Source organism: Dendronephthya gigantea, unplaced genomic scaffold (genome assembly GCF_004324835.1).
Source record: "Dendronephthya gigantea isolate DGI-Jeju-01 unplaced genomic scaffold, DenGig_1.0 000053F, whole genome shotgun sequence".
NCBI classification, from domain to species: Eukaryota; Metazoa; Cnidaria; class Anthozoa; order Malacalcyonacea; family Nephtheidae; genus Dendronephthya; species Dendronephthya gigantea.
The window spans coordinates 83,143-153,957 of NW_021163063.1; the positions used below are offsets into that span (position 1 = coordinate 83,143).

Sequence of the window (70,815 nt, forward strand, 5' to 3'; positions counted from 1 at the left end):
CTTAAGAAATCACGAAATGCGTTCTTTTATGCACGAGTTCCTTTCAGTGTTTGCATATAATTGAAAATCTTTGAAAATATTTTGATTTAAGGATTCCAATTTCCTGTTTAAAATTTGCGATTATATATGTATTCGTAACTCTAGGAGAGTTCTAAAACTTGTGATTTTATATGTATTCATAACTCTAGGAGTGTTCTAAAACTAGTGATTTTATATGTATTCGTAACTCTAGGAGAGTTCTAAAACTAGTGATTTTATATGTATTCATAACTCTAGGAGAGTTTTAAAACTAGTGATTTTACATGTATTCATAACTCTAGGAGAGTTTTAAAACTAGTGATTTTATATGTATTCATAACTCTAGGAGAGTTCTAAAACTAGTGATTTTATATGTATTCATAACTCTAGGAGAGTTAATTCGTAACTCTAGGAGAGTTACGAATACATATAAAATCACAAATTTTAGACTTTAATCGTTTTAATCCAGGACGAGGTTTTTCAAGAATATTTGCTACTTGTTTACTTATTTTTCTTATGCACCTTGATATTCACCGACATTAACCTTTGAGGTTTAAATAGTTTTCGTAAAAGTTCAATGTAACCAACCCCAAACTTTGTGGTGAACGAACTGATTATTTCTCAGAACGTACCCACACGAACATTGAAGTGAAAACATCATCAAGTAAGGTGTTGAAGTTTTAACCCTTCACTAACGAATTTGAACGCTTCACTTGCTAAATATATTGAAATCTGTCCGTACTTATACATATGCATCGCGAACAGAAACATTTCATCCAATATTTCAATTTTTTTAACGCTCTTGTCAACTGTGTAAGACTCTGCTTTCAAGAATAACAATTTAAGATATTGTATCATTTGTGCACCACAAATTCCTGTGCCTGAATATTTACAAAAATTGGTTTTGATTTCTTACCCCAGTAAAGTTCAATTAAGAAGGAATTAATTTTTTCAACATTGTGTTCATTTTTCATTTCTAGACGCTCTTGTCAACTGGGTGTAAAACTCTAACTTCAATACTAACAATTTAAGATATTGTACCATTTGTCTTCCCGTGCCTGATCTAATATTTACGAATATTGGTTCCAGTTTCTTATCCTAGTAAAGTCCAATTAAGAAGGAATTAATTTTTTCAACATTGTGTTCATTTTTCATTACAGGTTTTGCTTTTTGGTCACAAGTAAAATTACAGGTAGCCACGTATAAAGCAAAGTGAAAAGTTCTTTAGAACTTCAGTTCATCAAGGAACCTTGAAGGAACAAATCGCTTCTACAAAATGTCGAAGCGAGCTATGACCCTTGTGGTCATCTTCGCCGTTTTGGCGTTGGGAATTCAATGGTAAGAACTAAATTAATTTGTTTTGGTACGAATACGTTTATTGATTTAGCCATTCTTCATTTTTCAAGGATGGAAGCGAAAGAACAGCGAAGAAATTACCTAAAAAAGATGGCTTCGTTCACCCTGAACAAACCTACGGGTAAGTCCGCGGTTATTTGAGGTTAAACTGCCTATTTTTACTTGACTTTTAATCTCTAAAAATCTCGAGGAAAATTGCTCTAGGAAAATTGCCAAATTTTTCAAACTCTATGCAATAAAACAAATCCCTTTGAAAGTGGACTGGCAGCCTATTCAACCTAACTTATCTAACTTATCTTAAATTTTTTAAGGAAATTTTAAAAAGGATTTTAAACGTTCGTTAGACTCAGATGCAGAGGAGAACGAAAATAATGGTATCAACATAAAATTTTGCGAATCTGTCTTTTTTTACATTAAACGTAACAAGGTATATTAGATTAACACAAGTTCTTTCACGTTAAATTAGAAGATGTTTCGAAAGAGGACTCTTCAGACGGGGAAAGCGAACATAAAGAGAACGATCCTACTGGTAAGTGGACGACGGTCATGTTTAAGGTATTCTTATTCTTATAAAACAAACCCAGAGACAAACGAACTTGTTACTTGTGTTGCTTTAAATATTAGAAGACGACTCAAAGAAAGACGATTCCTCAAACTCGTTGGCACAGGATGATAAAGACGCTGGTGGTAAGTGTCCGGCTAGGTTAAACCAACTTGAACACTTACAGAGATCTAATGAATACCTCGTGAAAATTGTATCCACTTTAAATATTAGAGGGCGATTCAAAAAATGAATCTGAAAAGGAAGAGGATGAAGCTGCTGGTAAGTGACCAGCCCGTTGCATCAACTTAAACTCAAACTTAAGTCTCAATGCAACTGTAAATGTAACGAAGTATTAGGCTAACGCAAGTGATGTCACTTTAAATGATAGAAGGAGATTCTGAAGAGGAATCAGAAGATTCCCCGAACCCGGAAACAGAAGAGGAAACTACTCGTAAGTGGCCAGCCTGTTAAATCAACTTCAACTCAAACTTAAGTCTCAATGCAACTCTAAATATAGCGAAGAATTTAGGCTAACGTAAGTATATCTAAGATTATTAGACTAACGCAAGTGGTATAACCTCAAATTATAGAAGACGATTCAGAAGAGGAATCAGAAGATTCTCCGAACTCAGAAACCGAAGAAGACGAAGAAGACGAAGAACCTACTGGTAAGTGACCAGCCTTGTTGAATTAACTAGAACAAATTCTAAAAGTTACAAAGTAAGTATAAATATATCTAAGAATGTTAGACAAGCGATATAAATTTAAATTATAGAAGACGACTCAGAAGAGGATTCAGAAGATTCTCCGAGCTCAGAAACCGAAGAAGACGAAGAACCTACTGGTAGGTGACCAGCCTGGTTGAATTAACTAGAACTCAAACTTAAGTCACAAAGTAACTATAAATATATCTAAGAATGTTCGTCTAACGCAAGTGGTATAAATTCAAATTATAGAAGACGACTCAGAAGAGGAATCAGAAGATTCTTCGAACTCAGAAACCGAAGAAGACGAAGAACCTACTGGTAAGTGACCAGTCTGGTTGAATTAACTTGAACTAATAATACATAAGTTTTAAAGTAAATATAAATATATCTAAGAATATTAGACTAACGCAAGTGGTATAACTTCAAATCATAGAAGACGATTCAGAACAGGAATCAGAAGATTCTCCGGGCTCAGAAACCGAAGAAGCGGAAGAACCTACTGGTAAGTGACCAGCCTGGATAATAAACTAGAAAAAATTCTAAAAGTTACAAAGTAACTATAAATATATCTAAGAATTTTAGACAAGCGGTATAAATTCAAATTATAGAAGACGACACAGAAGAGGATTCAGAAGATTCTCCGAGCTCAGAAACCGAAGAAGACGAAGAACCTACTGGTAAGTGACCAGCCTGGTTGAATTAACTTGAACAAATTCTAAATGTAACAAGGTAACTATAAATATATCTAAGAATATTGGCCTAACGCAAGTGGTGTAAATTCAAATTATAGAAGACGATTCAGAAGAAGAATCAGAAGATTCTCCTAGCTCAGAAACCGAAGAAGACGAAGAACCTACTGGTAAGTGGCCAGCCTGGATAATTAACTAGAACAAATTCTAAAAGCTACAAAGTAACTGTAAATATATCTAAGAATTTTAGACAAGCGTTATAAATTTAATTTTAGAAGACGATTCAGAAGAGGATTCGGAAGATTCTCCGAGCTCCGAAATCGAAGAAGACGAAGAACCTACTGGTAAGTGACCACCCTGGTTTAATTAACTTGAACAAATTCTAAATGTTACAAAGTAACTATAAATATATCTAAGAATGTTAGACAAGCGGTATAAATTTAAATTATAGAAGACGACTCAGAAGAGGAATCAGAAGATTCTCCGGAGTCAGAAACCGAAGAAGACGAACAACCTACTGGTAAGCGACCAGCCTGGTTGAATTAATTTGAACAAATTCTAAAAGCTACAAAATAACTATAAATATATATAAGAATGTTAGACAAGCGGTGTAAATTTAATTGTAGAAGACGATTCAGAAGAGGAATCAGAAGATTCTCCGAGCTCAGAAACCGAAGAAGACGAAGAACCTACTGGTAAGTGCATGACCAGCCTGGTTGAAGTAAATAGAACTAAAACTAAAAGTTACAAACTAACTATAAATAATTCTAAGAATGTTAGGCTAACGCAAGTGGTATAACTTCGAATTATAGAAGATAATGCTAGGCAACAAGAAACCACGTGATTAAGTTTGACCAATCGCGTGAGTAGATTTAGAAAAATGCGCGAAGATTGTATGTTAAGTAACTATAAATATATAGTCCGGAATGTGACACTAATTCTTGTTGTATCACTTTAAATTTTAGATGGGAATTCTAAAGAGGAATCAGAAGATTCTCCGAGCTCAGAAAGCGACAAAGACGAATCTACCGGTAAGTGTCCTAGCTTATTAAATCAATTTCCATCCGAGGTGATCTAAAAAAAATTACAAATGTGATTGGAAAGCATTTTTCATTTGACTCCGGAATCTGAAGAAGAAGACGAAACTATTGGTACGTAGCGGTCCAACTTGAAACGACTCACAATTTTAGACAAACTGGAAGCAATCACTGCTTCCCAAACAGCCGAAGCCAAGTCGAAGGCAGGGTCGTTAAAAAAGGTGTGATCGAAGAGAACCAACCTCCCATAGGGAAGACCCTGTAGATTAATAATTATTCACTTTGTTTAACTCATGTAACGCAATTAATCTGCAGTCTCCAGCCATTGTTTATGATCATTAATAGAAATAGATCATTTCTTCCGATAGACTAGCGATGATCACCGTCAATAGCTTTCACCGATATCGCCTTTTTGAAAATCAGGAATATTTAGACATGAAAGACTACAGTTCCTAATACGCTTTTGCATCAATCAAGTTTATATTCATGCCCTCTCTCTCTCTCTCTCTCTTTCGCTTTACAGTGAAACCCGAGAAGGTCCGGACAAAAAAGCTGTTTGGCTTGGTAAGAAAAGTGTTACACCATTTTAAGAGAAAGTTGTTTCGGCGCCGAAGAAAAAGACATCATCACCGAAGAAAAAGGCATCATCACCGAAGAAAGCATCTCCACAGACTCAGGAAACTCCAAAGACTCAGGAAACTCCAACGACTCAGGAAACTCCAAAGACTCAGGAAACTCCAACGACTCAGGAAACTCCAAAGACTCAGGAAACTCCAAAGACTCAGGAAACTCCAAAGACTCAGGAAACTCCAAAGACTCAGGAAACTCCAACGACTCAGGAAACTCCAAAGACTCAGGGAACTCCACAGGCTCAGGAAACTCCAAAGACTCAGGAAACTCCACAGACTCAGGAAACTCCAACGAGTCAGAAAACTCCAAAGACTCAGGAAACTCCAAATACTCAGGAAACTTCCAAGACTCGGCAAACTCCGAATCAGGCGACTGAGGAAACTCATAGCGATCTCATGGCACAGGAGGCGCAAGTTTCTCAAGCAGTTGTGGAGACTCAAACGACTCAGCGCACCCAGTCGGCACAAGGCGTTCAAGGGACTCTGGATCACGTTAAACAGGCGCCGTAGGATTTCCAATCTGATCTTGGCACGCAGGTTGGCACATCGACGCAGGCTGCGTAAGAAATTAAGGCGGCTCAAGAAACGTGGACAGCTGACTACACTCAAGCGGATCAACATACATAGGCAGGTCAGGAGAATCTTCTGGTTAGTGAGACGCACGCGGCGCCATATACGCATGCTGTTCTGGAAACTCAGGCTGGTCAAAAGACTCAGAAATGGCAGGAAAGTCAACATCCAGAGACTCATCCACCTTTGGAGACTCCGACGACTCAGGCGACTCGGGCGGCTCAGGAGACCCAGGCGACTCGGAATGGGCAAGAAAGTCAACCTCAAGAGACTCAGGCCCCTTAGGAGACTCCAACGACTCAGGCAACTCAGGCGACTCAGGCGACTCAGGAGACTCAGAAAGGGCAAGAAAGTCAACATCAGGAGACTCAGGCCCCTTAGGAGACTCGGACGACTCGGACGACTCCGACGACTGAGGCGGCTCCGGCTTCTCCGGCGGCTTAGAATAAGCAGCCGGCTCAGACGACTCAGGCGGCTCAGGAGACTCAGATTGATAAATAGAAGACTCTGGCGAAGAAGACCATTCCGTCGAGGATTCCACACAATTATTCTCACAGAGAACGTTAGACCTCGACGGATTATTGGACGGATACGAGTTCATCGACGATGTCGTACCACGTTCCATGTGGAAAGATGTGGTCAGCGTGTCAGAATTGGTCATCGTAGCGGTGCATTGTGGTTTAGAGGATCACTTCGAAACATACCAAAGAGCAAGAATGGAATCAGAATACTGTTCTTCCGTGTGTTTATCAACCGAAAATGTGTGTTTCGCCGAAGACGCCGTCTTGGAACCAGAGTTATAAAACTGATTATTCTTCCAAGGGGCTTTGGTGATTCGGATTTGTCGAAGTTTAAACCTTCACGTGTTCATCCAAGTAAAATGCCAAAAAATCTCAAGCATACTCCGTCAAATTTGCACAGAGCGTTTAGACACGAGTCCCGAAAAATGGAACCTATGATGTTCAGTGAAATGATGGCAGCCATACGGGTTGACAGAGGAATAGAGTCCGGGATAAACGGAGTATTGAAGAGGGTCGTTCGCAGTAAGTTTATTTTTAACACAATATGTTTTATACGTCTGCATGGTATAGTTCCAGCCCTTCTTCGCGCGGTCTTAGTAGGTAAGTTAGCTGAAATTTACTGAAATAATCATTTCCATTAATTTAAATTCGAAATTTGCTATGTTTTGACTTCGAAGTCGTTGAAAATATCACGGTAGAACAGAACTACTAAGCCTGGCATATAGAGAAGGGAGCCCGGGGTGTTTTGGGGGGGTAACCCTCCTAGACACTCAACTCGAGGCAGGGCTGTATATTCATTTACATTCCTCTTATCTACACTGATTTCTTTCGATAGCGATTTTTGCTTCCAGCGACCGCCGTGTAAGTGAGGGAATAGAGAACTCGTAAAAACTAAAAAACTCGACAAAGCTTACCAACGGCAAAAAACAGCGTATAACCTAATTTAAGTAAATCGTCGTCTTCTTGCAGATCTAAATGGTGTTGCTCTCCGCTGGTCTCTAAATACCCTGTTTTCAAGCAAAGCGTTACAGCACTTGGCAAGAAAATCTAAATGCAAACCGCGCAATGATGTAACTTGTTCATCGGAGAGGGATTATCGGACAATTGATGGCACCTGTAACAACATTATAAATCCTCTCTTTGGTTCCGCCCCCCGTGCCCTAAACCGTTTGGTTCCTGCAAGATATTTTGACTTTGACAATCTCAACGATCCCATCGGGTTCCCAGGTCAAATTTTCGTCCCAAATATCCCTGCGACGTTTAGGGCGACTGAAGGTTTTATCCGTCGACAACGCCGGCCGTCGAGAAGAAGATTAACTAATTCTCACTTACTTATGCAATTTGGGCAGTTCCTGGATCATGACGTTGGCATTTCACTGGAGAGCGAGGATTCTAACAGATGTGAGCACATAAACAGGTACGTTGGTCCCCGAACGTTATCTGTAAAGCCGTTTTGTGATGTGTCCCACAACAAGGTCTATAAAATAGAACCGAAAACGAGGATATTGGTTTGATATTCTTGTTCTTCTTGGCTTTCTATTGTTGTCACGCACACCTTTGTTGCGGTAGTTTCTGTCTTAGTTGCCGTGCTTTCTTGAACAAATCTCACATTTGTTGCTATAATTGTTGTTTTCATTGCGTCTCTTTTGTAACAAATGTCAGAGTAACAGTTCGTTATTGTTTCTGCTTTCTACGTTTTGTTGCGGTTCAATTGCTTTGGTATTTGCCATTTTTTGCACCTCTTGTTGATTTTATTTATTTGTATTGTTCTATTCTATTTTTTTTCAATGTTATTGTCGTTTTTATGTATTGCTGTTGCAGTTATAACTCCTTTTGTTTTTTTATCACTTTTGCTACTTGTTGTTCTTGTTGCCGTTCCCTTTTATAGCTGGCTTATGTTTAGGGACTGGTCTATGAAGCCCGTTTAGCTTAAACGGTGGAAAAGTTCAATCTAGAAAGCAATTCCGTCGTTTTATTCAACAAGCAAACTAAACGTTTTTTACCTTAATACAAACGTTCTGCTTCAGTGCGTAATATTCAAATTGACTCATTCCAGAGAGATGTGAGAGTGTTATTTAATTTTAACGTATCCACCGTTTAAACTAAGCGGGCTTAATACAACCGGCCCCAGTATTGCTATCATACAATTTTGCTTATTGGAGACTCTACACAACAATTTCTCTGTGGCCAGTTATTGGGATAGATAAAAAATGAGGCTAACAATGAAACAAAACCTGAATCCAAGACTTTACCTAAAATTTTACAGGGACAAAACAACACCCGCTGACTTTGCAGTGCCATGTTACACCATTCAAAGATTCGGTCGATTGAGAGCGCTTCCTTTTAGAAGATCAGCAAGTGAATGTCAGATACGAAATGGTCGTTATACCAGACGAGAACAGCTGAATAGTATTACGTCATTTGTTGACGCCTCACAAGTCTATGGTTCTACAGATGAAATCGCAAAACTGTTAAGGGATAAAAAAAGTTAGTACTATCTTCTAATACTCTGGCGAAGCAGGACTTTTTGGCGAACAGCAGCCAGCTGTGACATTATGTTATAAATTTGACTGAACAAATGTGGATTTTTCACATTCATTTTATCGAAATCACAAATATTTCTTTTTTCGCTTTTATTATATTTTAATTTCCAGATATTTCACTGTGAAAGTGTATGTGTGCATGAGTGGTGCTCAAAGTTTGAGAATACGTTTAAAAACCTTTCTTCGATAATTGGCACAACAGTATGCAAATCATCTTAAAATTTAGAATCGCAGGAAATTAAAACTTCAATAAAAATTTTTCTTCTTCAGGTGGCAAAGGATTGTTGGCTATAACGCCTACAAAAAATGGCCCATTGTTACCAATTGATAAATCTGGAGAACTGGAATTTCCTCTCGAGTTATGTAGAAATGAGGCTTTAGGAAATAAATGTTTCCTTTCTGGTGATGTTCGGACGAATGAACAGCCAGGACTAGCCTCCATGCACACTTTGTTCGTTCGTGAACACAACAGAATTGCCCGAGAGTTAAGCAAAATCAATCCCAGCTGGAACGACGAAGTGCTTTACCAAGAGGCGAGAAAAATCGTTGGCGCTGTGTGGCAAAAAATCGCATACGTGGACTTCCTTCCAATAATCATTGGAAACACGCTTCCAGTCTACCCAGGCTATGATCCCAACGTCAATGCTGACCTTACAAACGCATTCTCCACCGCAGCTTTTAGATTCGGACACACTTTAATCAGACCAGCATTTGATGTCCTCGATGCAAATTTCAATCCCATCAGGAGCCCTTTGCCATTACGTGAAATGTTCTTCAACACAAGTTTCATAGGAGCTCGAGGTATAGAACCAATACTTCTTGGTTTACTGGGTAATTCATCAGAAAGATTTGATCGAAAACTTGCTAATGATCTCCTGGATCACCTGTTCCAAAGGCCAGGTAGCTCTGAAGCCGGTCTAAATCTTGCTGCATTGAACGTTCAACGCGGTAGAGATCATGGCTTACCTGGGTACAACGCATATCGACGTTTCTGCGGATTGCGAAATGCAAGAAGTTTCTTCGCTACAAGAAGAGAAATCAGAAATGGATTTAACAGAATTCTCTTGCGAAGGCTTTACAAAAGGCCTTCAAACGCAGATTTGTGGATTGCTGGATTAGCGGAAGCCCCGGCTAACGGTGGAATCGTTGGAGCGACCTTTGGCTGTATCATCCGAGAGCAGTTCAGACGATTAAGAGATGGGGACAGTTTCTTCTACAGAAGACCCGGTGTATTCACTGCCAAGCAGTTGTTCGAGATTGAAAAAGCAACGATGTCGAGAATCTATTGCGATAATTTGAATAAAATCGTTTCTGTTCAAAGAAATGCATTCTTGGCTGGTGGAGGAAACGTTCGTCGTGTTGTATGTAACAGCATTCCTGGAATGGATTTCGAAGCTTGGAAAGGTATGCAAGCACTATTATGAAGCCGGGTTTCCATAGACACCTCCCCCCCCCCCACATGCGAAATTAGAATTGAGTGATACTGATGTGTTTATTAGTTTTGTTGTACACACTACGTAAAGATCTCTTTAAAATCTGGTAGCAAGTCCGAAAACAAGCAAGTATAGAACAACTTGTAAACAAGTCGTACGTAACAGGCATTTTGAATCGTTAGAATTAATTTTTACATGGCTCTTGCGACAAGTCTAGCTCATAAATGTGGCAATGTTATTACAATCTTCTCTTGTTAAGATTTTAGCAATATTAACATGCCATAGCTTTATGATGTGTGTCAGAACAATATTGTAACTTGTAACAAGTCTGAGGATTGATGTCATCCAACTAACCTGTCATCAAAGCATTGCTCCTCGAAGTATAGTAGCTTATTGTAGAAATGATATTTCTATCTACATTTTTTTATATTTTCGCATTATTACAGTAAACATCATTCCTAAACCTCCACCTGGCTTTGGCAATCGTCTGGGCATTTATATCAGAAGTGAAGGTGCCAGAGACCAAGGAAGACACGGGCATGGTCGTGCAATTATATCTGTGAACAACAAAGATCATTCAAAACACAAACGTGGTTATAATATTGTTGTTGTCCACGCAAGAAAAGGTATATTATTAACATTGTTAACTCGAATTGCGCAATGCGCAAGCGAGTTCTTAAAATGGGAAGCGTTCTTAATATTTTTATGGACGAGAATTTCGCGACCCGCAAGGTGCGATAAGGTGGGCTGACCTGCAAGCCACGAGCTACGCAGGCGTGGTTGCTAGGCAAGGTTGCACTGCTGAGTGCATTCGTTCATGACGTTCATCGTTTTCTTGTGGACAAAAGACGATAAAAATTCAAGATATTTCGAAATGTGGCTTCCAAGTGCCATATTTATCTTAACGCTCACCTTACATACAACTGCACACGCCGAGCACAGTAGCCTACACTAAAAGATGCCGAGCGTTTTCGAAACGGGGTGTTCTGTTGCTCTCATGCTCTTCACCTTCATGTTGAACCAAAGTTGCTTCATATCGCTATGAATTCCCTGATCAAACTGAATACAATCTCAAATCAATCTCACGAGTTCTCACTAGTTCTCACGAGTTTTCACGCCCGTTCCGTTGCATAGCTGAACAACTATGGCAAGCCCAAACACACGCCTGAGTAAGCGTCTTTTTTGTCATAGCCCTAGCTCGACTCAAGCAATGCGAGTTTAATGCCTAGCGGGCATCTTGTTATTTTTATTTTTATTGCTGTTGTCATGAACATCACTATCGATTTACTAATAATCGTTGCTTGCGAAGACAATCTAAGTTCAAATACTGTATTCTGATTGGCTATATGTCTCACTGATCTATATATCGCATAACATTTTAATTTTTTCAAATCAATACGACTCCAAAATATACACGATTCTGATTTGCTAAATCTTCTGCCAACGATAGTTGAAGTTGACTGCCTTACACAAGCAGCTCTGGGGGCGGTTGTATGATAGTGGTTATTTCAATCGCTTCAAAATTGCCCGTTATTTGCTACAACTTTGATAAAATCTTAGTATTCCTAAATCGAAGGTCCTTTTTAATTTAATTGTTGCTTCCAAGCTGAAATGTTGTAGCTTTTCGAGCATTTTTAGAACGGTTGAAAAAATCGCTATCCGGCGGATAGCGCTATCCGGCTTTGATACAATCGGCCCCTGGAGGTATTAAAGATACCATGATTCTTTAGGCAACCATATTTAAAGTAAAATGTGCACAATTGATGTTTCCTTTACTTAGGAACGGTTGAATCGTCCGTGGCGTTTGATACCTTCGCTTCCAAGGAGGCGTGTCGTCGCATGGTGCACTTCCTTAGAAAGATACAGTCAGAGTAAGAATTTAAAAATATTTTTATCTCACCAATTGATAGATGTTTATTAGTTAAGGAGAAATAAAAGGCGCGTGTCACGTTAAACCGTTATCAAACTTTGTGCTTTACCTGCACTTTGTAACGTAAGTGTTGGAGTACACTCAGCAATGCGACTCTCATCAGAGAAGTAAGGAAGTAATGCTTAAACAGCCGCATACACTAACGGTTATATATCTTCAAAGTATTTTCGAACTTTCAACGCATTTCAAACAATAGACCATTGGATATTTATCAAGAAGAAGTCCCATTTTTCGTAGGAAAGAAACAACGTATGCCCCAGGCCCCCAAATGTCCAGGGTGAACTCTTCCAACTGATAAACGCATCTATTTCACTTTTTAGGAGGTTCGTGCTTGTTGCAGTTCAAAGCGAAGGGTCCAGGCGAATGTCGTGTAACGCCTACCGTGCTTTAGAGAGGCTTGGGGCGAGGATACCATTCATCCGCCGCCTTCATCACTCATTTGCACTTCTTGGCTGGTCTGGGCACGGAACTCACGATGCTGTTACTCAGGTAAACAATTAAATTTATACGAGTATATGTGTGGTGGCGTAGGAACCGGGGGGGGACGTGAGCCAAAATGTCCCCCCCCCGAAAGGGACAAAAGGTGCCATTTTCGTGATGAAAAATTTATTTTATGAAACGCAATATAGCTGTGAATAGTATTTTCAAGTCCACCTACACTTGCCCAAATCGTTTTGTAGAGAATTAATATAAACCACACTAGTGGTGTCCTTGCAACTTTGGCAATCAAACCGTCCCTATACATATTTTCAGGAGACTGGTGACCTCCCCCCACTCTCTGGATTCTTCCTACGCCCCTGTGTAGGTCTGGGTGTACCCAACGTAAAAGAATGTGGTAAAAAAGCGCTCTACAACGTAGTTTTTCACTTCGAAAATTATTTTAGTTCAAATTTTTTCCCATTTTTGTGCCTTTGAGTACAGTATTTTCGTTAAAATTACTTTATCGTCTGTCAGTTTGACAAAAACAACTGGCAGTTATTTTGAAAGGCCCGTTGAGGCGATTATCACGCCATAATCCGACGTCGCTCGACCAATCAGGAGCCAAATTTTCAATAATCACCCTGGTGATTATACCAGCTGAACATAATCTTTGAAAGTTGATTCCAGGCGGTTCAAACAACAACACATGGTTTATTTCGGATTTCTTTTGAATGTTTAGGCTCAACGCCGAGCCGGTGAGGGACCAAGTATTATTGCAAAGGTTGTGCCTTTTACCCAGCTAGCTTGATTGCAAAAGGTGAGTAATCTCTGAAAACAAACAAGAAATAATTGGTAAATATTTCTCTCGAATAAAAGAACATCTTTGATCAGTAAAATATGTTATTATATGATTTGGTGTTTGGCATATATTGATGCATATGATTAGGAGATGTGAAATATATTATTCACAAGCCCTTGAACTATTCAGGGACGGAGGTTCACGACAGAGTGTTTTCCTTTGCTGTTTTGTTCTTTTGTATTTATTTCTATGCATAATTGCACCAAACATTCGGTTTGTAAGTAAATTGGCCCGAAATCTTTAAACTGAAATCGCTTAGAAAGCAACAACAAAGATTACTTGCCTCAGACCTAATTTTAATGACCATATACAAAATCGAAGCGTAAAATGACTTTGAGGTATTGATATGAGTAAATAACATGATTCTGGTAGTCGTGTTATCATCCTAACAATAGCATGTGATTGTTTTGTTTCAAAAAGACTTTTTTCAATACCTCAAAGTCCATTTTACGCTTCGTTAAATCTCGGCAACCGGGTTCATGTGAATAACCCCTTAAGCCCTAATTCCACTAGCGACATTCTTCACGACATTTTTTTCGCTCGATTTTCTTTTCAATTGTGAGATGATGTTGCGGATTACGTAGGTCTATCCAAAAAGGGTATATCCAAAAAGGATTTTCTTTTCAATTGTGAGAATTCGACCGTGGCGGATTCCCTTCACCGGTCACAATTGAAAAGAAAATTGAGCGAAAAATTTCGTTCCGTCGAAAAATTCCGCCTAGTGGAAAACCGGCTTTAAGCCGGCTTTAAGCCGGTTTTCCACTAGCGATATTTTTCGCGCGAAGCGACTTTATTCTTTTGTATTTGAGCAATTTGTTCCAGATGGTTGCAGTTGAGAGCTCTGAAACAAAAGTAAAATGCCGCTTCGCGCGAAAATAACCCCTAGTGGAAAACCGTCTTTAGACAGTTTACCTGCCATCGTGCAGGAGAAATTAACGTTGTCTCATCCGTTTCTCTTCTATTTTTTGCTCTTAGGAAAGCGAAGAAATTCTGGGATGTCAAAATTATTAATGCTTAATTGTAGTGAGTAGATCCAGATTTATTTCTGAACTTTATGTTGTGTCATGATCGTTGAATGAAACATTTGTTATCAGGTTTAGTTGCTTCATCACTAACAAGATATCGAAATAATTATTTCCAAATGTTCACCTGAGTACTATTTTGATGAGGTTATTTGTCCTAAAACCCTTTTTCCCTAAAGCAATTGTTCCTGCAAACTAAAAATTTCAACACGCCATTAGCTTGTGGAAATGCCTTTTGGAACGTTACTAGTTTTCAAGGACCAATTTGAAAACCTGCATGATTTGAAAAAATAGGTTTCCATGATTTTACCGGCCTTTGATCATTTCTGCGTTTTTGATGCTCATTACCAACCACAGCTGTAACAATTACACCAACAGTGGCGTAGCCAGCCTCACGATTTTGTCCCGCTATGTAAATTTCGAGTTATTATCATGATTCATTTCTTAAGAAATTCATTGTTTTCACAGCCAATGAACACCAAAATATTAGCATAGCGGGACAAATCGACAGGCTGGCTACGCTACCGTACACCAAGTGTAACAATTTCATTTAACTGGTGCACTGACAGCCATACCATCTGCACAATTTGCTCAATAGCTGTTTTTCGACAACCAATCAGAGATACGTTTGCTAAAAACTGGTGTTACTTTTTCATCACGTACTTCACGTACTGCTAATGCTAGAATGAACTACACTGTATCTAAGGGGCTGTTTACATGAGCCCGGTTACCCGAGATTCAACGAAGCGTAAGATGATTTTGAGGTATTGAAATGAGCAGATAACATGATCCTGGCAGTCGTATAATCACCACAACAATAGCGTGTGCTTGTTTGGTGTCATAAAGACTTATTTCAATACCTCAAAGTCCTCTCACGCTTCGTTGAATCTCGGGTAACCGGGCTCATGTAAACAGCCCCTAATAGGCCAATCAGAGTCAAGATACAATTCATTCTATATTAACATACATCTCCTATCTTGCTCTCCAAACAATATTCTGGAAACATTTATTTTGTGGCTGAGATTTTTCTTCAGTTGGCCCCAGTGAACTCTAATAAGACTGGAACGATAACTGAACAATAAAGACTAGTCATTGGATAAAGCCGATTTGAATATAATTTGCTGATTAAGGCGGCAGCCGCGCGAGCAAATCAAGCCTTCAAAAGAACTGGGGAGAGTGAGAATTCCGTAAAAATCGTATTTTTTGGCAAAAAATTGCCAGAAAAGTGCAATTTTTATTTGACCACTTCAACTTTAAACAACGAATTTACCCTTTTTGGATAGACCTAAGTAATCCGCATCATCTTAGTGTAAAAATCGGCGAGGTACCAGCTTTGTACTTGAAATATTTAAAGAATTTGAGCGGGCCGAAAAAAAACTTCGCCTTCAACTCGCAAAAAAATAGGTTTGCACCTTTTCACGTTCATAAAACTTGTTTTTTAGTAAAATCTAAGTGTCAATGCTTGTTTTAAGCTTTTATTCATGATCAAATGAGATGGATTTGTGTGTAAAAACCAGCGTTGTTTTGGTGGTGTAATTTCAACTTTTGGCCTTCATGGCGGCCATCAGTGCTGGCTTCAAAGATGGCGGCCAAGTTATCGTTCCAGTCTTTTTAGAGTTCACTGGTTGGCACAAATTGCAGAATTTGTGTAAACGGGTTTTCTCCACCATTGTAACTGCAAGAAAATTCCTGCCACAAGTAAATCTGACAAACTAATCTAATGATCAAAATCATGATATTACTCCGGCGTCAGCGACGGAGTCGCCTTGGTTTGGTTTTGTTTTTATTTTTTTTCCTCGTCGCAGGTGTGTTTTGGCGCGAAATATACTAGTATTTGAAATGTGTATGTGACCGTATTTATCTACGTCACAGTTTTGTCTCCCAAGAGTTGTGGTGCACAGCTTTGGCTAATTTTCCGATGCGTGATTCGATTTCGCTCGCATGATACGGCAATTCCTCCAAGAGGAACAAATAAACCGCGCTTTTGATGCTGTTCGATTAAGTTTAGATTGAATTGGGGTAAGAATATATTTAATACATGTAGATTATTATCTTATTTTAATAATATCGCTGCTATTTCACCGTTTAACAAGATGTGGTCGTGTATGGGCGCGTTGACACATCAAAGTTTGCACAGGATTCAAAATTTAATATAACTATATAAGCGCGAATTCCAAAGGCAAAGTGTAAGGCAAAGTGAACGTATCATGCGGTTTATTTACATTTTTGAACATTCAATTGAACTTCTATACTTTTTAAAGTACGATGTGCTTCTGAATTTCGCGATCGAACAACATTTAGGTTCGCATACTCATTTAGTATGGCCGGACTGTATGTTGTCGTTGAGAAGCTTTATATTGAAGACTGGCACGTGCGCGGCTCGCCGGAGTTAACGCCAGAACAGGCGTCTTGTTTTTTTATAAATCAACAGCGGGCGGAATTCTAGCCTTTCCTGCAATCTGATTGGCTGCAGCAGCGGGCGAAATTTCACGGTATCTGACCACGGTCCGGAATCCTGTGTTTTATGCTCGAGCGAAAGCGTACTTGTTTTGCTTTTCAAAAGATTTATTCGCAAACTTGAAATATTTGCACCAAATGATTATAACGATAAATTGAAGTGAATTTTACTAAATTAAACGAACGAGGTTTTGATTATTTATTATGTTTTTGTCGCCATTGCTGAGTTTGACTACACAATTATATATGATATGACCGAACGCCGCTTTTTGTAAAAGAAATAAATACGTTATTTACCGTTTTGGTCGGTCAGGACAGAAAAATATTTCCCTTCGGTCTCAAAAACATTCCTCGCCCTGCGGCTTTGGGTCATTTTTGATACGTCGGGAAAATGTTTTTCTATCCGGACATCACAGCCGGTAAATAACATATATTGGATTTTGGAAGAAAAGGATTGTACTCGCGGTCTATTCATTCTGGATTCTATAAATGGTTTAGCAGTTTATAGTACAATGTTTTTGATGTTAAAAATCGTTAAAAATAATGTCTGTTGCTTATAATTTTTACAAAAAGAATGAAGTTCCTATATCCTAAATCAAAAAGTCGGGAAGCTAGACCACAGGTATTTAGTTCCTACTTAGTTATTTATGAAAATAAAACAGCAAAAATGATATGTTTGTGTCATAAAGCCTCTCGACGAAACTGAGTTATCATGTGCCTGGTGTTATTTGTCCCTATTCTTCTAACTAATAGTATAAAGGGTGAAAAATTTAAATTCTAATTTGCAGTTGAGAAGAAATAAACGTATTTTCACATAAATATGATAAAATTACTTGATATTTTCGAATGTCGAAGTCATATGCAATGAAAGAAATGATAATTCAGGTTTGTCGAAGATCTGGCTTCTGATTGGTTGATTTTTATACCCAGATCAGCTGGATAACAACATGCATATTTTTCTAAATGTGACAGTTGAGCTTAGCAACGACTTATGACTAGGTATTTAGTTCTGCCAGGGTGATAAATGTTTTCACCTAATTACATATTTTATCCCACAATATGTCATACATGAAAGTGAAAAACGATTAATGATTGCGAATGGCCGAAAATTAATATCTGAAATAATATTCTTAACATAAAAATTAAAATAAGATCTAATTTCAATATCGCTTCCAACAAAGTGATGATTTAAACCATTTCTGGTTGACTTAATTATTTTAACAAATTACTTTCGTTGGCAGGCTTCATGCAGGTATTGACGGGTCTTGACGGGTCTTGACGGGTATGTCTAAACAATTGTCCCGAAATTTATTCAAGCATAGAACGAAGAGAAATATACTTCAGAACTTTTCGTTGTTTTCGCGGAAAACCAAGACATGTATTTCTCCACTGATATCGCCATCTCATTTGAAGTCAGTCACATTATATCTGTACTATTTGAAAGTGTATTCGGTGGGATAGCTGAATCCCTCGATAATTCTGGAGCCCATATTCACACACTCATGTTAACAATTAAGCTGTTAAAGATAATCAATTTCAAAAGAAATTGATAATTCAGAACATCACTACCATATTTTTGTGTGAATAACGATGCTCAGTTTATATTTGTTCGGGGTAATTAAACTACGTTGAATGAACTCTTCATCTGGCCTGTGAACTGGTTCTGTTTATAACGATGCAGGGAACGCTATAGTTAAAAAAGTTCTTAAATATCCGACGTTTTCGATCATTCTTGACACAAATATGGCGAGGATATGACACAAATATGGCGAGGATATGAAATTTTCTATACCTAGTAACTAATTGTCTATAGTAAAGGTCGGAAACAGCTCAACAGTAATAAGTATATTATTCCGTATAGTACTAGTATTGTAGCTTTAATTGGATGTAATTATAGCTTCAACTGAAAAACCTCTTTGAGGAGAGTTCAATATTTTTTTTAAATGGCGACTGCCTGGTGATTTTGTTTTACAATTTGAAAATTGTGAGCTCTGTGCCTTTTTGTAATTTTAAAACATTTGTTTGAAAATCCTTAAACGAGATTGCAAATGTCTTCATAGCTTGAAAACCAGCATGGCCTTGACTTCAATTATTAATAACAGATGTGTAATCTTGTGTTAGTTTCCATCAGCGATAGAAGATTACAAGCACCTGTAAAAACTTTAGTGTGGCCAGCAAACAATAATAAATTATCATTTTCACAAGAAAGCAAATTTCTGGCATCCTTATCATGTAGGGAAGACTGCCAAGTAATTTCGGACATAGTGCTATTTCATATTTTCCAAAAAATAATTTTAACAATTCTAATTCTCAATTACATAATTTAATTTAGTTTCAAACGGGATTCCACAAGAGGTTTTTACTTTTATTTTAGCAGCTTTTCGAACAATTTAACTGTCCGACTTCAGGCTACAACTTGTTAAATGTTCTAAATTAAATTATTAATTTAACAATGAACAGAGGTGAAAGTTTGAGGTGAAATTTCAACCTCGAAAATTTAACACTTAATCGTTGTAATCCAGGATGAAGTTTTTCAACAATATTTACTACTTGTTTACTTATTTTTCTTATGGTACTTGATATTCATCGACATTAACGTCGGAGGTTTAAATAGTTTTCGTAAAAGCTCAACGTAATTAGCCCCAAACTTTGTGGTGAACGAACTGATTATTTCTCAATTCTCAGAACGCAACGACACGAACAAGCTGAAAATATCGTCAAGTAAGGTGTTGAAATTTTAACCCTTCACTAACTAGCCTAAGTAACCAGCTTAAAGTATATCTCGAGAGCTAACAGTAATGTTTTGTTCGTATGTTAACATAATCATGCAATAAGGTGGATTTACATGCGTGTAATTTGATTTACCTATTCGAAACTCACAATTTCTCAATCCAAACCAGAAAAACTGGTGAATCTCGTGATTTCTCGGAGAAGACAACGAAAGTTTGTACAGTGGAATTTGAACGCTTTGCTTGTAATTATGTTGACACCTGTCAGTACTTACATGTGGAACGCAAACAGAAATATGTCATCCTAAAAGGATTTCTAGACGCTCTTGTCAACTGGGTGTAAGACTCTAACTTCAATACTAGCGATTTAAGATATTGTACCATTTGTCTTCCCATGCCTGATCTAATATTTACGAATATTGGTTCCGATTTCTTATCCCAGTTAAGTCCAATTAAGAAGGAATGAATTTTTTCTACATTGTGTTCATTTTTCATTACAGTTTTTGCTTTTTGGTCACAAGTAAAATTACAGGTAGCTACGTATAAAGCGAAGTACAACGTCTTTAGGTCTTCAGTTCATCAAGTAACCTTGAGGAAACAAATCGCTTCTACAAAATGTCGAAGCGAGCGATGACCCTCGCGGTCATCTTCGCCGTTTTGGCACTGGGAATTAAATGGTAAGAACTAAATTCATTTGTTTTGGTACGAATACGTTTATTGATTTAGCCATTCTTCATTTTTCAAGGATGGAAGCGAAAGAACAGCGAAGAAATCACCTAAAAAAGATGACTTCGTCAACCCTGAACAAACCTACGGGTAAGTCCCGGTTATTTCAGCTTAAACTACCTATTTTTACTTGACTTTTAATCTCTGAAAATCTCTAAGAAAAATGCTCTAGGAAAATTGCCAAATTTTTCAAGCTCTATGGAATAAAACGAATCACCATGAAAGTGGACTGGCAGCCTATTCAACCTAACTTATCTAACTTATCTTAAATTTTTTCAGTGGATTTCAAAAAGGATTTTAAACGTTCGTTAGACTCAGATGCCGAGGAAAACGAAAATAAAGGTATCAACATAAAATATTGCGAATCTGTCTTTTTTACATAGTAAATTAACACAAGTTCTGTCATTTTAAATCAGAGGATGTTTCGAAAGAGGATACTTCAGACGAGGAAAGCGAACATAAAGAGAACGATTCTACTGGTAGGTGGACGGTCATGTTTAAGGTAGCTATTTCTCCTTAATGTAAAACATACCCGGAAATTGGAGTCCAACGAACTTGTGTTGCTTTAAATATTAGAAAACGATTCAAAGAAAGACGATTCCTCGAACTCAGTGGCACAGGATGATAAAGACCCTGGTAAGTGTCCGGCTAGGTTAAACTAACTTGAACACCTACCGAAATCTAAAGAATAGATAGTGTAGATTATGTCCACTTTATACATTAGAAAGCGACTCGAAAAGTGAATCTGAAATGGAAGAGGACGAACCTACTGGTAAGCGGCCAGCCTGTTTAATCGACTTGAACTTGAACTCACACTTAAGTCTCTATGCAACTGTAATTAAAACGAAGGTCAAAGATTGCTAGGCGAACGCAAGTCGTATGACTAAGATTCTCCGAGCTCAGAAACTGAAGAAGACGAAGAGCCTACTGACATGTGACCACCCTGGTTTAATTAACTTGAACAAATTCTAAATGTTACAAAGTAACTATAAATATATCTAAGAATGTTAGACAAGCGGTATAAATTTAAATTATAGAAGACGACTCAGAAGAGGATTCGGAAGATTCTCCGAGCTCAGAAACCGAAGAAGACGAAGAACCTACTGGTAAGCAACCACCCTGGTTGAATTAACTTGAATTCAAACTTAAAATATATCTAAGAATGTTGGGGTAATGCAAGTCGTATGACTTCAAATTATAGAAGACGACTCAGAAGAGGATTCAGAAGATTCTCCGAGCTCAGAAACCGAAGAAAACGAAGAACCTACTGGTAAGTGATCAGTCTGGTTGAATTAACTTGAACTCAAACTTAAGTTACAAAGTAACTATAAATATATCTAAGAATGTTGGGCTAATGCAAGTGGTGCAAATTCAAATTTTAGAAGACGATTCAGAAGAGGAATCAGAAGATTCTCCGAACTCAGAAACCGACGAAGACGAAGAACCTACTGGTAAGTGACCAGCCTGGTTGAATTAACTTGAACTCAAACTTAAGTTACAAAGTAACTATAAATACATCTAAGAATATTAGGCTAACACAAGCGGTATAACTTTAAATTATAGAAGACGACTCAGAAGAGGAATCAGAAGATTCTCCGGGCTCAGAAACCGAAGAAGACGAAGAACCTACTGGTAAGTGACCAGCCTGGTTAGATTAACATGCACTCAAACTTAAGTTACAAAGTAACTATAAATATATCTAAGAATGTTAGGCTAACGCAAGTGGTATAACTTCAAATTATACAAGACGATTTAAATATACCGAGAAATGTGAGGATAACGTAAGTTGTATCACTTTAAATGTTAGACGAAGATTCTCAAGAAGATTCAGACCATTCTCGTAGCTCAGTAACAGACGAAGACAACAATAACGGTATGTGGCTGGACAGGTTAAATAAACTTGTACTCAAACTTGGCTCTCTTTATAACAATAAATTTACTTAGAAATGTTAAAACTAACGCATATAATATCCCATTAAATCATGGAAGAAGATAGCCCCTCAGATTTTGGTAAATCATAAGCCTTACATTAATTTCAATTCTCCCATGATTTTCCCTTTAGTTTTAAACTTGGGTGTAATGTTTGGTCAAATAAGTCATGACACAAGTTACTCTATTTTAGGTGGGGAATTTGACGAAGAAAGCAAACCCGTTGGTAAGTTGTGGGATATCTTTCTGGCGTGAACTCATATCTGAGTCTTATTTAAGGGTTAGAGACTGTCGTGAGTATTTTGTCCACAAATAAACGCATGCGCTGACCATGCAATGAACGAGAAATTTCAATATTGACATTCCGAGTTCATTGTATGGTCAGCAAGTCCGTTTATTTGTGAACAAAACACGAACATAAAGTCTCTAACACTCTTAATATACAATATGAGTTTATTGATTGCTGCATGGAAGATCTAAGCTTCGCTGCAGACTGTCATTTTTGAATAAAACAAGATTTTCATCGGTTATTGCGAATAAACCACGATTTTCTATGGGTTATTGCGAATAAATGATGATTCCCATGAACTGTCGCCAGGCAACAAGAAACTACGTGATTGATTTTGACCAATCGCCTGGGTAGATTTAGGCCATTGCACGAAGATTGTATATTAAGTAACTATAAATATACAGTCCGGAATGTGACACTAATTTATGTTGTATCACTTTTAATTTTAGATGGGAATTCTAAAGAGGAATCAGAAGATTCTCCGAGCTCAGAAAGCGATAAAGACGAACCTACAGGTAAGTGTCCTAGCTTATTAAATCAATTTCCATCCGAGGTAATCCAAAAAAGATATCAATGTGACTGGAAAGCATTTTTTCATTTCCAACCTCCCATAGGGAAGACCTTGTAGATTAATAATTATTCACTTTATGTAACTCATGTAACGCAATTAATCTCCAATTTTCAGGGATTGTTTATCATCAATGAAGTAGATAATTTCTCTCGATAGACTAGCGATGATCACCGTCAATAGCTTTCGCCGATATCGCCTTCTTGAAAATCAGGAATACTTAGACATGAATGACTACAGTTCCTAATACGCTCTTTGCATCAATCAAGTTTATATTCATGCCCTCTCTCTTTCTCTCTTTCTCTCTCGCTTTACAGTGAAACCCGAGAAGGTCCGGACAAAAAAGCTGTTTGGCTTGGTAAGAAAAGTGTTACACCATTTTAAGAGAAAGTTGTTTCGGCGCCGAAGAAAAAGACATCATCGCCGAAGAAGAAGGCATCATCACCGAAGAAAGCATCTCCACAGACTCAGGAAACTCCGAAGACTCAGGAAACTCCGAAGACTCAGGCGGCTCAGGAAACTCCGAAGACTCAGGCGGCTCAGGAAACTCTGAAGACTCAGGCGGCTCAGGAAACTCCGAAGACTCAGGCGGCTCAGGAAACTCCGAAGACTCAGGCGCCTCAGGAAACTCCGAAGACTCAGGCGCCTCAGGAAACTCCAAAGACTCAGGCGGCTCAGGAAACTCCTAAGATTGAGGCGGTTCAGGAAACTCATAGCAATCAGGCGGCTCAGGAAACTCCATAGACGCAGGCGGTTCAGGAAACTGATAAGGATCAGGCGGCTAAGGAGGCGCAAGTTTCTCAGGCAGTTGTGGAGACTCAGACGACTCAGAGGGCGCAGACGGCACAGGGGGTTCAGGAGGCTTTGGATCACGTTACACCGGCGGCTTAAGAAATCCAGGCGGATCTTGAGACACAGGTTGAAACAGCGACACAGGCTGCGTGGGATATTCAGGCGGCTCAAGGCAGGCAGACGCAGACGGATCAAGATACACAGACGGCTCAGGAAACTCTTCCGGCTCGTGAGACGCATGCGCCACCATATACGCACGCTGCTATGGAGACTCAGGTTGGTCAAGAGATTCAAGAATGGCAAGAAAGTCAACATCAAGAGACTCAGGCCCCTTAGGAGACTCCGGCGACTCAGGCGACTCAGACGACTCCGGCAACTCAGGCGACTCAGGCGGCTCAGGCGACTCAGGCGACTCAGGAGACTCGGACCCCTTAGGAGACTCCGAAGACTCAGGCGGCTCCGGCTTCTCCGGCGGCTTAGAATAAGCAGCCGGCTCAGACGACTCAGGCGGCTCAGGACACTCAGATTGATAAATAGAGGACTCTGGCAAAAAAGACGATTCCGCCGAGGATTCCACACAATTATTCTCACAGAGAACGTTAGACCTCGACGGATTATTGGACGGATACGAGTTCATCGACGGTGTCGTACCACGTTCCATGTGGCAAGATGTGGTCAGTGTGTCAGAATTGGTCATCGTAGCGGTGCATTGTGGTTTAGAGGATCACTTCGAAACATACCAAAGAGCAAGAATGGAATCAGAAAACTGTTCTTCCGTGTGTTTATCAACCGAAAATGCGTGTTTCGCCGAAGACATCATCTTGGAACCAGAGTTATAAAACTGATTATTCTTCCCAGGGGCTTTGGTGATTCGGATTTGTCGAAGTGTAAATCTTCAAACGTTCGTCCAAGTAAACTGTCCAAAACTCTCAACCCTAGTCCGTCAACTTTGCACAGAGCGTTTAGACACGCGTCCCGAAAAATGGAACCTAAGATGTTCAAAGAAATGATGGCAGCCATACGGGTTGACAGAGTAATAGAGTGCGGAATAGAAAAAGTATTGAACAGGGTCGATGTCGATGGTAAGTTTATTTTTAACACAATACGTTTTATAGTTCAAGCCCTTCTTCGCGCGGTCTTAGTATATACGTTGGCTGAAATGGATTGAAATAATCATTTCTATTTTTCTAAATTCGGAATTTGCTATGTTTTCACTTCGAAGTCGTTGAAAATATCACGGTAGAACAGAACTACTAAGCCTGGCATAGAGGAGGGAGACCATTGTGTTTTGGGGGTAACCCCCCCCCTCCTAGAAACTTAACTCGAGGCAGGGCAGTATATTCATTTATATTCCTCTAATCTACATTGATTTCTTTCGATAGCGATTTTTGCTTCCAGCGACCGCCGTGTAAGTTAGGAAAGAGAGAACTCGCAAAAACTAAAAAACTCGGCAAAGCTTGCCAATGGCAAAAAACAGCGTATAACCTAATTTAAGTAAATTGTCATCTTCTTGCAGATATAAAAGGTGTTGCTCTCCGCTGGTCTCTAAATACCTTGTTTTCAAGCAAAGCGTTACAGCACTTGGCAAGAAAATGTAAATGCAAACCGCCCAGAGATGTAACGTGCTCAACGAATCCGGATTATCGGACAATTGATGGCACCTGTAACAACATTATAAATCCTCTCTTTGGTTCCGCCCCCCGTGCTCTAAACCGTTTGGTTCCTGCAAGATATTTTGACTTTGACAATCTCAACGATCCCATCGGATTCCCTGGTCAAATCTTCGTCCCAAATATCCCTGCAACGCTTAGGGTATCTAAAAGATTTATCATTTCACAACCTCGGCCTTCGAGAAGAAGATTAACTAATTCCCACTTACTTATGCAATTTGGACAATTCCTGGATCATGACGTCGGCATTTCACTGGAGAGCGAGGCTGGAGACAGATGTGAGCTCAAAAACAGGTACGTTGGTCCCCGAACGTTATCTGTAAAGTCGTTTTGTGATGTGTCCCACAACAAGGTCTATAAAATAGAACCGAAAACAAGGATATTGGTTTGATATTCTTGTTCTTCTTGGCTTTCTATTGTTGTCACGCACACTTTTGTTGCGGTAGTTTTTGTTTCAGTTGCCGTTCTTTCTTGAACAAATCTCACCGGCATTTGTTGCTATAATTGTTGTTTTCATTGCGTTTCTTTTGTAACAAATGTCAGAGTAACAGTTCGTTATTGTTTCTGCTTTCTACGTTTTGTTGCGGTTCAATTGCTTTTGGTATTCTTCTTTTTTCATTTTAATTAAATTGTCGTCGTTCTTTATTGTTGCCATTTTTTGCACCTCTTGTTGATTCGATTTGTTTGCATTGTTCTATTTTATTTTGTTTTCAATGTTATTGCTGTTTTTATATATTGTTGTTGCAGTTATAACTCCTTTTGGGTTTTTTATCACTTTTGTTGCTTGTTGTTCTTGTTGCCGTTCCTGGCTATAGCTGGCTATAGTTCAGGGGCTGGTCGTATGAAGCCCGTTTATCTTTGACGGTGGAAAAGTTCAATATAGAAAGCAATTCCGTCGTTTCATTCCACAAGCAAACTAAATGTTTTTTACCTTAATACAAAACTACTGCTTCAGTGCATAATATTCAAGTTGACTCATTCAAGAGAGATGTAAGGGTTTAAACTAAGCGGGCTTGATAAAACCGGCCCCAGTATTGCTATCATACAATTTTGTTTATTGGAGACTCTACACAACAATTTCTCCGTGGACAGTTATTGGGATAGATAAAAATAAAGCTAACAATGAAACAAAATCTGAATCCAAGACTTTACCTAAAATTTTACAGAAACAAAAGAAAAGGCGCTGACTTTGCAGTGCCATGTTACACTATCCAAAGATTCGGTCGATTGAGAGCGCTTCCTTTCAGAAGATCAGCAAGTGAATGTCAGATACGAAATGGTCGTTATACCAGAAGAGAACAGCTGAATAGTATTACGTCATTTGTGGACGCCTCGCAAGTCTACGGTTCTACAGAGGAACTCGCAGAACGATTAAGGGATAAAAACAGTTAGTACTATCTTCTAATACTCTGGCGAGGCAGAACTTTTCGGCGAACAGCAGCCAGCTGTGACATTGCTTTATAAATTCGACTGAACAAATATGGATTTTTCACATTTATATTATCAAAGTCACAAATATTTCATTTTTCACTTTTAATATTTTAATTGCCAGATATTTCACTTTTGAAAGTGTATGTGTGCATGAATGGTGCTCGCAGTTTAAGAAATTTTAAAATCACAGGAAATGAAAATTTTTTTCTTCAGGTGGCAAAGGATTGTTGGCTACATCGAATGTAAAAAATGGCCCTTTATTACCAATTGATAATTCTGGAGAACTGGAATTTCCTGTCGAATTATGTAGAGAAAGCGAATTAGGAAGTAAATGTTTCCTATCTGGTGATGTTCGAACAAATGAACAGCCCGGACTGGCCTCCATGCACACTTTGTTCGTTCGTGAACATAACAGAATTGCCCGAGAGTTAAGCAAAATCAATCCCAGCTGGAAAGAGAATGATCTTTACCAAGAGGCGAGAAAAATCGTTGGCGCTGTGTGGCAAAAAATCGCATACGTGGACTTCCTCCCAATAATCATTGGAAACACGCTTCCAGTTTACCCAGGCTATGATCCGAACGTCAATCCTGACCTTACAAACGCATTTTCCACAGCGGCATTTAGATTTGGACACACTTTAATCAGGCCAACATTTGATGTCCTCGATGCAAATTTCAACCCCATAAGGAGCCCTTTGCCATTACGTGAAATGTTCTTCAACACCACTTTCATAAAAGAACGAGGTATAGAACCAATACTTCTTGGTTTACTGGGTAATTCATCGGAAAGATTTGATCGAAAACTCGCTGATGATCTGCTGGAACACCTGTTCCAAAGGCCAGGTAACTCTGAAGGCGGTCTAAATCTTGCTGCATTGAACGTTCAGCGCGGCAGAGATCATGGCTTACCTGGGTACAACGCATATCGACGTTTTTGCGGATTGCGAAATGCGAGAAGTTTCTTCGCTACAAGAAGAGAAATCAGAAATGGTTGGAACAGAATTCTCTTGCGAAGGTTGTACAAAAGGCCTTCAAACGCAGATTTGTGGATTGCTGGATTAGCGGAAGCCCCGGCTAACGGTGGAATCGTTGGAGCGACCTTTGGCTGTATCATCCGAGAGCAGTTCAGACGATTAAGAGATGGAGACAGTTTCTTCTACAGAAGACCCGGTGTGTTCACTGCCAAGCAGTTGTTCGAGATTGAAAAGGCAACGATGTCGAGAATCTTTTGCGATAATTTGAATAAAATCGTTTCTATTCAAAGAAATGCATTCTTAGCTGGTGGAGGAAACGTTCGTCGTGTTGAATGTAGCAACATTCCCGGAATTAATTTCGAAGCTTGGAAAGGTATGCAAGCATTATTATGAAGCCGGGTTTCCATAGACGCCTTTCCCCCGCATGCGAAATTGGCATTGAGTCATTTGAGTGATACTGATGTGTTTATTAGTTTTGCTGTACACACTACGTAAAGATCTCTTTCACATCTGGTAGCGAGTCCGAAAACAAGTTTAGGACAATTTGTAACAGGCTTTTTTACATGGCTCTTTCGATGTTTCTAGCTCATAAATGTAACAATGCTACAACAATCTTGTCTTGTGAAGATTGTAGCAAAATTAATATGCCTTAGCTGTATTGTATGTGTCGGAACAATATTGTAACTTGTAACAAGTCTGAAGATCGATGTCATCCAGCTTACCTGTCATCAAAGTATTGTTCCTCGAAGTACAGTAGCTTATGGTATATTAAAACCTGGCTTAGAAATGATATTTCTATTTACATTTTTTATATTTTGGCATTATTGCAGCAAACACCACTCCTAAACCCCCCTCTGGCATTGGTAATCGTCTTGGCATTTACATCAGAAGTGAAGGTGCCAGAGACCAGGGAAGACACGGGCATGGTCGTGCAATTATATCTGTTAACAACAAAGATCATTCAAAACACAGCCGTGGTTATAATATTGTTGTTGTCCACGCAAGAAAAGGTATATTATGAACATTATTATTTTTATTGCAGTGGTCATAAACATCACTATCGATATACTAATATTCATTGTTTGCGAAGGCAATCTAAGTTCAAATACTGTATTCTGATTGGCTATATGTCTCACTGATCTATATATAGCATAGCATTTTTTTCATATCAATACGGTTCCAAAATATACACGATTCTGATTTGTTAATTCTTCTGCTAACGATAGTTGAAGTTGGCTGCCTTACACAACCAGCTCCAGAGGTATTGAAGATACCATGATTCTTTAGGCAACCATATTTAAACTAAAATGTGCACAATTTATGTTTCCTTCACATAGGTACGGTTGAATCGTCCGTGGCGTTTGATACCTTCGCTTCCAAGTTGGCTTGTCGTCGCATGGTGCACTTCCTTAACAAGATACAGTCAGAGTAAGAGATTTAAAATAGATTTATCTCACCACTTGTGGGATGTTTATTATTTACCTGCTGAGTTCAGAAGAAATAAAAGGAGCGTGTCACGTTAAACCGTTATCAAACTTTGTGCTTTACCTGCACTTTGTAACATAAGTTTTGTTGAAGTTTCGTTAATCCAGCCATCAATCTTCCAGTACACTCAGCAATGCGACTCTCATCAGAGAAGTAAGGAAGTAATGCTTAAACAGCCGCATACACTAACGGTTATATATGTTCAAAGTATTTTCAAACTTTCACGCATTTCAAACAATAGACCATTGGATATCTATCAAGAAGAAGTCCCCATTTTTCGTAGGAAAGAAACAACGTATGCCCCAGGCCCCCAAATGTCCAAGATGAAATCTTCCAACTAATAAACGCATCTATTTCACTTTTTAGGAGGTTCGTGCTTGTTGCAGTTCAAAGGGAAGGGTCCAGGCGAATGTCGTGTAACGCCTACCGTGCTTTAGAGAGACTTGGGGCGAGGATACCATTCATCCGCCGCCTTCATCACTCATTTGCACTTCTTGGCTGGTCTGGGCACGGAACTCACGATGCTGTTACTCAGGTAAACAATTAAATTTATATGAGTATATGTGTGATGGCGTAGGAACCGGGGGGCACGTGGGCCAACGTGCCCCCAGCCCCCCCGAAAGGGACAAAAGGTGCCATTTTCGTGATGAAAAACTTACTTTATGAAAAAGGTAATATAGCTGTGAATAGTATTTTAAAATGGACCAACACGTGCCCAAATAGTTTGTAGAGCACTTATATAAACCACACAAGTCGTGCTCTTGCAGCTTCGGCAATCAAACCGTCCCTACATATTTTCAGCTTCCTTTTTTATTAACCAAAAAGTGTTTCCCCCACTCTCAGAATGCATCCTACGCCCCCGTGTAGGTCTGGGTGTGTAAGGTTTTGTCGAAAGAATACCCAACGGTAAAAGAATGTGTCATAAAAGCGTTCTACAACGTAGTTTTTCACTTCGAAAATTATTTTAGTCCAAATTATTTCCTATTTTTGTGCCTCTAAGTACAGTATTTTCGTTGAAATTACTCTATCGTCTGTCAGTTTTATAAAAACAACTGGTAGTTATTTTGAAAGGGCCGTTGAGGTGATTATCACGTCATAATCCGACGTCGCTCGACCAATCAGGAACCAAATTTTCAATAATCACCCTAGTGATTATACTAGCTGAAAATAATCTTTGAAAGTTGATTTCAGGCCGTTCAAACAACAACACATGGTTTATTTCTTTTGAATGTGTAGGTTCAACGCCGAGCTGGTGAGGGACCAAGTATTATTGCAAAGGTTGTGCCTTTTACCCAGCTAGCTTGATTGCAAAAGGTGAGTAATTTCTGAAAACAAACAAGAAAGAACTTGTAAGTATTTCTCTCGAATGAAAGAACATCTTTGATCAGAAAATATGTTATTATATGATTCGGTGTTTAGCATATGTTGATGCATATGATTAGGAGATGTGAAATATATTCACAAGCCCTTGAACGAGTAAAAGTATTCAGGGACGGAGGTTCACGACAGAGTGTTTTCCTTTGCTGTTTTGTTCTTTTGTATTTATTTATATGCATAATTGCACTAAACATTCGGTTTGTAAGTAAATTGGCCCCGAAATCTTTAAACTGAAATCGCTTAGAAAGCAACAACAAAGATTACTTGCCTCAGACCTAATTTTAATGACCATATACAAAACCACTTATTTGTAAATAACTAGAGAATTGATAAAATATGTTCTGGCTAGGTTATAGCTACGTCGCATTTTCGTCGGGGCGAACGCAATTCAAATAATAGATAATTAAATAATAAACCTCATTAAGCTTCATTGTCTCTTGTTCGAATTGCATTCGAACGATTTAACGAAGTATGAGGTATTGAGATTAGTAAACAACACGATTCTGGCAGTCGTTTTATCATCCTAACAATAGCATGTGATTATTTTGTTTCAAAAAGACTTTTTTCAATACCTTAAGGTACATTTTACGCTTCTTTTAATCTCGGTAACCTGGCTCATGTAAACAACCCCTACGACGGTTCACCTGCTATCGTGCAGGAGAAATCAACGTTGTCAAGTTTCTCATCCGTTTCTCTTCTATTTTATGCTTAGAAATTAAAGTGAAGAAATTCTGGGATGTCAAAATTATTTATGCTTAATTGTAGTGAGTAGATTCAGATTTCATTCTGAAGTTTATGTTGTGTTGTATTAAAATTATATTGAACTTACGTGAGCTTCATGTGTCTTACTTTTGCAAAACTCTTGTCTCAATTTGCCATCATATAAAAAAAAATGACAACAAGTTAATTCATTTGCGAAGTTAAATTGGCTGCAATGGAACTCAAGGTGTCTAAATCTTAATCATGAATGAACAGAGGATTCGAGATCGTTTCATAAACGTTTCTTGATTGGGTACGATTACTTTCATGTGCTTTAACGAATCAAATGGGCTTAGCTGTTTGTCACATTTCACAAATCTAAAAAAAAAGCGTAATGGCCTCGAATAACTTAATTTTCCTAAAATGGTATAGGATAACTCTAGATCTCTCAAAATAGACCGAAACCTACTGGCCGACTGTAAGTAAGAGCCCCTATAAGCAGACCTGGGCTGATTCTCCAAAAGTAATAGGTCTTTGGATTAGGAACGCATAGCTAATTTTAAAATTTTTTATCACTGACTGCACATATGATTGCAATAGTATAGTACCGGGTATAGTAGATTATACAATTGGTACTAATTGGAAATTGGTAATTTAAAGATGGATGAGATGTAGGGGGTCTGCAGTACCTACCACAGAAAATTTTCTGTATTTTGAAGTCCCTATGACTTGATTTCCAGCATTTTGGTGGACAATTACTGACGAATCCGGCTCAACAGAGTGAGTCCTGTTGAGAAAATACCATTTATCACTGCACATTTCTTATTTTATCACTGCACATTCCATTTTTATCAAATATCAATGCACAAATTGGTTATCACTGCACACTAAAATTAGGTATGTAGGAACGTCGACAATTTCCCTTGATTTTAAGTAATTGTTAAATACTTATAAAAATAATCTCCTTTATATATGCACCAATTTTGACCTTTTTAAATAAAAGATTTCTTATCTTCGGCGAAAATGCACATTCACTAATCATTAATAATTCGGGCATATCTTCAGTTAAGAAACTTTTCTATCTCTTGGAATTGAGAATGGTTTATATGAAGATAATATAATCGTCTATCAAGTATTTGGTACGTTTAGCACATGTAATACAGCTGTGGAATATATGCTGCTGAAGGGCAGGGACTTTTAGAAAATTCAACAATTTGTTTTATGAGAGGTTGCAAGCATAATGCTAGAAAGAATAGAATAGGTGCTAGTGACATAGTTATATAGTGGCGTAATGGTGATAACTGCATTATAGGAAAAAGGAAATTCATAATAACTTAGGCCATCGTCCTTGTAACTGTTTAAAGTGGACCACTAATAAATTTTTTTTTTTCATTTAGTCATCCAAATGTATTCTTCCTTTGAAACTAGACAAGTTGTTTTAAGTTAAAAAACGATTGAAAAATTAATAAACGACTTTAATAAACATGATAACTAACCAATTTTTATTGGTAAAGCGATGGAATTGCCTAAAATTTTACCTAAGAGCTGAACCTAGAACAATTTAAAGTGGTGCAATAATAATAGTTTGTCATGTAAAACTAGAATCTGTCTCATGGAAATTGTTGCTATAAATTACTTATAGAGTGAACGAAATTCAATTGTTTTAGGACCATCTACAAGACTTGAAATTTTCAACAACATCTTGAGTTACCTTGAACGAAAGTAAGAATGAGACTTTTCGTTCGCTTAGAAAAAAACGACAAAAAGCGTTACAAGATCTGGACTAGTGATTTAGTTCACTTTAGTAATCCAATTTAGATTTAGAAAATCACATTAATTTTTGTACATGTTGTTGAAAGAAGTTACAATAGTAAGTTCCTCTGTCAAAGAATATTTTTCATGATTACGATTGACTTGCAGCTTTTCTTCAAGCAAACTGCAGCTTTTCATTTCTGGCGATCAAAAGCACCCGTCAAAAACTCCCTGTGGCCAGCAAACAAAAGTAAACTTGTTTTCATGTTCACCAGAAAGCGAGTTCAGAGATCAAGGAGGGAAGACACCTACACCAAGTAATTTTGGACATAATGTTACTTTTTGCTACATGAAATATCGCAGCTTTGAAATGAGTTTTTCCTAGCAATAATAATTTATGTGGGTACCCTAAAGATAATACCACCGTAGCCGGCTATGTTTCCATGGCGCATTCCTAAAAAATCACGGGATGCACTGTTGTGCACGAGTTCCTTTCGAAATTGAAATTTAACCGCTTGTTTTAAAAAAAATGAGAGAGTTTTGAAAGTTTAAAAGTTTTAATTTGCTGTTCAAAATTTCACACTTCATAAATTCTGCTCAAAATTTAAATGCCATTTTCGCACAATTGACCGATCCTCTCTATCAGACGTATCCAACGCACTGAGGTGAAGCAACATCAAGCTAAATAAAGATTAAGATTTACTCATGGTCCAAGATATTTCGAGCGCTTAACAGAACTGTTATGTTCGTATGTTAACACACATGATATTCGGTTAAATATGTCAATACCTAGGTATGTATAATTGCAACTACTTGCTTATTCGAACCTTACAATATTTCACTTATAGCAGACAAAATATTTTTACGGCTGTATTTTTCCTTGAATTGTACGTAATAATTAATGAAACCCATGTAGCTAATAAACGCTTTTCTTTTCTATTACATTGGCACCTGTATTGACGGGTACCTACAAGTGAATCGCAAACCAAAATATTATTGTCATTATGATATCCCAAAAGGTTTCTAGACACTTTTCCTTATTAACTAAAGAGAACTTGAACCTTAATTAAGACTAAACAGTTTAGAACATGATTCTGTTTGTTTTCTTGTTACTGGACAAAAATTCGTTTTCTCGTCCAAGTAGAGGTGGAATTCACTTCTTCTAAATGGTGTTAATTTTTCATTGCATTCTCATTGCAGGTTTTGCTTTTTGGTCACAAGTAAAATAACAGGTTGTTGATTTGAAGTGAAGTGAAACGTTTTTCAGATCGTCAGTTCATCAAGTAACCTTGGGAGAACAAGTCACTTCCACAAAATGTCGAAGCAAGCGATGGCCCTTGTGGTCATCTTTGCCGTTTTGGTTCTAGGAATTCAATGGTAAGAATGAAATTTCTTCGTTTCTGCACGAATACGTTTATTGATTTAGGCATTTTTCTCTTTTCCAAGGATGGAAGCGAATGAAAGCCCAAAGAATTACGACAAGAAACCTACGGGTAAGTAGATAACTTACTTTTACTGACTTTTCATCTCGGGGAAAAATTCTCAAGGAAAGTCGCTAAATCTCTTTGCCGCCTCTACCGCCTCATATGAATCGTTTTGTAAGTGGCCTGGCAGCTTGTTCAAGTTATCTTATTATTCTAAGGTGACTTAGAAATGGATCATCACTATGATTCACAGGAAAACGAAGATAAAGGTATCAGCGTAAAGTATTGAGATGTATTCCTAATTTAAAAAATATCTAGTGAATGTGAGCCTCACATCTCTTTAAATTTTACAAGACGATTCAAGTGATTCAGAAATAGATGAGGAGGAACCTACTGGTGAGTGGCCAGCCTGGTTGAATGGGTTCAACTGGAACTTAAATTTAAGTCCAAATGTTATTATAAATATAACGAAGAATTTTCTTAACGTAAGTTATATCACTTTAAATGTTAAAAGCGGATTCAAATAAGGAATTAGATGATTCATCAGACTCTGAAACAGAAGAAGAGGAACCTACTGGTAAGTGGGCAGCCTGGTTGAATTAACTGGAACTTAAATTTAAGTCCAAATGTTATCATAAATATAACGAAGAATTTTTTTAACGTAAGTTATATCACTTTAAATGTTAAAAGCGGATTCAAATAAGGAATTAGATGATTCCTCAGACTTGGAAACAGAAGAAGAGGAACCTACTGGTAAGTGGGCAGCCTGGTTGAATTAACTGGAACTTAAATTTAAGTCCAAATGTTATCATAAATAAACGAAGAATTTTTTTAACGTAAGTTATATCACTTTAAATGTTAAAAGCGGATTCAAATAAGGAATTAGATGATTCCTCAGACTTGGAAACAGAAGAAGAGGAACCTACTGGTAAGTCGCCAGCCTGGTTGAATTAACTGGAACTTAAATTTAAGTCCAAATGTTATTATAAATATAACGAAGAATTTTTTTAACGTAAGTTATATCACTTTAAATGTTAAAAGCGGATTCAAATAAGGAAGTAGATGATTCCTCAGACTTGGAAACAGAAGAAAATAACATTGTAAAATGTTGTATTTTACTTAAATTTTAGAAGGTGATTCTGAAGAGGAATCCGAAGATCTTCCGAGCTCAGATGAAGAAGAAGAAGACGAACCTATTGGTAAGTGACCTGCCTTCTAAACCTTAAACGTAATAAATGCCCCCTGGTAACTATAAATGTTACAAGAAATGTAGAATATCGCATGCTGATTTATATCAAAATATCAATTTTCATTTTCAAATTTTCCCAAATCATTTCGAATATTCACGTTGCTCAGAAACAGAGGAGGAGGAACCAAGGGCAGCTTTGCTCTATTTTTTGCCTTTACACTAACGCTGGATTTCCACTTGCAGAGAAATGTTTGCATGTTTTCTTTTGAATTATAACAGGATAAGTAAATTAGCTTAACTGAACTGTTCTCAATTCAGACGAAACTATACAAATATTTGGCAATGATTTGCAAGTGTATATCGACATGCCTAACGCACAATGTATCTGTTTAAATCTTAGAACAAGATGATTCGGACTCGGACGGAGAAGAAGAACCTTCTGGTAAGTTACTTGCAAGTACATTCACCTGTTTATCATAAACTCGCTATTAATGATGTGTGGAATCCTTGACGCAAGTTTTTTCCTGCTAGATGGGGATTTTGACGAGGAATCGGAAGATCCTGAAGAAGACTTAGAAACAGAAGAAAACAAACCTGTTGGTAAGTCATGAGACTTCCTTCATGTCCAAGTCTCTGTGTAACTAGAAATATATCTTAGTTGGAAATGTGAGATTAACAAAAGATTTCGTGACCAGGGAATCTGGTATCGTGTAAACCAGCTTTAGTCATAACGGTTTATGTAACCTCGTCAAATTACAACCTTTAAATCTGGTTTATTTACAAAGAATTTTATGCATCACTGATCAACGATAATAGCTTTCGCCGATGAGATACGCTATATAAAAACCAGGCTCTATTGGAAGCGTTGAATAAAAGAATTATATTTTTTTACTCGCCCATTTGTATATCAATCTTACTTATATTCCTGCTTTCTTACGCGTTCTAACGACAGAAAATTCCCAGAGAAGAACACAAATCAGTGGATTAAAGCAAACACTGAAAAACAGGCTGATCCTGAAAGGACCAAGACGACTAAGACATCGACCAAGAATACTACGACTAAGACGACTAAGACATCGACCAAGGAGGAATAGGCGAATTCGCAGATTCCGCCGTCCACTCCACACGATTATTTTAACGGAAAATGTTAGACGGGGAAGGATTATTGGACGCGTGCGAGTCAGACGTCGACGCAAACGTTGGAGTAGGCGCAGACGTTGGGGCGGACGTAGACGTAGACGCTGGGGCGGACGTAGACGTAGACGTTGGGGCGGACGTAGGCGGAGACGCTGGCGTGGACGCGGAGGTGAACGTGAACGCGATCGTGAAGCTGAAGGTGGTGGTGAGCGTGGAGGTGAAGGTGAGCGTGGAGGTGAACGTGAAGGTGGACATGAACGTGGCGGTCGACGTAGATCGAGATGCCGTACCACGTTCCATTTGCGAAGGTGCGGTCACGTTTTCAAGATTGGTCATAGTAGTGGTGTATTGCGGATTAGAAAATCACTTCGAAAACTACCACAGAACAAAAGGGATGGCATCAGAAGAAAAACTCTCAATGTCCATATCCACAAAAAATGCTTCTATCGTCGAACACGCTTTCGAACCAGAATTATAAAACTGATTATTCTTCCAAGTGGCTTTGGTGATTCGGACTTGTCCAAGTTTGACCCGTCACGCGTTCATGCAAGCAAACTGTCCAAAAATCGCAAGTCTCCGTCAACTTTGCACAGAATATTCAGACACGAGTCCCCAAAAATGGAGCGTATGATGTTCAATGAAATGATGGCGGCCATAAGGGTTGACAGAGGAATTGAGTTTGCAATAAACAGAGTATTGAAGAGGGTCCTTCGCAGTAAGTTAATGTTCAACGCTATGTTTGATACAGTGGCGTAGCCAGCACGATAATTAGGTGGTCCATATTCACATATTCATGTTACAGAGGATAAACTTCTTTTCAAATCGATTGTCTTTATAGTCTGTTAACATGAATATATAATATGACCCCCCCCCTCCAATTATCAATGCTGACTAACCCATCTGTTTGATAAACACTTTGATTACGAAAATCTGCCTTGTAAAAAGTCCTCTTTTCAATTTTACAAAAGCTTCAAAAGAAGTGTTCGTGATGTAAGAATATGGTGATGATAAACATTAATGACGGACATGAGGCAGCCATACTATACCACACCATACCATACCATACCATACCATGCCATGCCATACCATACCATACCATACCATACCATACCATACCATACCATACCATACCATACCATACCATACCATACCATACCATACCATACCATACCATACCATACCATACCATACCATACCATACCATGCCATACCATACCATACCATACCATACCATACCATACCATACCACATAACACCATACCACACCTCACCATGCCATACCATGCCATACCATACCATACCATACCATACCATACCACACCATACCATACCATACCATACCATACCATACCATACCATACCATACCATACCATACCATGCCAGAAAATTGTGAGTTAATTCACTTTTTCCTTGCTTATTAAGGAACCGCCATCCATAAAGAGCTCAATCAAGATGAACGTCCGCATGGTTTTAGTAAGTACACTTGCTAAATTCCTCTTTTTACTATCCAAATTCTTTATGCAGCCAAATGCTCGGCATTGCCTCTCGTAAATTTACTTCTAAATTTAACTCCTAATCTACCTTGAATTGAAAATACCTCTCGTTTCGACTCTCGCTTCGTAAGGAGAGTTAGTTGTTTGAAGACGTTGCGACGCTGCTCTCCGGTTATATTGGAACGTCTACCCTCTTGGCCTGACTGATTTCTTTCCATATCGATTGTTTGTTTTCATGCTTATTTAAGCATAAATATATGAATATACACCATCCATTTAAGCTTCCAGCGACGGTCCTATCAAAATTCGCATAAACCAATTAACATAATTTTTTTCAGGTTTAAATGGCGTCGCTCTCCACTGGTCACTCAATACTTTGTTTTCAAGCAAAGCATTACAAAACTTGGCAAAAAAATCTAAGTGCACACCGCGTAGGGAGGTAAAGTGTCAACTCGAGGGGAAATATCGGACAATTGATGGCACCTGTAACAACGTTATAAATCCTCTCTTTGGTTCCGCCCCCCGTATCCTAAACCGTTTGGTTCCTGCAAAATATTTTGACTTTGAAAAACTCAACGAACCCATCGGGTTCCCAGGTCAACATTTGGTCCCAAGTATCCCTGAGACGTTTAAGGTAGTTGGAAAATTCATCCGTCCACAGCCCAAGCCTTCGAGAAGAAGATTAACTAATTCTCACTTACTTATGCAATTTGGACAATTCCTGGATCATGACGTTGGCATTTCACTGGAAAGCGAAAGTTCTGACGAATGCCAGGAAATGAAGTAAGTTGGTGGGAAATAATATTCGAAAAACAGACTCGTGATGCGTTACTTGACGTACTTCGAAATGAGGATCCTGTTTTTCCGGGTTTTTTTTATTGTTGATTGCTGTAGTTTTAGTCGCAGTTCTTTTGTAACAAATGTCACAGCCACAGATTGATAAATCTTTCAGTTTCTTCCTTTCTATTAGAAAACATCAATTTTTTTTATTGTTGTTAAACTGACGTTGCTGCAGTTGTTATTTTAGTTGTTGTTCTTTTGTAACAAATGTCACAGTTACAGTTACAGTTCCGATCCAACTCCTACCTTTCTGCTGGAGAGCTTCACTTCATTTTTCTTAAACTATTGTTGCTGGTTGTTATCTTATTTGCTGTTCATTTGCAACTAATGTCACAGCAATTGCTCCAGCTTCTTCCGTTGATGCAGCTGTGTTGCCGTTGTTAATTTTTTCATGTTTTCTGCAACTATTGTCGATTTTATTTAATAGTTGATAATAATGGTTAGCGTTTTCGTTATTGTTTTGTGGTTTTTCAACTATTAGTCGTGTTGCTTGTTGTTGTCGTCGTCGCTGCTTTTTTAGCTGGCAATAGTTGAATCTTGTTTTTGTTGTGTTGTGTTGGGAACGTCACCCAACAGTCCGTCTGTGTCCAGATTTCGAAGTAGGGGAAAACTTGCACAATAACACAAGACATTAACCCAAGATTTCTATATAATTTTGCAGAAATGGAAGACCGGTCCGGAATTTCGAAGTGCCATGTTACACCATTCAAGGATTCCGTCAATTCAGAGCCCTTCCTTTTGCAAGATCAGCAAGCGAATGTCAGATACGAAATGGTCGTTATACCAGACGAGAACAGCTGAATAGTGACACGTCATTTGTTGACGCCTCACAAGTCTACGGTTCTACAGATGAGCTCGCAGAGCGATTACGGGAAAACAAGGGCAAGGGTTGGTATTTTTTAATACTTTTTATGAAGCATGAAAGGACGTTAGGAAAGTGATGATTCGGTTCAGATCTTCTATCAAGTGTAAAGCCAAAAAATTTTCACTGTCTCAAATTTAGAGGCTACTTGTATATTGATCACTAATTCAAAAAAATTCTGATTTCTGATTGCTAACTGCACCCAACTGTGACAATAGTGAGGTACAGGTTAGACTACCACTACCATGGCCTCTCGCTAATCTAATAAGCTCGTGATTGATTAATCTGTTAGACTGGTTCATATGCCCGCGATGCTTGTGGTAGTGGTAGCGTAGAAGACTGGAGTCAAAACCAAACCTTGCCACTGCCTCAACTGGACAAAAAAATATAGATTTTTCACATTCATATTAACAAAATCATAAATATCACTATTTTATAGTGATTGAGATATTTTAGTTGCATATATAAGCAGTGGCGTAGCAGCCTTACGATTTAGTCATGCTATGCAAATTTTATATTATTATCATTATTCATTTCTTTAGAAATTCATTGTTTTCACAGTCAATGAACAACAAAATATTAGCATAGCATGACTAAATTGTCGGGCTGGCTACGCCACTGTATATAAGTGCATCTGTATTTATGTGTTCAGAGTTTGATAAATCGGTTTGAAATTGCTTCGCTTTCCTTAGTTGGTTATAATAGTTTCAATAGTTTTATAATCGTATATAGGGAACCACTTTAATGAACATTTTTATTCTTCAGGCGGCAAAGGATTGTTGGCTACATCGAATGGAGTAAATGGCCGTTTTCTACCAATTAACACTGAAGAACTGGAAGGTCCAGTTAACCTTTGTAATAATGAGAAATCCGGAGGTAAATGTTTCCTATCTGGTGATGTTCGAACAAATGAACAGCCCGGCCTGGCCTCCATGCACACTTTGTTCGTTCGTGAACACAACAGAATTGCCCGAGAGTTAAGCAAAATCAATCCCAGCTGGAAGAACGAAAAGCTTTACCAAGAGGCGAGAAAAATCCTTGGCGCTGTGTGGCAAAAAATGACATACGTGGACTTCCTTCCAATAATCATTGGAGAGACGCTTCCTCCTTACCCAGGCTACAATCCAAACGTCAATGCTGACCTTACAAACGGATTCTCCACAGCAGCATTTAGATTCGGACACACTTTAATCAGGCCAGCATTTGATGTCCTCGATGCAAATTTCAATCCCATAATGAACCCTTTGCCATTACGTGAAATGTTCTTCAACACAAGTTTCATAATAAAACGAGGTATAGATCCAATACTTCTTGGTTTACTGGGTAACTCATCGGAAAGATTTGATCGAAAACTCGCTAATGATCTCCTGCAACACCTGTTCCAAGAGCCAGGTAGCTCTGAAGGCGGTCTAAATCTTGCTGCATTGAACGTTCAACGCGGTAGAGAGCATGGCTTACCTGGGTACAACGCATATCGACGTTTCTGCGGATTGCGAAATGCAAGAAACTTCCAGGCTACAAGAAGAGAAATCAGAAATGGATGGAACAGAATTCTCTTGCGAAGGCTTTACAAAAAGCCTTCAATCGCAGATTTGTGGATTGCTGGATTAGCGGAAGCCCCGGCTAACGGTGGAATCGTTGGAGCGACCTTTGGCTGTATCATCCGAGAGCAGTTCAGACGATTAAGAGACGGAGACAGTTTCTTCTACAGAAGACCCGGTGTGTTCACAGCCGAGCAGTTGATCGAGATTGAAAAAGTAACGATGTCGAGAATCTTATGCGATAATTTGAAAAAAATCGTTTCTATTCAAAGAAATGCATTCTTAGCTGGTGGAGGAGACGTTCGTCGTGTTGAATGTAGCAACATTCCCGGAATTAATTTCAACGTTTGGAAAGGTATGATTGTCAGCAATGTAAGAAAATCTGATTTAAATAGTTTCCCTTCAGATGCGTTTTTTCCGGCAAAAGTCAGTTTGTTGAAAGATTGAGAGAAATTGGGGGGAAATTATCCAAAATGAGAACATAATTGTCCATGTAGACAGGCTAGGCCTTACGCTGGTCTGTGCAGCAATTTTGAAAGTGGTGAAGTTTCAGCTAAAATGTACAAAACCTTGTTTAGAAATAGATCATTTTAGTTATCCACATTCTTAATATGTGGCGTTATTGCAGTAAAAACCACTCCTAAACCCCCACCTGGCGGCGGCAATCGTCTGAGCATTTACATCAGAAGTGAAAGTGCCAAAGATCCAGGAAGACATGGCAATGGTCGTGCAATTATATCTGTCAACAACAAAGATCATTCAAAACACAAACGTGGTTATAACATTGTTGTTGTTGACGGAAGAAAAGGTATATTCATTATCATTATTATTGTTATTGCTATCGTTTTTGTTGCTGTCGTTGAACCATGGAACCATGGTAACATCACTATCGATATACTAGTACTCCCGGATTGCAAAGACACTCGCTTGCCGTCTAAGTTAGCACTCTAGATATTGTGTTTTGATTGGCTACTTGTCAAACTCATCTGTATACATCTAAGTACACTATCCAAATTTATTAATATCAACGCGACAGCGTTTCAAATTCATTGTATAAAAAAACTCCGCGTTAATTTTGAATGCTTAACTACATTTTGAGCGGTTAGATCCTAGTTAATCCCAAAATACACAATTCAAATTGGCCAATTCCTCTGCCTTATTACATAACTGGCCCCCGAAGTATTAAATATAACATATTTTTATGGAACTATGACAGTTTTCCATGTATTTCCAAGTGAAATGTGCAGAATGTATGTTTTCTTTACATAGGAACGGTTGAATCGTCCGTGGCGTTTGATACCTTTGCTTCCCAGGCGGAGTGTCGTCGCATGGTTCACTTCCTTAGCAAGATACAGTCAGAGTAAGAAATGCAAGATATTCTTGTCCCACTAAGTGGAGCCTTAAAGCTCGCTGTATAAATCAGCTCTTATTTAAGTGAAAAGGTCGATTGCATTGAGATGAATGTTCGATTGATGTGGCTCGATATTTAAAGTATCCTTACTTCAATTTATTTAGGAAGTTCGTTTTTGTTGCAATTCAAAGCGAAGGGTCAAGGCGAATGACGTGCAAGGCTTACCGTGCTTTGGAGAGGATTGGGGCGAGAATACCATTCACCAGCCTCCTTCATCACTCATTTGCACTTCTCGGCTGGTCTGGACACGGAACTCACGAGGCTGTGGCTCAGGTAACAATTAAACACATTTGGGTTTTTCAGTGCTGAAACATTCACAATATAAAGCAGAAAAAAATTCTAATGTTGACCCTGTGTACATAAGTCAAAGACTTCCGATTGGGCAATTCGATGAAACATTGCTCCCTCGGGAAGTATCTCTCCTGGGGTAGCACTTCATTCTGTAACCGTCATGTTGATTTCTGTCGGTTCTAACAACATCTGATTTATTCCTTGTTCATTCATTGCGTAGGTGCGACGCCGTGGTGGTGAGGGGCCAAGTATTATTGCAAAGGTTGTGCCTTTTACCAATCTAGCTTGATAGCAAAAGCCAAAAGGTGAGTAATTTATCGAGCCAAACGAAGAAGCTTAAGAGTTCTATTACCGCGCAATCCGGGGTATTTACCTCCGGGGTATTAACTTTCTCCGGGATATTAATCCTCTTCGGGGTATTTGTCTCCTTTTCTGGGGTATGACATGAGGCTCCCTCATGATGACATGCATCTTTGATCAGCAAGGTAAAGGTTACTTGCCTCAAATCAAATTTTACAAGCATTCAAAACCACATCAAGTAAAACAGCTAATGAACTAATTAAAACAAATATTAACGACAGGTTAACTACACTCTAAAAGCAGTACTAATTTAAAATTGGTCACCCAAGATTTATTTATTTGGACCAACGGTTAAAATATTTAACAAAAAACTTGGTTAAAACAACATTTTTTTTGTTCTTTTTACTAGTAAAATAAAATTGATAAGAAATGAATTTGTGCGTTATAGTTGTAAATCAAATTAGTTGTTTTAACAATATGTTTTTACAGAGTACTATCGTTCCTAAACGATGCTAATGATACGAAACTAATGCTGTTAGGTTTCACATCCAATTTTCTTGTTTTTTAGGTTTAGAAAAGTGAAGAAATGCTGGAATATCAAAATTATTAATGCTTGATTGTAGTGATTCAGATTTCGTTCTAGAGAATATTAAAATATTAAACTTATACTACGTGACTTTGATGTGTCTTAATTTTTCATATCTCTTAATCAGTAGACTCTGTTAATCGAGGATCCAAAGAATGATTGTCGAGGCAGGGTTGGGGTGTATTAAAACCGAGGGAAATGGCTGCATGCTGTTTCTACTATAATGAATGATTCAATTACATGCATGCCAACTTGTAGCAATAATTTGAAGACTTGGACGATATATTACGTCCCTTTTTATTGTTTTTGACGGCGTAAAGACAATAGTTTTCTAAGTGGGAAGTCGATGGTTCCTTTCATGACCTTTAAGAAAAGGATAAAGTAAATTAAATTATAACAGCCGTTCAGCACAAAATCTCGTTGTCTGGTGGTGTAGACCATGGTCTTCTAAGTGGGAAGTCGATGGTTCGAATCCAAGTCAGAATCTTTTTCATAATGATCATTACGAAGTGGACAAAGTAAATTTAAAACTATAGCCGCACCGAACATGATCTCGTGGTCTAGTGGTGAAGACAATGGTTTCCCAAGTGGGAAGCAGATAGCTCAAATCCCTGCTGAAATCTTTTTCGTTAAGATCCTTTAAGAAAAGGATAAAGCAAATTAAAAACTCATTGCTGTTCAGCACATGGTCTCGTAGTCTGGTGGTGAAGGCAATGGTTTCTCAAGTGGGTAGTTGATGGTTCGAATCCCATCTTTTCCGTTTTTCGATCATTATGACCATCGTGAAAAGGGTAAAGTAAATTAGTAAATTCGAAAAAAGGGTGAGTAAAATAAAATAGTATAACAGTTCGACAGAAGTTCTGCTGCTCTAGCGGTGAAGGCAATGCTCTCCCATGCTCCATACAGAGGGTTCGAGTCCAAGCATGTCCGTTTTTCTTCATGAACTTCGTGAATAGGATAAAGTAAATTAAATCACCATAGCCGTTCAGTACAATATCTTGTAGTCTTATGGCGCAGACAATGGTCTCTCAAGTGGTAAATCAATGATTCGAATTCTACCATAACCGTTTTTCATTATGAACTTCGTGAAAAGGATAAAGTAAATTAAATAACCAGTGCCCCTCAGCACAAGATCTTGTAGCCCAATGGCGAAGACACTGGTCTCCCAAGTGCTAAATCGATGGTTCGAATCCTTCCATAATCGTTTTTCATTACGAACTTCGTGAAAAGGATGAAGCAAATTAAATAATCGTTCAGCTCAAGATCTCGTAGTCTAGTGGCGAAATCTATGGTCTCCAATGTGGTAAATCGATGGTTCGAATCTTACTATGACTGTTTTTCATTATTCCCTTCGTGAAAAGGACACAGTAAATTAAATAGCCATAACCGTTCAGCACAAGATCTTGTAGTCTAATGGACAAGATGTTGGTCCCATGTGTCGACAGTCGGAGGTTCGAATCTCGTTTTAGGTAAAAATTTTCGTTATAAACACTACATGGTAAGGGTATGGCGAATAAGTTGGTGTAGGCTTCCAACAATCACCAGTTAGCCTTGTGGTAAAGTCGTGGACTACCAAGTACAAGATCGAGGTATCAGGAACAGGATGGTACGTTACTCATTGCGGTAAAAGAAAAAGAAATGGTTGGTATGTTGTTCGTGACAGGTTTATACTCGGTTAATCTTTGGAAATTAAAATAAATGTTTAGGGAAATCAGGGGGTAGATAGGGTGAATGAGGAGTATATGAGTACAAAAAGACTTAGTAATTGGGCGGCCTCGGCTCCCCGGGGCAAGGGGGGAGGTATAGGTGAGAAAACACTATATAAAATGTTTAAGTCTTTTTGTACTCATTTAAACCTCTTTACCCCTATTTATCCCCTTATTTACTCCTACTTATCCCTACTTTTTCTTATCCCTAACTATCCCCTAACACAATTAAATGTTTGAAGAAAGCATGCTTTGAAAGTCAGGAAAGGCGGGGGAAAGAGAACCCCCCTCAGTCTACTCCTCGCCCAAGGCGAGGGCATATTCGCCCTCTCGCTCTACTCCTCTCACACTCACGAATTCTCACTTTATTACCTTGTTGTTCTCTTTTGGTTTGTCCAGGGCTTGAACCATCGACTGTATACTTGACACATCACCGTCTTCACCACTACACCACCAGTTCTTGTGGTGAAAGCCTGCAGTTTTTTATTTTATTTATCCTTTTATGGAAGGATCTTTGACGAAACATGCTACCTTTTGGTAGAATCTCAAATGAATAAGTACTTAAACTGATGAGTTCACTTTAATCCTCATGAGTTATTAATTTTCTGAAATCTCACACACTGTATCTTATTCGTAGCCTGTAACGTAATATTAGCAATTTGTGTTCTCGCTAAAAATTAATATTACATACAGGTAGTGCAGAGCCTTAAAGAACTATCTCTCAATAAGTTTGTTATATGAAGCCCAAGTGAAGCTAATGGTTACGGTGCGATTGTTTTGTATTTTTAATGAAGGGAAGTCAAAGTAACTGCACAAGAATTAACAATGCATTTCAATTTTCAAAATAGGTTTAAACGAAAAAAGTACAAGAAATAAGAATGTATTTCAATGTGTATAACACGTATAATCATGAGGCAACAAGCATGCACCTCGTACTCTCGTAGATTACATCTAAAATCGCCATTGAAGCAAATATCCAGTTAAACAGATATGAACTATTTATGTCAAGATTTTGTTCCATAAAGAGTCGAAATATTACATGGCCAGAAATTGCGGACATGGAATATGCAGATTGCCGTAGCAAATTTGCATATCTGTTCAAATATTATTCATTTGCAGAACTATAAATTATATTGCGCATTCTTAAATTTAAGAAAAATTTAAGAAAATCATTGCATCTTTGAAATTTGCCCTGGTTGTTTCTTGTAATTCGTGTCATATTAAAGATCCTGAGGTAATATTTTGCTGGTAAAGGTTTATGTCGGCTCTGCATTTTTATTTTATTTCTACGCTATTACGGTTTTCGTTTTATATGGTATTCAACGTGATAAATGACCAAAACTTTGTTTTGAAAATGCAGGACGAATACTGATAAAACATTTTGAAATACTGTATAAAAATATTAAGATTAACTTGCTCTGCAACGAGCAATTAAGGCAAATTATAATCGACCTACCTAAAGGTGTATTTTTAGCGTTTAGTACTGTGCACATTACAGTTTACTATAAACTCACGAAGCTTTATTTTGACACCATATGCAAATTTAGGCGGAAGTAGAATGTTAATTATGTCCGAATTTTCTGGCCATGGCTTGTTTAGCCTGTTCGTCGAATATAAAATAGTAAAAATACGCTAAGAAAAAAGAAGTTCTGTTTAAAAGCGCAATTTCCGCAGTTAATCGCGGTAACAAAAAAACAAACAGCAGCTCTACAATATTACGGCAACGATTTATAATTATTCATTTAAAAGTTCTTCGAAGAAACGAGTAAGTCAAATCGAGAACAATAGCTTATCGAGAAACGATGTTGTCGTCAAACAGTTGTTAAGACGTTGGTCTCTTTAGTACAACGTTCAAATATTAGATTAGCGTATTTTATTTTCGACGAACCGGCTAGCGCTATAGATGAACCCGCGAGGAACAATCTTGAAATAAATATTCAATGTCTGTTTAACTGGATATTTGCTTATTTGCAATTTCAGATGTAATGCTTGTTGCCTCATGACTATCTGAGTTATATGAATTTAGCCGAATTCATATACACGGGAAACTCATCAAAGACGGGACACTCGTCTGATGTGAAGCCCACAGACGGGTTTCTCGTCCGAATTTTCCTGTCCAACTTTCCCGTCTAATTTAAGAGACGCGTAAGTTAGACGGGAATCCCGTTTGGAAGAGAAACTCGTCTTAAATTCGCATTTAGACGGATCAGTAAATCAGACGAGTTTCAGATGTATCAGCACGGTCAAGGACGGAACAAGGGCAACAGAAAACAAACACAGTTATTATCGTAATGATTACGCATTACCCGAACCATGCATCACACGTATACATATTCCACATCCCAATTCACATTCAGACGGGTTTTTACGGCTATCAACATTCCAGTCTCAGTAAGATGAGTATTCGGCTGTTCTTAATCCTTGTACTTTACTTTAACTTCACTTCATTAAAAATACAAAACAATCGCACCGTAACCATTAACTTCATTTGGGCCGCATATAACCAACTTATGGAAAGACGGTGTTTTATATTAAAGCACTACATATCTGTATGTGATATGTTACAAGCTACGAATAAGATAGTAAAGTCTGTAAAGACACAGTGTGTGAGATTTGAGAAAATAAATCAAGAACATTACAGTGAACTCATCTGTTTAAATTGTTATTTTATTTGAGATCCTACCAAAAGGTATTAAGTTTCGGCAAGGATTCTTCCAAAAAATGTTAAGTAAAATAAAAAACTGCAGGCTTTCACCACAAGAACTGGTGGTGTAGTGGTGAAGACGGTGACCTGTCAAGTACACAGTCGATGGTTCAAGCCCGGGACAAACCGAAAAAGAACAACAAGGTAATAAAGTGAGAATTTGTGAGTGTGAGAGGAGTAGAGCGAGAGGGCGAATATGCCCTCGCCTTGGGCGAGGAGTAGACTGAGGGGGGTTCTCTTTCCCCCGCCTATTCTGACTTTCAAAGCATGCTTTCTTCAAACATTTAATTGTGTTAGGGGATAGTTAGGGATAGGAAAAAGTAGGGATAAATAGGAGTAAATAGGGGGATAAATAGGGGTAAAGAGGTTTAAATGAGTACAAAAAGACTTAAACATTTTATATACTGTTTTCTCGCCTATACCTTTCCCCTTGCCCCGGGGAGCCGAGGCCGCCCGCCCGCCCAATTACTAAGTCTTTTTGTACTCATATACCCCTCATTCACCCTATCTACCCCCTGATTTCCCTAAACATTAATTTTAATTTCCAAAGATTAACCGAGTATAAACCTGTCACGAACACAACCATTTCTTTTTCTTTTACCGCCATGGGAAACGTACCATCCTGTTCTTGATACATCGATCTTGTACTTGGTAGTCCACGACTTTACCACAAGGCTAACTGGTGATTGTTGGAAGCCTACACCAACTTATTCGCCATAGCCTTACCATGTAATGTTAATAACGAAAATTTTTATCTAAAACGAGATTCGAACCTCAGACTGTCGACACATGGAACCAACATCTTGTCCATTAGACTACAAGATCTTGTGCTGAACGGTTATGATTATTTAATTTACTTTATCCTTTTCACGAAGGTCATAATGAAAAACGGTTGTGGTGGGATTCGAACCATCGACTTCCCACTTTGGAGACCATTGTCTTCACCACTACACCACGAGATCTTGTACTGAAGTTCCATGGTTTTTAATTTCTTTATCCTTATTTTAAAGGTCAGGATTAAAAATATTTTAGTCCGGATTCGAACCACCCAATACCACTTTGGAGACCATTGTCTTCACCACGAGACCACGAAATGAAGTGCGAAACAGCTATGATTATTTAATTTACTTTATCCTTTTCACGCAAATCATAATGAAAAACAGTTGTGGTGGGATTCGAACCATCGACTTCCCCCTTTGGAGAACATTGTCTTCACCACTACACCACGAGATCTTGTACTGAAGCACTATGGTTTTTAATTTTCTTTAGCCTTATTTTAAAGGTCATGATGAAAAATATTTCAGTTCGGTTTCGAACCACTCAATTCCACTTTGAAGACCGTTGTCTTTACCACCAGACCACGAAATAAAGTGCTAAACAACCATGGTTTTTTTAATTTAGTTTATCCTTTTTACGAATGTCATAATGAAAAACGGTTGTGGTGGGATTCGAACCATCGATTTTCCACCGCTAGAAAAGCGGAACTTCTGTCAAACTGTTATGCTTTCTTGTTTAAAACGCACAAAATTGAATCTTACTCGTAGCCTTAACCTAATAATATCAATATTTTTTCGAGGGAGGAGCATTACTTCGCCATAAGCTAGTTATATGCGACCCAGGTGAAGCTAATGGTTACGCTGTACGATTTGAAGTCAAGTCTGATTTCACAGGTCATAAATTAAAATTTGAAGAAAATGGTAATGCAGATTCATTAGAATGTTTCAACATTTGCCACTTAACTTACATTTTTGTTTTGTTTTTTGTTTTGTTTTTTTATTTTTCCAGTGTTGTATAAAAAATTTAACAAGTTGCATGCAAAAAACGCTTTCTGACTTATTACGGTAACCCCCGTCGGCACTTTTATGTGGCCTGGAAACAAAAATATTTTTTATTATGTTCACCCAAAACAGTTTTCTTCAGTTTTATTACCGAGCAGCAGTGAAACCTTGCCATGTAACTTCGTAAAATGCCTTTTGTTTCCTTGTGCTTGAAATACCGAAGTTTAAAAATACCTTTCGCACAACAAAATTTTGTTACGTTTTAATCATGTACAAGCTTCAAATCTTCTGTGCAAGCCTCAAATCTTCTAAGTATTAAAGCGGGTTTTTTGTTAATTAAGAGTCTAATAGAGATCTTTTTTTTATTTCATGCTTTAGAAACAGGGAAGAAAACGACAAAAAGTTATTTGTGGTGAATACAATTCATTACAATTCATACAAATAATTCCTGGAATTAATCGTAAAATTTATCGATTTATATTAATCGTAAAAATCATAACTATTTGTAACTGTGCTGTATTAAATATTGCACTACCTTACAAGAGTTTGTTGTGTTTGAATGAGGTTCCCCGAAAAAAGAATGAATTTAAGGCCGTATCTCATTGTTTTAAAGTCATTAGTTCGTATATATATTTGTGGCAATTGTTAAATTCCATTGATACGCCAAATGAACTGGCCTTAATGAAAAAATATTTCGATGTTAACTTTCACATTCTCGTTAGCCTTTCACGTTGGTCCACTCGTGCAAGCTCATAATGTCAGCGCCTTTTTTAAAAATTATGATCATTAGCGAAACGCAAAGCTTCAGGTTCTTCTGAGCTTGCTCTACATAGCAGAAACGCGCAAGTAGGAGCAAGTCTGTTGCAGGCTTGCTCCAACTTGCGATCATCAAGCCGATATCAGGATGCGTTCGCGTCGCTTGCTCCGGCTTGATAAAATCAAGTCTGATGCAAGGTGTCAACGGACTTGCTGCAAGTTGTCATCGGCAAACTTGCTGCAAATTGTCATCGGCAAACTTGCTTACTAGGTTTAATTTGACGATTTTGACCAGCGTGTTTCAGCAAACTCGGTCGCATTCCCCAGTATTTTCTTGCCAATCTCTATAAATGTGTTTCTATGTCTCCGTGAACTTCGATGATTCATAAAAACAAGGAACGGTCACGCATAAACTGACACAAGGAAATCTCGATCGGATAACATCGTATGTAGCAGCTATATCCACACCCATGGAACAACTTTCATAAATTTGTGTATTTAACTTTCATAAATTTGTGTAGCAATGCCGCCAATATTACCTGTTTGGCCCAAGAAAGCATCAATGGAAGCCAAGATTTTTGAAACCTTCACAAAGGAAAATACGGAATAACAGTATTAAATCCGCTTTTTTTGGAAGCTCGTTTCAGAAGTCGTTTTCAAACATTTCTCTCAATACAATTATCGCCAATAGATGTGTTTAAAGACGGAAGTTAGCCTGGTAAGTCATGAACCACAAGCCTATTATTCTTTCTGCATATATTTCTTGCGGAAATTGCTATTTTCGGACCAAGAATTGCAACAATTTCTGCGCAAAATTTCAGCATGCCTTCCCCTTACAAGCTGTCTGCTTTAAGTTATGCAATTGTATCAACAATTTACGTAATACACCTCACCTGTCTGACCCTCGTCATTAAATGCCCATGAAATACAGTAATGGTTGAGCAATTGATAAAACAAGTCGACCTCGTCCAGCATTTCCAATCTCTCAATCCTGAAAATGTTTTAGTTAAGAAAATTATTGCCGAAAAAATTATCATTAAATATTACACTATATCTTTCGCCTATGCAGACACACGCATTATGCTATTGTCTTTCGCAAGAAAAAACAATGTTCAAACCTTTGTCTGTCTTCGTATGGCAATCTTTGATATACTGTCGACATGTCTAAAGCGTTTGCATCGCTCCACGATAACCTCTTAAACCTTTCAACCTTTAATAAAAAGACGAATAATTCTGAAGTGGACATGATGGAGGTTCATACCAGAACTCAAAATAACGGTTGAGAGATTTTCGTTTTAAAGCTCGATTTATTAGACTAGAGGGCCAGAAGAAATTGAAGATATGAGTAATAACATGGAAAACGTCATCTGACATTGTCTTCTAAGAATATCAGAATATGGATGACTTTAAAGAATATGGATTTTTTCTATACGGGCAATATATTTAAGTTACTTTCTATCCGTTTGCAATCATTCTTGTGGAAGTTGATCTGTTCAAAAATGAAACGAAGAAAAAGAACAATTATACACACCTGAGAATCTACAGTTGGACACGCAAGTGCTCCTTGAAGATCACATTGTCTTCTCTGAAAAACAAAATGAGTTGAAGAACATAAACTATGTTATTTACAAGTTCCATACCATGCGAATATTTGACACTTCCAAAAATAAAATAAGCATTACATTCACGGCAATAGAATTGGGCAATTCATTTGCATACATTCGTGTATTGAAGGAGTTCTTTAGATATTTTGGGAAACGATTTCAAAATGAATGAATTGTATAATTGGTGTCTCAAATTAAAGATACATTAAACACATTGAGAGTAACCTTGTCGCACACTACCAGTATGACTACGACAAAAGAGTGGTTATTCCCAAGTTTCCCACCTTGAGATTGTTTATCATCACTTTTCCAAATGTATCATCCATGTTAACTTGCTCGTAGTTCAAAAACACGGCATTTTTGAAGCTCTCCCCAGCCCATTTTATGACGCACTCGGCCTCTTGGGGATGCAGGTACACCATGACACACTCCATGATGAAGATCGTGGGAAGACTGGGGAGCAAAATAAATGAGGTGTATATTAGTTCAATTACTTCAATATACTGTAATAGCAGTCCTTGGAAAGTGTTTTGTACATAAAAAAAGCGTTTATATATTAAAGGTCCATTTATACTATGCGATTTGTCGTATACGATTCGTACCCTGGCGTATGTGAACGTGTGAACACGTATACAATCAAGACACTTTAAATTTCACCATGAACAATATGAATGAAGATTGTGGCATAGGCCTCTTTTTGCATCCGTCAGAATGATAATTGCACACAACTTATCGTGCAGTCTAAATAGGCCTTGAAGATACATTAGCCCAGGCCCGGAGACCAGAAAGTTGACATTTCAATGGGAAAAAGACGATCGTATGATGTATTACATAAGCATTTCGGCAGTCTCAAAAACTTGTGATGTTGGTTTTCCGGAATAATAACGGGCACCGCATTGATCAAACCATTAATCTTCTATAGAAAACGCAAATATAATTTCAGGTACCTTTTTTCCAGTCCTCGTGCTGTGAGTTTCTGGTCCAGTTCACCGACATTCCTAAGGTCACTGGCAATCAAATGATAATCACTTGCACTGATCCCATCAGTACCTACAACAATACATTTTGGACATTGTAAGGGACGTATTCTGCCTTAACGCGGAGGAAATGCCGGTTCAAAAAATCCGCAAATTTGTTTGCCCTTTTCAGAATAAGCCAGACAGAATGTCCAACATTCTAATACTTCAAGTAAGTACCTAAATAATCTACCTTTTTACCGGTCTGGCCGTTTTTACCTTATAAAGGAAAGCACCCAAAGTCTTGCAAAGTTTGCAAATTTCTGTATACTTTCTATTACGCACGGAAATGTTACCATTATCGGCTCAAATGTGGTACCTAACAATTTTTGTGCGTTATACAAACATGCAAACTTACATTTTACATCATTTTGCAACAGAATTTTGCCGTTTTAGTAATTTTAGTGAATGAAAGATTTTATTCTGTCTAATTTCAACTTTGGTACTTGCGATCAATTCCGAAACGTACAGTTTCAAACTTTGTCTTGCTTTTTCTCATACACCGCAATCTCAAATTTTCAGCGTTTTTTCATAAAGGCCCGTTCACACTTGCGATTTTTGCTACGATTGTGCGATATTCGTCTTTTGATAGATGTGAACGAGTGAATTAGTTACTGATGTTCAAAGAAGAGCTCCCTGCATTAGAGCATTCGTAACTAACTACTCGTTCACATCTACCAAAAGAAGAAAATCGCACCAAAAATCGCAAAATCGTGCAAACGGGCCCTAAACGGGCCTTAACATATTTTAGATTAGATAAGAAAGACCGACCATACCATATTGTAAATCTTGCTCGTTAAAATATGCTTGCAAAGGCTTCCTTCGCCTGTTAAGGGATGTGAAAATGTAATTATTTAACGAGGCGTTCAAATCTCGTTACTGTAATATTTATAAGCCATATTTATCTAGATTACCGGCGCTGAGACGAGGCTTAAAGGCATAAACAAGTCAGTCAAAAAAGTCGGTCTTAAAGATATAGCCCTAGAAGATTTTATCTAAACACGCGTGCTTAATTAACAATGGTTCTAAAATCCGAACAAAAGTTATGATGGCTAGACTAACTGGCGCCAACTGCAACGGCTTCCAAGAAATGTATCAAAACGTGGCAGGCTTCAGTTTCTTATAATTTAGTCCTAATATTATGCTGCAAAAACAAAATCCACTGTTTAAATCTATCACTAGCTATTGCTATATTAATAAACTTTTGCCATGCGTTTGTTTTTAATGATTTTCGATGTTTTTTTTTAAATATATTTTAGTCAACCGGTTTGTTTTTGAATCGAACATAATACACGCGCCTAGCCGTCTAGCTCTAAAAAAATTCCAAAGAACAATATCATTTACTTCAGAAAATAGGGAAACCACTGGGTAATTTAATAAAGTAAAGTACTAAAGAACAAAAGCAACAACGTAAAACGGAAAGGCAAACGGCAAAATATAGCATAGCAGCTGTCATTTGACAGGAGTTGGCTAAGCTAAGCAATTATTCTATAAATTTAAAACATAAATCATGCTACCTTTGGGAATTAAATGAATTCTAATCGTAAGGCATCACCGTTGCAGGATTGGAAAATCAGTGAACACTATTTCCCGATTTTTTGTCTCAACAATGAAAAATGCAAATTTTCAGGATAAACTAAGGGTAGGGATAACAGTAAAAAAATTAAATTTACAGGGGGGCTTCGCAAATACGCTAGTTTGATTCATCTCGTCATTTGAAACATTTTGGTGTTTGTTTCATCAAAATCGGTAAAGGCAATCAAAAGTTATGACAGTTTAAAGGTCGGAATTTTAGGCCAAATTTTGGAAGATGCGTAGGTGTAAATGTGTTACAACTAGGTGTTTAACATGGCACCAAAATGCGCGACTTTTAAACTATTCTTTTAACATAAAAGGGTATAACTTCTAGAATTTTCATCCAATCACCACGAAATTTTCAGAGTCGACTGGTTGTATGTAAAGACACATTACGATGTAACAATCGGACACTTATCGTTGCCATGGCAACGATTATGACGTCATTAAATGACAAAAAAGCTTACGAGAAGTGCAAGTAGATAATTTATGACTTATAAAATTTATAGTAACGTACTCTATGACATATATACATCAATTTTGTCATAATTGTTCAAACAATGTTACAAAATTGTGTTACCATGAAAACTTGATGACGTCACAACGACGTCATTGTAAGTTTACAGTTTATAGTAACCTTGTATTACTATATTCGTATCCTGAGCATTATAATGAAATATTTCGACAATTTTGTTACTTTAAGCACTAAAAAATTCAGAATGAACTCCACATGCCTGTTTCCATGACAACACAACGGATCCATGACGTCACAGATGATGTCACATTATTGTAAATTTATTTATTTTAGGCATTCCACATAGGAAAATAATTATTTTTACAAATAATAATAATAATAATAATACCTTTCAAAGATTTAAACATAAAAACTGCTGGACTATGTCTATGTACATGAAACTGGACTGCTTATCAACAGATACATTTTCCTACATACTGTTCTTGTGACTCATTTACTGATTCAGGCTAAGCCTAAGGATCCATAAAATTGAAGCCATTAACACTTTCAATCCATGACCATGTTATACAGTATGATAGGGATGAATTCTAAGAATAGAACAATAAACATGAATTAATTAAAATTATTTTAAAACATTCTAAAATCTGCCCATTTAAAAAGTGAATTTTTAAGAAACTAGTAATGTCTACTAATGAGTAATGTCCTTTCATGCCACGCAAAATTGGGCATATTTCGTGTTACAGTGCCAGTTATCCTTCTTAGGGAACTTAAATATTTGGGTTAAAAACTCTTCACATGCATTTTCACCTGTATTTCTCATTAGGTTATGCTTCTGCTCATTAACATGATCAACAGCAGAATGAAATACTTTTTAGTCAACATCTTCATTCTCTTTTTTAATACATAACAACCATGTTAGCAGAGTACTCCAGGTTAATTAATCTTAATTTTCCCTGTAATCATTTAACTCTACAACTAATTTATTAGTTATCATGACTGATGAATCTAAACTATTCTTAGTCTGGTTTGCATCACCTCCCAGCAAATTAATTAGCATTTCAGCAGTTATACCATACTTTTCACATTCTTCACCAATGCCGAATGAAATACTGTTTACTTGATAGATATCTGAAACAATGCTGCACCTACCATGTGGACATTTCTCAATTACTCTGATAACTTTTCGCTTCAGGTTGCTTATATTTAGGTGGGATGATGTCATTGTCCAGTATAAGAAGGCTTTTTTTAACCATGTCACCTTGGTTACCCTCGATACAACTACTGATTTCAAATATTTTTGACAACAATTTAAAACAAATTTTATTCTCACCTTTCCAGCCAGGCTTCGCCCCATTTCCCAATAAGCAAACGCAAATCGTCTTCGTTAAAGTTGCGACAATTTTCGCATAATGCTTCTTTCACAGTGCTCAATGCGGTGGCGAAATTTGTTCGGATTTCTATAAAATTCCAATTTAAATCCGGAGTGATCTCCGCTTTCTAATACTAAAATATACACATCAAATGAAAGCTTAAAGTCTAAATATTTCGAATTTACCTGATTCTTCTGACATTTCGCACCAGAAAATGTTTAAAAACACAAAAAAGCGTTGTTTTTCGCTTGAAATAATCTTTCCAAGTCAAAAACTCGAAAGAATAGGACATTGGTGGATAGCTGAGGTTCTCCTCTTTCTTTTGATACCAATATTGTCCCATATGACCCCAGAGATCACTCCGGATTTACGTTTGAACACGACATGTCATCGTCGTACGCCGGTGCCGCATGATTTCGATGGCGTCGCGATACTCAAAATTCAACTTATTCCATTGCAAATTAAATTCTTGTTTGAGCTTGTTGGACTTTTAAAATTGTCTTGTTTTTTAGATCTATCCTTCTTTAACAAACACACGAAAAAATTAAATCAAAATAGCCTTTAGTTATAAAGTTATCTTGGGTTAAACATGGGCTATTTTCCGTTCGAAATTAGCCAATTCCAATAACAGGCCACCGAACGCGCGCGGTCCCTACTAAGGGCGCTGTTGTATTTCAGTACGGATAGATTACTGGTATTTAGAGTGCTTCAAGAACTCTGCATTCAAGTATATGGTTATTTACATCTGCCTTGCACGGGAAATATGGTTTTATCGCTATATTCTCAACGAAATACTCTATTTCAATTTTAAATATGACCGGTCTGACCATTTTGGCCGCTTAATGGAATGCGCACTAAGCAATTTCCGATTAATTTATCTTGAAAAAATCAAGACAGTCGGTGTCGCTTTTTGTGACTGAGAAAGGCTCCCTGTATTGAAATTATATCTATTAAAAAACAATTATACCTTATAGCCATACATTTTCTGCTTGTAACTGCACCAAAATCAACTTCATAAAACGTCTTTGGACTTCGGCAAGCTTCCTCAAAACATGAAAAAGTTATTTGTCAATAACAGTAGCAAATTTCTTACTGTAAATCAAGCACTGACAGTAGTATCATATATTAAACATTAAACTTGTTAACTACCTTTAACTGCCAATAACGAGTATCGAAACCAGACCCAAGATTTATAACTTGACACACATTTTTCGTCAGTTCAAGAAACTGCAACAAAATTGTCTCAATCCCTTTAACCCGAGCATAATAACCTATGGAAAAAAGAAGCCAAAATATTCACCACCTTATGTTATAAATGATTTAGTCCGAACTGTGGTGAACACACCCTTCACCTATGTATTTGAGTATTAATATGCCTGGTCAGTAATTTATACCTAAGGACCTTTTCATATGAGAAGGGCCAGCCAGGTTTAGCTGGCCAGGGCTAGCTCGCTTTTTCTGGCCTGCTTGATATGTTTTCATATGAGCTGGTTAAAGGCAAGAACTCATTTAACCTAGTTCCATTGAATGCAATTTTACAAATATACTGAAATAACATGTGAAGTGGGATTCTGGCACTGCCAAGCTAGCCCGGCTAAACTGGGCTGACCTGTCTCATGTGAACAGGCCCTTAGTTCCGTCTGTTGCATACACAATAAACCAATTTATACTGTCAGGTCAGTCTAATCCAAACTACTTGTTAATAACAGTTAATGATCGAGCCCTAGAGTTTCCATTTGTTGTTGTCAGCCACAATACTTAACATGTGAGGAATATGTAATAGAGTTTAATTTGTCTCTGTGACGAGTTATTAGGAAAATTTACATACAGTATACCACTTCAAGAAACAAGATGAACATCTCAACTTTCACACCCAAAAATTGTGAATGTAATAACAGGTCTATTTCAAATTGTCTTGTATATTTCTGGTATACTTCTAGTTTTGGGGGGTAAGACTACACACAAAGTTTACAAGGAATTGCCTAATTAGATGTGAAAATCTCAAATACACCAGGTAAACCTGATTTTCTGTTGAGCAGTACTGCATTTCTCTGGGTACATGCAGTGCTGATTTGTGAGCTTGTCGACAATGCTTGAACCCCACTGAATTGCACAACGCTACATATGAACATGCTAATTATATAACAGTTTAATTAAACTAACCTCTGTTTATTTCTGGAGCCTTTCTTTCGGCATTCTTCACAAAATGCTGGATGTAATTATCTTGCCAGTACCCCAGCTGAACAGCAAACCTGAAAATCAGCATATTTTCTTTAAAAAACAGTACCATATGATATAATATATAATAATACATTATAATATTACTTCACAAAGAATTTACAGGCAAAAACCTGCTGTAGATAGTCAACTGTTAGCCTAATGAAAAATGATGTCATAATGTTAATTGATGTCTATTCCATGTCATAGTGCATTGTATGCCAAAGACACCCTGAATTTTAGTATAAATACATTTCAATTATGTTTGACTAACTCCACACCAAAGATCAATAGCATAGGCTATAAGGAATGCACTCGGGACTCTATGCCTCGGAATATTTATGGAATGTGCAAAAGCATTTGCTTTATATAAAGTTGAAATGAGAAAAATCAGTTGGGAAGAAATCATAATTATTACAGAGCAACTATGTAGAATACCTGGCCAGCCAAACTCTTAACAGTGAATGCCATACAGAACTACCTTGTTTTATGTTACTTAATGCATGAATTGATGAAGTGGACTTCCACCGAACAAGATTAAACACTATTTTTATGCAGGGTAGTTTGATCCATAATGACTATAAACTAAAATTGATCATCTAACAGATTTTTAACATAATGCACTATTGGCCTGGTATTCCATAATTGTACCATTATTACTATTAAGAAACCTCTATTTGATGACACACACACGCATACACCAGCCACACAGCTTTCATAAAATGGCTCAGCATTTTAGTTTGGCATATGCAACTGATGCAAGTCTGTTATAGCAACTAAAGATGGTTGTTTATTACCTTTGTAAAAACATACAAGAATGCACTGCATTGAACATAACTACATAAGCTTGTGAACGGCAATTATCTTAGACAACGGGGCTAATAAATGATTTGTGTACAAGTTTATTAAAATTATTTCCAATATTTCAACTGTACCTTTTGCAAATCGATGCATCGTCGTTGGTCGCTATCACCCCGTCATCTTGAGAATGCATCATCGTATTTGCATTAAAATCTCTTCAATTCAACATTTAATTTGATGGTTTATAACTTCCAGACAATCCAGAAAGTCAAGTCAGAGGCAATATTCTCATCAACCACCCAAGTGACCCAACATTTCTAAAAATTCTGGAATTTGAATTCCGAATCCGAAATCAAAGCTGAAATTCTTCCCACTGCGAGCCTGCGTTAAGAGGTAGCCGAGTGAATTACTTCATATAAATATTGTATACCGGGACTGTCCACACGCGATTTCAACAATCAAACTCACTCGTTGTGTGGGAAGTGTCAATCACGTCGGAATTTATTTTCAGGGTTTTGCTCTAAACGCTCCAATTGGTTAGAAAAGGACTTTCAAATGCCACACTCAATGAGGTTGAGTTTGAGCGAGCTTTTCCAAAGTATGTCCATTGTCCTCTGTCCATTGTCCATGCGGCATGCTCCTGTGTATGTCCACGAGGCATATCCCTCCCCCCCCCTCTTCCCCAGTTCCAGCGTAAATGCGATGTCAATAGAGGCGAAGACGAACGGCTATAAAAAGCAGAAAGTCTCCACACAAAAAATGTCGCTTTTGAGTTTTTATTAATTTTGATAAATTTCTGTTTATTGCCAAGGGGAACCTAGAATACGGCTGTGTTCGCTTATTCTGCGCGCTGTTTTATGGGAATACTATTATTCATGCACCCAACCTGCTTTCGCTTTAATCACGACCGCAAACATGCATCGTTCTGAGAAAAACTTTCATTTTGTGATTTTATCACTTTCACAATCGGCAGCTCCGTAGCGGTCCAAAGTTGAAGCAACGAAAGTAATACTTGAGGTAAGTAAAAAGCACTGTTAACATTAACAACGCTATATTCCTCTATATTGGATGAAGCTGTACAGGGTGATCACAAGGCAGATTTTCCTGTACGTCAAATTCCAAAACTGCTAGCTCAGACTTTGATTTGAAGATTATGGGGCGGTTTCATACATATTCAAGAGAGGATATGCTGAATTGCTGGAGCTGAAATTCTCACGATGTGTTTCGCTGGACATCAGCTAGAGCAGCTATCGATCAGCATGCCTTGAATGGAATATATTTACTTTAGTTTGGCATTAGGCACCGTGAATGTTGCATTGACTCGAAAAAGTTATTAGGGAATGTTACATGATCCCGCTTCGCTGAGATTAATAAAAGAAGCGTAAACCGACTTTGAGGTATTGAAATGAGTATATAACATGACCCTTGCAGTGATGTAGTCATCACAACAACAGCATCGGCTTGTTTAGTGCCATAAAAACACTTTTCAATACCTCAAAATCATCTCACTCTTTAATTTTGTTCGTTTCAAATGAATAGCCTTGAGAGTTTATCCATGAGTTTAATATTCATAGCAATAACCGCAAATCTTTCATGCAATGCAAATTATATTTTATGTGCGATTTTCTTCTTTTGATGGATGTAAACAAGTGAATTAGTTACTGATGTTCAAATAAGAGCTCTTACACGTCAGAGCATCGTAACTAATTACTCGTTCACATCTATCAAAAGAAGAAAATTACACATGAAATCGCAGCAAAAATCGAGCCTTTAAACACTGTTTTTGCATGCTTTTATTGTAGCTGTTTACTGGGTGCTTTGTCGTATAGCTATAAATTCGTTAGGAAACCGCGTACTAACTCAAATTCTGATTGGTCCATGGTATAATTATATATTTCATCCTTAGCTATATATTTGACCTAACTTATAATCAATCAGCGGAAACAACTCCAACAGTAATGACTAAAAAATTGTTTACTACCGCGGCATAGTATCTTCTAACAATAAATAATAGAAATGGTAAAAAAGGTCTTATCGCCAGCATTATTATCCGTATAGTAATCTTCCTTGATCAACGTGAGATTTATGCTAAAAAATCCTTATTCAACTTAAACGTTGTCTAAATATCACTAAGTGATATGCAATGCAATTATAATTTTGAGAGATGTTAATCTGTAAAGAGTGTTCGAAATGCTAAGAAAACGTTAGCAGATCGTAAGAAATGTTCGTATTTGACAACTTTAGATGCCTCAGGAGTAGAATTGCATTGCAAGTTGCAAGGAGAGTTGCATAATGTAACATTATGAACTCGGGCATGAAAGTGCGTTGTAACACTACAAAAATCATGTTTAAAGCCAGGGGTAGATCTGGCTACGTTCGTAGTTAAAGATTGAGAGGAAAATATTCGTTTCAATAAATGAATTATCATTATTTTCACATAAATAGGTAGCACAGTGTGAAAGAACCTCATCGCACAGCGGCAAATAAATAAGATGGGAGGAAAACTTAAACTCTTTAGTTTGATTGCCAGCTTCATCCTGTATTTTGTGGACATGGGAACGGATGCATACGTTGGGATTCAGCACTACATGAATGATGATAATGAATATTTTGTGATGACGTTTAGTTTCATCCTTGTTTCTCTGGTTATTTGCAATATCTTTGCAACGTGGGCGATGAAGGCACCATGGTATCTGAAAACGTTGGCGTTTCTCACTTTTTTTTCCATGATCTGTTTGTTTATTCAAGAAATCCACCGCTTAAGGAAGGAAAATAGTGGCGATAAGGCATACCCCTGCAACAGCGAAAAGCACTTCTCGGAGTGTGGGTGCAGTGGCTGCGATGAACGAATGTGGAAAAGTGTTAAAGCATCTTTAAAAATGTCCCACGTTCGTTCGATGGAAACCTTTGCTGAATCGGTGCCACAGTGGTTACTCCAAGTTGGCATCATGGTTCACCGAAAATCGTATCCGTGGTATGCTATTGTGTCAATCACAATTTCATTCATATCTCCAATCGTCAGCATCTACACCTTGGAAAAGAATTACTGGATGCTGAGAATTATCGAAAGCAAGCAAAACCACATCAGGCCAGCGAGCTTTCCAAAACGTTCCGCGGTTGTGTTTCTACTTTGGCAAACATTCCTTCTTCTTGGTCGACTCCTATCAATTATCATCAACATTTTGGTGCTTGACGGCGCTTTTGGTATTGTTGCTGGTGCATACTGGACAATTCTGGTGCTTGGTTTGGCGTTTACAGTAAGCCGATCGGATCTTGGTTTCTGTCTTGTAAGAGGTCAGATAATAGCCTATTGGACACTGTTTGTCATCTACCCTCTGCTGTTTCACGTTTCACACTCCACTGTTGCTTGTTTCAAGAAGCTTCTGCCAGGTAAGGAAGACATAGTTTTGAACGTGGAATGTTGGGCCGCGACACTTTTGCCACTTCTATTCGTGGCATTCGATGGTTATGGAATATATGTTTGCAAGAATGACGGCCGGAAAGAGGAATTTCTAGCATGGTTCATAGCAATTGGTTGTTTATATGCTGTTGCACTTCTTTTTGAGATAATATTTTACGCATGTTGTCATCCAGTTAAGCTATCTTCAGCACATACAGCACCAAAGCCGTAGCCTCTTGGCTTCGCAGTTTCTTAGTCAGAACTTATATCTTATTAAATGTATCCATGTGAAGTAAAAGCCTTTTTTATTTGATATCTTAATTGTTAAAAATCCTCATGCATCCTTCAGAAACTTGCAATGATGTCAGTCTCACTGCATTGGGAACATGAAAAGAAACAATGAGCAATTAGAGAGTTACGATTTTGCAAAGTTCTATTTATTGCGAAGTTAGTTCGCTGTCCTTGCTAGCTCATGCGCCCGCCGTTCACTAGGAACGATAGTATGTGGCATGCGCAGCGCATACATGCACCATACTGAGGAACAATTCATTTGGGAATCTAATCCGCAAATTATTTAAACTGAATCGATTTTAGAATTTCAAGCAATGTTTGATTATTACATTCAGAAACAATTACCATTGCAAATCAAGAGAATCGAGATTCAGTTGAAGTTTGAAATACAATGATCAGCTAAGATATCTGATACAATGGCATCCGAAACAAATATTTCGATTACGATGTTTCAATTTGTACGGTTGTATGTATTTATCATGTACTGCATTGAAGCGATCGAAGATAAATAAATCAATACATCAGCCGAAACAGAACGAAGTCAAACTTAAATAATTCTTTGCTGTCCGAAACTGTTCGTAAAACCTTTCAAAAGTGTTTAATTCACAAAGAATTATACGTGTTTACGTGTTTCTGCTCTTGGATTAAAACGTTAACCCACCTAGCTAGCAGGGTTGATTTTTTTTATTAATTTTAACCCAGGGTTAACGCTATATAACCGGGCTTTGTGCAACGCAAATCAACCGAGCTTTAAAATTTAACCCTGGGTTAGTGTTAACCTGCTTTTGAACAACCGGCCTCAGAGCTTTAAGTAACCCAAATGACGCTAATCAACCCTTAGTTCATAATACTGTTTTATATCAAGTACTCCCTGGTATTCAAATATATCCGCGTTACGAAGTTACTGCGGGCGCTCTCAAAGAACACCCGTGATGTAGTCAGACCCGAAATCAAAGCTGAAGTTCTTCCCACTGCGAGCCTGCGTTAAGAAGTAGCCGAGTGAAATACTTCATATAAATACTGTATACCGGGACTGTCCACGAGCGACTTCAAACAATCAAACTGAATCATTGTGTGGGAAGTGTCAATCACGTCGGACTTTTTTTTCAGTGTTTTGCTCTAAACCCTCCGATTGGTTAGGAAAGGACTTATGTCAGACTCAATGAGGTTGGGTGTGAGCGAGCTTTTTTAAAGTATGTCCATTGTCGATGGCCTGTTCATGCGTCCACGAGGCATATCCCTGTTCACCCCCCTCCCTCTCCCCCAGTTCCAGCGTAAATGCGATGTCAATGGAGGCGTAGATGAACAGAAGTCTCTACACAAAAAATGTCGCTTTTGAGTTTTTATCATTTGTGATAAATTTCCGTTTATTGCCAAGGGAAACCTAGAAAAAAGCTGTGTTCGCCTATTCTGCGCGCCGTTTTAATGGAATACTATTATTATTCATGCACCCAACTTGCTTTCGTTTTAATCGCGACCGCAGACATGCATCGTTCTGAGAAAAACTTTCATTTCGTGATTTTATCACTTTCACAATCGGCAGCTCGGTAGCGGTCCAAAGTTGAAGCTACGAAAAAACACAGTAATAAGTATTTGAGGTAAGTAAAATAACACTGTTAACAATAACAACGCTATATTCTTCTATATTGGATGAATCTATATAGGGTAATGACAAGGAAGATTTTCTTGTGCGTCAAATTCCAAAACTGCTAGCTCATACTTTGGTTTGAAGATTAAGGGGCGGTTTCATACATATATATTCAAGAGAGGATATGCTGAATTGCTAGAGCTGAAATTCTCACAATGTGTTTCGCTGGACATCAGCTAAAGCAGCTATCGATCAGCATGCCTTGAATGGGATATATTTACTTTAGTCTGGCATTAGGCACCGTGAATGTTGCAATGACTCGAAAAGGTTATTAGGGAATGCCGGTTTACATGATCCCGCTTCGCCGAGATTAATAAAAGAAGCGTAAACCGACTTTGAGGTATTCGGAAATGAGTGTATAACATGACCCCAGCAGTGACATAGTCATCACAACAACAGCATCTGCTTCTTTAGTGCCATAAAAACACTTTTCCTTTTTCACATTTTTTTCAGTGGAATCTCGTCTTTCAATTTAGCGACACATGAATAGCCTTGAGAGTTTATCAATGATTTTAATATTTATCGGAATAACCGCAAACTTCTATGCAATGCAAATTATATTTTCATGCAGTTCAAAAAATATCTCGTTGTGATAGGACTCAAAGTCTATGTTCGGGCATTTCATATACTGTCGACTCTAAGGTTTCACATTCACTTTCATGAATAATTTTATGTTCAATAAAATATTAACACAGCGAGACTAGATCGTCATCGTGGTTACCCGGCTAAGTTTACATTCACAGGTATTTTGATCCATATTTATACCCGTTTACACCCCATGCATGCACCCAATTTATTGGCACGGCTAAAACTGGTATCCCTACTTAATACCAGGCCACAGAAATTGCTGTGTATGAAATTTCAACCCGAAAATCAAATCACTGGTTCACGATTGTGCATTTTCGTAGCGCTATTAAAGAGAACGCCATTGAATAAGTTTATAAAAAAGATTTTTTCTAGTGAATAGGCATTCTGCCATCTTTTGACAGCTCATCGCACACAGGCATCTGACAGCTGTGAAATGGCAATTTTGAGGCTTAGGGGCTGTTTACATGAGTCCGGTTACCCGAGATTCCGAAGCGTGAGACGACTTTGAGGTATTGAAAAAAATCTTTATGACACCAAACAAACACATGCTATTGTTGTGGATTGCCAGGATCATGTTATCTGCTCATTTCAATACCTCAAAATCTTCTCACGCTTCGTTGAATGACTTGAATCTCGGGTACCTGGTTCATGTTAACAGCTCCTTAAAGTATACACAAGGCTACACATACAGTTTCATTAATCGTGCCATAGTTTTTGGCAAGGATTGTTGACTAAACTTTGTTGTGATATCATTATTAGGCATAACATGCATGGGCACGGAGAAGCTAAAATTACATAGGCCGTAAATTTCAAAAGAAATTAAGATGAATAAATGTGAATAAATTATCAAAAACTTCACATATTTAGGTACCAGAGTGTTTATAAAGAATATGCAAAAACCACAGTTAATTGAGATGAGAAGAAAATTTCAAGTTTTGAGTTTGGTCGCGAGTTTCATTCTGTATCTTGTGGACCTGGGCACGGATGGATACGTCGCGTTTCAGCACCACAAGAATGGTGATGATGACTTTTTTCTGCTAACGTTGATGTTCATTGGCCTTTCTCTTGGTGTTGTGAATATATATGCAACGTATGCACTGAAGGCACCATGGTATCTGAAAGCATTGGCGTTCCTCACTCATTTTTCCATGATCTATCTGTTTATTAAAGAAATCATCCGTTTAATGAGTGAAAACGACGGCGATAAAACATGCCCTTGCAACAGTCAAAAGCATTTCTCCGAGTGTGGATGCCGCGGCTGCGATGAACAAACGCAGAAAAGTGTTAAAGCATCTTTCAAAATGTCCCATGTCCGTTCCGTGGAGACTTTTATCGAAGCGGTTCCACAGTGGTTGCTCCAAGTTTACATAATGGTTTACCAACAAGCGTATCCGTGGTATACCATTGCGTCGACAGCAATTTCATTCATATCCCTAATCTTCAGTATCTACTCCTTGGAAAAGAATTACTGGAAGCTGAGAATTATCAAAAGTGGGCAAAACTACATCAGGCCAGCGAGCTTTCCAAAACGTTCAATTGCTTGTTTTTTACTTTGGCAAACATTTCTTCTTCTTGGTCGACTTTCAGCAATAATCTTGAACATTATGGTGTTTGAAGGCTCTATTGTTTATCTTATTACTGCGCACTGGTTGATTGTGGTGATGGGTTTAGTATGTGTATCAAGAAGGGTTTGTGACAAGAATGAAAATTGTTATGTTTGCTTAAGGTACATAATGATATCCTTTCTGTCGTTGTTCATCATCTACCCTTTGCTCTTTCACGCCTCACACTCAGCCGTCGCTTGCATAAAGACGTTTCTGCCAGATAAGAACGAAACTGTTGTAAACGTGGAAGCTTGGACCGTGGCACTTTTGCCCTTTGTATTCGTGGGATTTCATATTTATGGTGGTTTACGCGCCATCGATAAAGACGGGAAAGATGAATTGCTCGGATGGTATATAGCAATTGGTTGTTTATATGCTGTGGCACTTCTTTTCGAGATCATATTTTACGCATGCTATCATCCAGTTAAGGTGTCTTCAGCTCCTACAGCATCACAGCCGTAATTAAATAACTCGATGTAACCATGTAACAGCCTCTTATAGATAGTAACTTATATCTTAAACAAGGGGGAATCTCATTTTAGACCAATCAGCAAGTTTGTTGACATTTTCAGCAACCCAATCAGAATGCGTAAAATTTTATACAAGAATTTAGGCATTCTGATTGACTTTGCCTGAAAAATGTAAACACATCCTTCTTGTTTATATCTGATTTTATAAATGTTTCCATATAATAGTCTCTTATAGACAGTGGCTTATATTTTATTAAGTATCTCGATGTAATAGCCTTTAATGGCCAAATATTATTACTATATAACCATTGTTTTCTTTGTCATTTTGAAATAAAGAAATGAAAGGTCGACTACAACAATGTTTGGCTTCTTTATTCAGAATTTTGGCAACCCTGATACTGTTTTGAAACTAAATCAATTATGATTTTTGGCACTTCACTCGATGCAGAAATATTCTAGAGGTTTAAAGGGTCTTAATTTCGAGTGGTTACCGGTATTATACACACTTCAAATTCGAGCCAGGAACAGTTGATGGAAAATGAGTCAACTATAGGTCCTACGGCAGGAATAAAGCCTGCGCGATGCCCGTGCAATGCTCTTGCCACTGAGCTTGCCACTGAAACTAGTTTTCATATGGCATAATTCGTCGTAATTCAGGTGTCGCAATTTGTGGTAATTCGATCGCTTTTCATATCATAATGTCGCATTTTAAAACCAGCCTTTGCTGTCAAAACGCGGACACTGACACTGCTGTTCGAATTTTTTATTGTTAGTTGGATGTTTATCTAACACATGTTTTATACAGGATGAATAAGAAATGTTATATACATGTCAAAGTTTGGTGTTTTTAGCGTTTTATAGTGAATCACGTGCAAGTGACGAAATTTGGTCGCAGTAAAAAAAGGTTGACATAGACCGGACGCGGAGCGAATTTTGAGTTCTCAGAAGCATATAAATTAAATTTTGGAACTTTTATTAAATTTTGGAATCAAGATTTGGAATTTTTGGACGCCAGAGCAGTCAAAATGTATTATTGTTATGTAATCCACAAGATATTTTGATAGGTCAAATTTATTTGCTTTTAAACTGAAATAAAAAACGTTTAAAAATTGCGTCGCCGCGTTGCCAATTCGTCCTGTCTGTGCATGCATGGGAACCTTAAGTCAGTGTCAAGCATGTTAGTCGCAACGGCTCAAATTTCATTGCGTTTCTTGCGCGAGGGAGCTGGTTACACCGTACACGGTGCAATGATTACTCAGCCGCATCGAAATTATTGAATGGTCTAATCAATAAAGTCGAGCTGATCAATTTGAATGCCTTAACCTAATTCCTATGCTATTTACCATTTATCCACCGTTTAAGCTAAACGCCATACGAACAGCCGGCGCGAGGAGCTGGTTGTTCACAAAGACAGTTAGGTTAACCCTGGTCTGTGATTAATTTTTTAATCGTTTGTTTACAAAGTTAAATATCTTTCGTTTCATAAATATTTTCTGGACCGATAGAAGTCATATTCTCTTAAGCATAGTTTTCTAAACTCTAAAACGAAGAGTGGTTCAGAAGCATGCACATAAACTAAAACACTATTGAAATTTAACCCAAGCACGGTTAGCACTGAAGGCTAGTTTCCACTCAGGAAAATTCTCCTTTGCATCGAATAGGACAGGAAAGTTTCCTTTGTATAAACGCCGCCTGAGAACTTACCGACAAAGGAAATTTTCCTCTCCGTTCCGATCCAAAAGGAGATTTTTCCTGAGTGGAAACTAGCCTTAACGTATAGCTTTGAACAACTGGCCCCAGTGCATTTATCATGCATTCAAATTCTAACAGAAGCCTCGATCATTTCAATCAGGGGCACTTTTTTAATACACCCTGTATATAGTTCAAGACATTTTTAAAGACAGTTAAAGACAGATATTTCTCGATGACTCGAACCTAAGCATTCAGATTCTCCAAGCGACTGTCAACGTTCCAACCGACAAAATCTTGACTGATCTCCTGAACAGCGCATTTGTACCATTTCTGAAGGAATATTTGAACAAGAATATCCTCGAACCAATCAAGATCCCATCAATTGGTTTCAAATCCGTCGAGATCAGCACGCCCCTTCCCGTGATAAAAAGCTCATGTTTAACAGCATTCAGTTCGCTTGGTAGCACACCATCCAAGATTCCTGCCCCGTTACCTTGGCCTACGAATGGTGTATTTATCGCAGTCGACATTCGCGTTCTTGAAGCGGTCGCCAAAACCATATTTCCCCTGGGACCCCAAGAGAACTTTCATTGGAAGATTTTCTCTGGCCACGTTGGTGCAACAGTGAATCCACCTGTGATCGCTAAAATCAACGAAGATGGAAGCATCAGCGCGTCGATTAAAGCAAATGCATCGTGTCAGCTGAAGATGAAAACCCCTTGGCCACTTCCTAATATCTCATTTGGCCCAAGTGCAACCGCCCAAATAGCCTGCACCCTTCGCCCGGTCGTTGAGAATGGAGAAGTGAAAATTGTCATAGAAGGAATTCCTATCCCAACCTTTTCATTTGACTGGGGCATTCCTAGCTTCATAAATTGGTTATTCCTCC

The 70,815-nt window shown here is 37.9% G+C and overlaps 6 protein-coding genes, 2 long non-coding RNA genes and 1 pseudogene across 14 annotated transcripts in view; 7 read left to right on the top strand and 2 right to left on the bottom strand.

The window, feature by feature from the left end:
• Positions 1-1,021, top strand: part of LOC114529027 (clumping factor B-like) — a 7,697-nt gene extending 6,676 nt beyond the window's left edge. Inside the window, exon 6 of the mRNA XM_028550754.1 lies at positions 999-1,021. Coding sequence (XP_028406555.1) covers positions 999-1,021 — 23 coding nt within the window. The remainder of the gene's footprint in view (positions 1-998) is intronic.
• Positions 1,022-1,220: 199 nt separating this feature from the next.
• LOC114529153 lies at positions 1,221-14,647 on the top strand. Of its 7 annotated transcripts, XM_028550907.1 has the most exons (26): positions 1,221-1,356; positions 1,425-1,495; positions 1,686-1,748; positions 1,841-1,903; positions 1,999-2,061; positions 2,150-2,197; positions 2,307-2,369; positions 2,509-2,586; positions 2,694-2,762; positions 2,875-2,943; positions 3,059-3,127; positions 3,234-3,302; positions 3,416-3,484; positions 3,590-3,658; positions 3,766-3,834; positions 3,941-4,009; positions 4,280-4,345; positions 4,875-6,593; positions 7,041-7,488; positions 8,338-8,558; positions 8,885-10,018; positions 10,494-10,673; positions 11,828-11,918; positions 12,298-12,466; positions 13,137-13,214; positions 14,232-14,647. In XM_028550907.1, the coding sequence occupies exons 1-25, from the start codon at positions 1,295-1,297 to the stop codon at positions 13,203-13,205; spliced, it is 5,160 nt and encodes a 1,719-aa protein (XP_028406708.1). In that variant the 5' UTR covers positions 1,221-1,294; the 3' UTR covers positions 13,206-13,214; positions 14,232-14,647. The 7 variants fall into 7 exon arrangements, with proteins under 7 accessions (XP_028406708.1, XP_028406711.1, XP_028406710.1 ...); XM_028550910.1 differs by lacking the exon at positions 3,059-3,127; XM_028550909.1 differs by lacking the exon at positions 3,416-3,484 and having other exon boundaries at positions 1,222-1,356.
• A 4,968-nt stretch (positions 14,648-19,615) lies between these two features.
• Positions 19,616-23,442, top strand: LOC114529157. Its single transcript, XM_028550923.1, has 14 exons — positions 19,616-20,141; positions 20,210-20,280; positions 20,470-20,532; positions 20,607-20,669; positions 20,767-20,826; positions 20,915-20,962; positions 21,228-21,296; positions 21,392-21,460; positions 21,573-21,641; positions 21,754-21,822; positions 21,998-22,063; positions 22,313-22,345; positions 22,858-22,923; positions 23,294-23,442. The coding sequence occupies exons 3-11, from the start codon at positions 20,509-20,511 to the stop codon at positions 22,040-22,042; spliced, it is 516 nt and encodes a 171-aa protein (XP_028406724.1). The 5' UTR covers positions 19,616-20,141; positions 20,210-20,280; positions 20,470-20,508; the 3' UTR covers positions 22,043-22,063; positions 22,313-22,345; positions 22,858-22,923; positions 23,294-23,442.
• LOC114529028 (opioid growth factor receptor-like) lies at positions 22,173-23,806 on the top strand. The gene is made up of 4 exons (XM_028550755.1): positions 22,173-22,200; positions 22,253-22,345; positions 22,858-22,923; positions 23,362-23,806. Exons 1-4 carry the CDS (start codon positions 22,173-22,175, stop codon positions 23,718-23,720), a joined length of 546 nt encoding a protein of 181 aa, XP_028406556.1. The 3' UTR covers positions 23,721-23,806.
• Positions 23,807-24,750: 944 nt separating this feature from the next.
• LOC114529029 lies at positions 24,751-29,765 on the top strand (annotated as a pseudogene).
• Positions 29,766-35,444: 5,679 nt separating this feature from the next.
• LOC114529189 lies at positions 35,445-36,211 on the top strand. The gene is made up of 3 exons (XR_003687588.1): positions 35,445-35,508; positions 35,711-35,779; positions 36,170-36,211. It is a non-coding gene; the product is annotated as an uncharacterized LOC114529189 (long non-coding RNA).
• A 2,224-nt stretch (positions 36,212-38,435) lies between these two features.
• Positions 38,436-42,090, top strand: LOC114529030 (eosinophil peroxidase-like). The gene is made up of 4 exons (XM_028550756.1): positions 38,436-38,454; positions 38,739-39,183; positions 39,902-40,128; positions 40,868-42,090. Exons 1-4 carry the CDS (start codon positions 38,436-38,438, stop codon positions 42,088-42,090), a joined length of 1,914 nt encoding a protein of 637 aa, XP_028406557.1.
• An 8,782-nt stretch (positions 42,091-50,872) lies between these two features.
• On the bottom strand, positions 50,873-60,544 carry LOC114529162 (leucine carboxyl methyltransferase 1-like). Its single transcript, XM_028550928.1, has 11 exons — positions 60,368-60,544; positions 59,379-59,467; positions 58,365-58,486; positions 58,183-58,259; positions 54,572-54,621; positions 53,727-53,829; positions 53,064-53,232; positions 52,707-52,760; positions 52,294-52,385; positions 52,069-52,166; positions 50,873-51,760 (listed from the first exon to the last, which is right to left on the bottom strand). The coding sequence occupies exons 1-11, from the start codon at positions 60,427-60,429 to the stop codon at positions 51,735-51,737; spliced, it is 942 nt and encodes a 313-aa protein (XP_028406729.1). The 5' UTR covers positions 60,430-60,544; the 3' UTR covers positions 50,873-51,734.
• Positions 55,856-57,868, bottom strand: LOC114529163. Its single transcript, XR_003687583.1, has 3 exons — positions 57,401-57,868; positions 57,176-57,302; positions 55,856-56,432 (listed from the first exon to the last, which is right to left on the bottom strand). It is a non-coding gene; the product is annotated as an uncharacterized LOC114529163 (long non-coding RNA).
• Positions 60,545-70,815: the final 10,271 nt, after the last annotated feature.

Bases quoted from the DNA above. Each gene is read 5' to 3' on its own strand.
- LOC114529030 (XM_028550756.1), top strand. The intron at 39,184-39,901 runs GTAAGTTGGTGG...ATAATTTTGCAG, and splicing joins GACGAATGCCAGGAAATGAA to AAATGGAAGACCGGTCCGGA. The intron at 40,129-40,867 runs GTTGGTATTTTT...TTTATTCTTCAG, and splicing joins ACGGGAAAACAAGGGCAAGG to GCGGCAAAGGATTGTTGGCT.
- LOC114529157 (XM_028550923.1), top strand. From the start codon at position 20,509: ATGCCGAGGAAAACGAAAATAAAG. The intron at 20,963-21,227 runs GTAAGCGGCCAG...TTTAAATTATAG, and splicing joins GGAAGAGGACGAACCTACTG to AAGACGACTCAGAAGAGGAT. The intron at 21,461-21,572 runs GTAAGTGATCAG...TTCAAATTTTAG, and splicing joins AGAAAACGAAGAACCTACTG to AAGACGATTCAGAAGAGGAA.
- LOC114529028 (XM_028550755.1), top strand. From the start codon at position 22,173: ATGGAAGAAGATAGCCCCTCAGATTTTG. The intron at 22,201-22,252 runs GTAAATCATAAG...TTTTCCCTTTAG, and splicing joins AGATAGCCCCTCAGATTTTG to TTTTAAACTTGGGTGTAATG. The intron at 22,346-22,857 runs GTAAGTTGTGGG...TTTTAATTTTAG, and splicing joins CGAAGAAAGCAAACCCGTTG to ATGGGAATTCTAAAGAGGAA.
- LOC114529162 (XM_028550928.1), bottom strand. From the start codon at position 60,429: ATGATGCATTCTCAAGATGACGGGGTGATAGCGACCAACGACGATGCA. The intron at 59,468-60,367 runs GTACAGTTGAAA...GCTGATTTTCAG, and splicing joins GATGCATCGATTTGCAAAAG to GTTTGCTGTTCAGCTGGGGT. The intron at 51,761-52,068 runs GTGAGGTGTATT...TCCTTTGTGAAG, and splicing joins TAATGACGAGGGTCAGACAG to GTTTCAAAAATCTTGGCTTC.
- LOC114529153 (XM_028550907.1), top strand. From the start codon at position 1,295: ATGTCGAAGCGAGCTATGACCCTTGTGGTCATCTTCGCCGTTTTGGCG. The intron at 2,587-2,693 runs GTAAGTGACCAG...TTTAAATTATAG, and splicing joins AGAAGACGAAGAACCTACTG to AAGACGACTCAGAAGAGGAT. The intron at 3,485-3,589 runs GTAAGTGGCCAG...ATTTAATTTTAG, and splicing joins AGAAGACGAAGAACCTACTG to AAGACGATTCAGAAGAGGAT.